Source organism: Phoenix dactylifera, chromosome 10 (genome assembly GCF_051530095.1).
Source record: "Phoenix dactylifera cultivar Ajwa chromosome 10, Ajwa_hap1_PhDact_Kaust_v1.1, whole genome shotgun sequence".
Lineage (NCBI taxonomy): Eukaryota > Viridiplantae > Streptophyta > Magnoliopsida > Arecales > Arecaceae > Phoenix > Phoenix dactylifera.
The window spans coordinates 6836015-6907754 of record NC_143199.1 but is presented as its reverse complement, the minus strand read 5'-3'; the positions used below and the strand labels follow the sequence as shown (position 1 = coordinate 6907754).

Sequence of the window (71740 nt, the reverse complement as noted above, 5' to 3'; positions counted from 1 at the left end):
CCATCCACGCCCCACGAAGAGGATGAGGAGCCGCCGCAGACGAAGCTCCCGCTGCCTCCAGGGGAACGCCACCTCCAAGGGATATTCCGGTCCTCCCCAGTGTTAGGGGAGAGAAGGAATACAAGGGGGAAGAGCATATGGAGGCGCGGTCCCGGATCAAGCACCTGGTGCGGAGCTCAATCGGGAGGCCGAACTTCAAGGAGGGGAGATGTGATCCCGGATGAAACGCCTAGAGCGGAGTTCCGCCGGGGAGACCCTCCTTGCTGATCCCAGATGAAACGGCTAGTTGGCTGAAGTCGCGAGGGGCGCGCCTCCCGTTCCTTCGGCAGGGGTCTCTCAACCATGCGCCGGAGAGGAGGCCCACGATCCATGGCAACCTGAACAGCTCCGGCTTGGCAGGCTCTATCGCACCTGCACCTATATTTATAGCCAAACTGCGGCCCCCCGGTCGTTCCGATACGGGTGGCTCCAATAAATGCGGGCGCATTGAATCCGGAGCCGATCCGGCTCTCAAGGCGTATCTTCCCGCGATTTCCTAAGCGTCATTCTCCTTAATCGCATTTTTTGTGCAGGACACTCCGGGTGGCCTGTACCCCTAGGTCCACGTATCTCCGCTCGCGCCCCAAGCCGCATCCGCCTCGAAGAACGCGCGTATCGCGGCCGCTTAACTGACACTCCTCGCAAGCAGCAACTGGCGATCCGATTTCCCAGGTAACCCCTTAATTAGCACTTAATGCCCATCTGGTGTTCCCCAGGCGACGCTTGGAGAGGAGGAGAAATACAATCGCAGCTGGCCATGAAAAAATCCCGTCGGGCGGCGAGCGACAGGCGCACGACCAGCGAGCGGAATTTCCCGAGGCTCGGCCCTTGGATGCCAGGCTAACCCGATGATCATCCCGGGAGCAGACTAGCCTGAAGCCCCGACCGGTCGCCTCGGCTTGCGCCAGCCTTGGCCGACCAACGAGCGGAATTTCCCGAGGCTCGGCCCTTGGATGCCAGGCTAACCCGATGATCATCCCGGGAGCAGACTAGCCTGAAGCCCCGACCGGTCGCCTCGGCTCGCGCCAGCCTTGGCCGACCAACGAGCGGAATTTCCCGAGGCTCGGCCCTTGGATGCCAGGCTAACCCGATGATCATCCCGGGAGCAGACTAGCCTGAAGCCCCGACCGGTCGCCTCGGCTTGCGCCAGCCTTGGCCGACCAACGAGCGGAATTTTCCGAGGCTCGGCCCTTGGATGCCAGGCTAACCCGATGATCATCCCGGGAGCAGACTAGCCTGAAGCCCCGACCGGTCGCCTCGGCTTGCGCCAGCCTTGGCCGACCAACGAGCGGAATTTCCCGAGGCTCGGCCCTTGGATGCCAGGCTAACCCGATGATCATCCCGGGAGCAGACTAGCCTGAAGCCCCGACCGGTCGCCTCGGCTTGCGCCAGCCTTGGCCGACCAACGAGCGGAATTTTCCGAGGCTCGGCCCTTGGATGCCAGGCTAACCCGATGATCATCCCGGGAGCAGACTAGCCTGAAGCCCCGACCGGTCGCCTCGGCTTGCGCCAGCCTTGGCCGACCAACGAGCGGAATTTTCCGAGGCTCGGCCCTTGGATGCCAGGCTAACCCGATGATCATCCCGGGAGCAGACTAGCCTGAAGCCCCGACCGGTCGCCTCGGCTTGCGCCAGCCTTGGCCGACCAACGAGCGGAATTTCCCGAGGCTCGGCCCTTGGATGCCAGGCTAACCCGATGATCATCCCGGGAGCAGACTAGCCTGAAGCCCCGACCGGTCGCCTCGGCTTGCGCCAGCCTTGGCCGACCAACGAGCGGAATTTCCCGAGGCTCGGCCCTTGGATGCCAGGCTAACCCGATGGTCATTCCGGGAGCAGACTAGCCTGAAGCCCCGACCAGTCGCCTTGGCTTGCGCCAGCCTTGGCCGACCAACGAGCGGAATCTCCCGAGGCTCGGCCCTCGGATGCCAGGCTAACCCGATGATCATCCCGGGAGCAGACTAGCCTGAAGCCCCGACCGGTCGCCTTGGCTTGCGCTAGCCTTGGCCGACCAACGAGCGGAATTTTCTGAGGCCTAACCCTCGGATGCCTGGCTTAGTGCCGGAAGAATTTTCTGAGGCCTAACCCTCGGATGCCTGGCTTAGTGCCGGAAGAATTTCCTGAGGCCTAACCCTCGGATGCCTGGCTTAGTGCCGGAAGAATTTCCTGAGGCCTAACCCTCGGATGCCTGGCTTAGTGCCGGAAGAATTTCCTGAGGCCTAACCCTCGGATGCCTGGCTTAGCACCGGAAGAATTTCCTGAGGCCTAACCCTCGGATGCCTGGCTTAGTGCCGGAAGAATTTCCTGAGGCCTAACCCTCGGATGCCTGGCTTAGTGCCGGAAGAATTTTCTGAGGCCTAACCCTCGGATGCCTGGCTTAGTGCCGGAAGAATTTCCTGAGGTCTAACCCTCGGATGCCTGGCTTAGTGCCGGAAGAATTTCCTGAGGCCTAACCCTCGGATGCCTGGCTTAGCGCCGGAAGAATTTCCTGAGGCCTAATCCTCGGATGCCTGGCTTAGTGCCGGAAGAATTTCCTGAGGCCTAACCCTCGGATGCCTGGCTTAGTGCCGGAAGAATTTCCTGAGGCCTAACCCTCGGATGCCTGGCTTAGTGCCGGAAGAATTTTCTGAGGCCTAACCCTCGGATGCCTGGCTTAGTGCCGGAAGAATTTCCTGAGGCCTAACCCTCGGATGCCTGGCTTAGTGCCGGAAGAATTTCCTGAGGCCTAACCCTCGGATGCCTGGCTTAGTGCCGGAAGAATTTCCTGAGGTCTAACCTTCGGATGCCTGGCTTAGTGCCGGAAGAATTTCCTGAGGCCTAACCCTCGGATGCCTGGCTTAGCGCCGGAAGAATTTCCTGAGGCCTAACCCTCGGACGCCTGGCTTAGCGCCGGAAGAATTTCCTGAGGCCTAACCCTCGGATGCCTGGCTTAGGGCCGGAAGAATTTCCTGAGGCCTAACCCTCGGACGCCTGGCTTAGTGCCGGAAGAATTTCCTGAGGCCTAACCCTCGGATGCCTGGCTTAGCGCCGGAAGAATTTCCTGAGGCCTAACCCTCGAATGCCTGGCTTAGGGCCGGAAGAACTTCGAGAGTCAGGAGTCGGCAAGACGCTGCCAAGAGTTAAAAAGAAAAAAAAGAGGAGGACGAAAGCGAGATGAAGAAACATTCGACTTGTATTAATTTTCATTGTTTCAGGGCCAAGGCCCATACAATTTGGCAAAACGCCGACATACAAAAAAAAGAGGACAACGAAAGATACAAGAGGTCAGCTTGGAGGAAACCCCGGGTCGGGAGCGTCGGGCTCGTCCGCAGGGGGTAGGGAGGCGGTAGGAGAATCAGCAGGCGATGGCGACGGAGAGGAGTCGAGAAGGGAAATCCCATTCAGGTCAACTTCGGGGTACTTAGCCGACACCCTTGCCAGGCCCTCCTCGAAGCCTAAGATGAAGGATTCGGACCCCGCGTCCGACGCGTCACGGACGAACTCGTCAGACTGACGATAGGCCCGTACCGCCTCCGACATATCACGGGTGAACTCGGCAGACTGACGATAAGCCTGTACCGCCTGGCGCCCGATCTCCGCACTCTTCTCGGCCAGCGCCGCCTCTGCTCGCTCCGTAATCTGAGCCTTAGCCTCCAAGACCTTCGCCACAATCCGGTCTTCAGCCTCGGAGGAGACCCTCAGCAGATTAGCCTGAGCCTCCTTATGCTTCGCCTCGGCAGCAGTGCGAGCGGCCTCAGCTTCCTCCAGGCGCGAACGGAGCTCTTGGTCGTTCGCGCGGGACCTCTCCAAGGCTGACTCCAATTCGCCCAGTTTGGCTTCAAGAGACCGGGTTCGGTTGCGGGCGCTGTCGGCAGACCGCTGAGCCTTCTCCCACCTCTCTCGATAGTCCGCGACCTTCCGGGACTGCTTTTCAGCTCGTTCCTCCGCCTTCTTAACCCTGCTTTCGAGGCCCGAGGCGACTTTGAGTTGCTCCCGAGCTTCCAACAGTTGCTTCTCGAGGGCGGCGAAGCCGAGTGCCCGCTCATCGGCCTTCCGGAGCCTCGCCTCGAGGTCCCCGGTCGTCCTGCCCGCCACAGCCTGGCCGCCGAAGGGTCGCTCCGCCCCAAAGGCGAATCGACACCATTAAGGAAGGATGTCCGCCGAAATCCTCAGACTGCCAGGTCAGCAACAACCGCCATACGCCATAAAGAAGGCGGAGAGCTCGAAGCGCGCGCGCCTCTCCGAGGGATGGCGGCAATCTCGAAGCATCACTCCCTTCACCCGTTCCCCTTCTGGTTCCAGGCTCGGAAGTGGGGGGCTACTGTTACGGGGGAACTAAGCCGCCATGCTCCACGTGACCGGCACGCGCGCCCATGAAGACTACGACTGTCCTTTGATCCAGCAATCCGACCCCGAGTCGGACATCTTCGGCTCCACAGCCCGACCTCGAGTCGGCTGCCCTTCGATCCAGCAGTCCGGCCCCGAGTCGGACATCTTCGGCTTCGCAGCCCGACCCCGAGTCGGCTGCCCCTTAATCTAGCAATCCGACCCCAAGTCGGATATCCTCAGCACCGCAGCCCGACCCCGAGTCGGCTGCCCCCTGATCCAGCACTCCGACCCCGAGTCGGAGATCTCTTGATAACGACAGGCTGCTTCCCAGAGGCACGCCGAGGCCTCCTGCTCCACTACTCCCTGCAACGGCTGTATCCGATGCTGTTCCACGATCTCCTGTATCAGCCGTACAAAGCGGAACTCCACTACGCCCTGTCATGGCCGTACCCAGCGCTGCTCCACGACGCCCTGTAACGGCCATGTCAGTGGCCACTCCATCGCGCCCCACGAGGACAAACCCCCCTGAGAGACCCCCCAGCCAGGTATATATGCGGCTGGGGGGAGAAGGGGGGGTAAGCAATATCTTCCAGAGCACTCTCTTGCTTGCTATTATCATCTCTCCTCCTCCTCCAATCACCTCTGACTTGATCGTCGGAGGGCCCCCACTACCCCAGTGGTGGTGCGAGGCTTGCTTGCAGGTTTCCCGGTGGAAGGTGGAGCGTAACCAACACCAACCAAGACAACTCAGACGGAACCCCGTTCACACCGCTGTGTCAATCGTTCTCGGTTTGGACCACCAGCAACAGTACCTATAATTGAATATTCAGAGGGTCGTTCAACTAGGTTCCATACCTTGTTTCTAGTAAATTGGTTTAGTTCTTCTTGCATTGCATTTATCCAATTTATATCTTTTTCAGCTTCTTCTATGTGTTTGGGTTCAAAATGTGATACAAAAGCTAGATGATTATTTAAGTTTCTAAGAGATGCTCTAGTCCTAACAGGTTGAGATGGATCATCTAAAATTAATTCCTTAGGATGCCCATGAGCATACCTCCAAGCCTTAGTCAGCCCATGATCCACAATAGCCTCTTGGCTTGTGATGCATTTCCAATTAATTTTTGTTCATCTTCTTGTAATGTCATCTCATCAATCTTTTCTTCAAGAATTTCAGCATCATCATCAAGATCAACTCTCTTGCTAGAAGAGATATCACTAGAATCATCAAAAACAACATGTATAGATTCTTCAATAACAAGGGTTCTTTTATTAAAAACTCTATAGGCTTTACTAGTTGTAGAATACTCCAAAAATATACCCTCATCAGATTTAGAGTCAAATTTACCTAGATTATCTTTTCCATTATTATGAACAAAACACCTACATCCAAAGACATGAAAATAGTTTACTTTTGGTTTTCTATTTTTCCAAAGTTCATAAGGTGTTTTCTTTATAATGGGTCTCAATAAAACTCTATTTAATATATGACATGAGGTATTAATGGCTTCTCCCCAAAAGTACTTAGGGAGGTTACTTTCACATAGCATGGTTCTAGCCATTTTCTCTAGGGTTCTATTTTTTCTTTCTACAACTCCATTTTGTTGTGGTGTCCTAGGTGCAGAAAAATTATGAGATATTCCCTTTTTACTACAAAATTCATCAAATAGATGATTTTCAAATTCCGTTCCGTGGTCACTCCTAATAGCTATGACTGAAGTATCTCTAGCATTTGTTACTTCCTTATGAAATTTCTTAAATACTGAAAATGCTTGATCTTTATGAGCTAAAAACATGACCCAAGTATATCTAGAAAAATCATCTACAATAACTAGACCATATTTATTTCCACCTAGACTTGTGGTTTTAGTTGGTCTGAATAGATCCATGTGTAGTAGTTCTAGAGGTCTAGAGGTAGAGACACAATTTATGGATTTAAATGAGTTCCTTGATTGTTTGCCATATTGACAAGCTTCACATATTTTATTCTTCTCAAACTTTAGTTTTGGCAAACCTATCACGGAATCTCTTTTAACTAGTTTTGATATTGTGTCCATACTTGCATGACCCAACTTACGGTGCCATAACCAACTAGCATCATTATCCTTAGTTTCATTAATAACTAAACATGGGTTATGTTTGGCAAGATCCTCAAGGTCTACTACATACACATTCCCATGTCTTATTCCTTTAAAAACTAAACTGTTGTCATTTGAGTTGGTTATGATGCATAAAGATGGTTTGAACAAAACATCAAAACCTCTATCACACAATTGACTAATGCTAAGTAGATTATGCTTAAGACCATCAACATATCTAACATTATCAATAAAGGTTGAAGGGTTGATTTGTACTTTACCTATACCAATGATGTGACCTTGGTTATTGTCTCCAAATGTCACAGCACCTCGCTTCTTAGGCTCAAGGGTGAAGAATTGGTCTTTGTCACCCGTCATGTGTCTTGAGCAGCCACTATCCAAGTACCAACAATTTTTGTCGACCTTGGCTGCAAGACACTCCTACACAAGCAAATCATACAATTTTAGGTACCCAAGTTTTCTTGGGTCCTTCATGGTTAGTAATGTTGGTTCCTTTTGGAACCCAAACCCTTTTAATTTTTCTCTTAGTTTTTTCTTTTCTATAATCACACACATTTGATTTATGTCCTAATGTTCCACAGCAAAAACATGTTATTTTCTTAGTTTTGCTTTTCCCTGCTTTTACAAAGAAATTACTAAGGAGCTTTTGCTTATTTTTAGGTTTATACCCTAAACCAGCTCTATTGAACACAGCTCGTTGACTATTAAGTATCATTTCTAATTTTTCTGAGCTATATGTAAATTTTTCTACAAAAGGCTTGTACTTTTCAAGTTCTAGTGCTAATTTTTGTTTTTCTGTTTTTAGTCCATTTAGGTCTTTTGTGAGACTCTCTTTTATGATTTGTTTATTATTTTTAAGTTCTAATATTTCTTTGGTTAGTCTTTCGTTATCTTTAATTAAGGCATTAGTCTTTTGAATTAACATTTGGTTGCTTGTCTTAAGTTCTGAATTTTCTTTAATGATAACATCTTTATCCTTAATTAATGTATCGTACTTACGGAGGTGAGTTTGGTTAGTTAGTTTCAACTCTTTGTTCTTAAGGTTTATTGTCTTATACTCGTCCATTAATTCATTGAAAGCATCATATAATTCATCAAAGGTAAAGTCTAAATGTGTTTCGGATGTTACCTCATTGTCGTTAGCCATAAAACATAGGTTGGCCTTTTCTTCTTGTTCCTCATCCGATGATGATGATGATGTATCGGAGTCCGATAGGGTGGAGACGAGGACTTTCTTTTTCTTGTACTTGCTCTCCTTCTTCAGCAAAGGACACTCAGCTCTGAAATGCCCCGGCTTCTTACACTCATAACATCCGATCCCCTCATTTTCCCTTTCCTTACCTTTATCCGTGTGATAGGAGCTTGAGGGGCCTCTCCTTTGATGAGAGGACTTCTTCCGGTTGATGAATCTATGAAATTTTCTTACAAGGAGAGCCTCATCATCATCTCCCTCATTGTCTTCCTCTTCACTGCTACTGCTGCAAGACAAATCTTTGTTAGTGGAAACAGATTTTAGTGCTATTACCTTTTTCTTGTGAGAGGACTCTTCTTCATTGTGTTGTTTCATTGTTAGCTCATGTGTCATGAGGGATCCAAGTAGCTCCTCGAGTGGCAGCTTGTTTAAGTCCTTGGCTTCTTGGATTGCCGTCACCTTGGCTTTCCATGACCTTGGTAGACAACGAAGAATCTTCCTGACAAGCTCACTATTAGTATAATTTTTGCCAAGGCTTTTTAGGCCATTGACAATGTCAGTAAATCTAGTGAACATGCAAGTGATTGTTTCATTAGAATCCATTTTAAATAATTCATACTTATGAACTAATATATTTATTTTGGATTCTTTTACTTGATTTGTGCCCTCGTGGGTCACTTCAAGTCTATCCCAAATCTCTTTTGCAGAAATGCAAGTAGAGACTCTATTGAATTCATTTCTATCTAAAGAACAATAAAGCACATTCATGGCTTTGGCATTTAGTTGTGCCTTCCTTATGTCATTGTCATCCCAATCCTTTTCAAGCTTGGGTACAGTGACACCCTCTACATAAATGGATGGGATGTATGGTCCATTTAGTATGGTGGTCCACATCTCATAGTCTTGGGCTTGGATAAGTATTCTCATCCTAGCCTTCCAATATGAGTAGTCGGATCCATTAAAAAATGGAAGTCTATGGATGGACTGGCCCTCAATGTGAGAAGATCCATATGGGGTTGTCATTTTGATCTTTTACTCTTTGGGTAATAGAGTTCCGGCTCTGATACCACTTGGTGCCCAGATAGACAACCCAAGAGGGGGGGGGGGGGTGAATTGGGTCTTAAAATAATTATAGCAATTAAAAGGTTTGTGAATAACTAATTAATGCTTTTTGCAAGTGGATTAATTAGATGCTATGTGCAGTGTATGAAATGAAAGTAAGAGACAACAAGACAATCAGAAACACAAGGAAATTTATAGTGGTTCGGAGCTAACCCTTGCTCCTACGTCCACTCCCCAAGCCTCACTTGGGAATTCACTATAACCCCTCGGATTACAGCCGATTGTTTTACAAGCTCACAACCTAGCTTGTTGTTTTACGAGATCACAACGAACTCGGTCGGTTTTCTCAGGCTCACCGACTAGAACCACCCGATTATTTTTCTGAGATCACAATCAAACCCTTACACGTTGGTTTCAACCTAGGCTCACCAACAAACCTTTACACCCTTGATTCAATCTCCTGATTGAATCAAGTAAGGAACAAACGATTTGAACAAAGACAAACAGAAAAATGAAGCTTCTAAACAAGCAGATATACAGCGATATAAATAAGAGAGAAGTTAAGAGCCCTCAAACGAATTTATGAAGATGTAGAGGAGGGCTTCTCGAACTTGGGGTCTCCTCTTGAATGTCTTGAAGACTTGAAGACTGAAGGAGACTTCTTTAATGCTGGGAAGAGTTGGTTGGATGGAGTTAATGGCCCCTCTTCCTTCTTTTCCTTTGAAATCCTTTGGTAGATGAAGATTTCTTATTTTCTTTGAATGGAATGTCGCTTCTCTACCTTGCTACAGTTCTCTGTGGCTATTTAAGCCATTCCCCACGGAAACTAGCCGTTAGACACAATCTTCTAGCCGTTCTGCACATTCTGCACATCCTGACAATGTTTTCGTTGGGATCGGAGTCGACTCGCGCGATCTGGAGTCGACTCGGCTGCAGCAGGAGTCGACTCATGCTTTTCTGGAGTCGGCTCGGCAACTGTTCTGGATTTGAATTAAAGTGCTCTTCTCGACTGGGAGTCGACTCGACTTAACCCGGAGTCGACTCCCCAAAGTCTGGAGCTGACCTGGCACTTTTGGAGTCGACTCATTCCAAGGAATCCATAGATGTATTCTTCAACTTTGCTCACTCGAGTCGACTCGGAAATTCTGGGAGTCGACTCGGCGCTCAGAGTCCGAACTCCCGATCTTCTGTCTTTTGACTCGTGCCGTCCTGGAGTCGACTCGAACTGTTTCGGAGTCGACTCGGCTCTCAGTATCCGAAAAACAGTCTTCTGTCTTTTTGGGGTAGCGTTGCCTTGGAGTCGACTCGGACTTTGCGGGAATCGACTCGGCTCTCAGTGTCCGAAAGTTGCTCTCTGACTTTTGCCTTGTATCACACTGGGAGTCGACTCTCGCTTCCTTTGGAGTCGACCTGCCAACCATCGGAGTCGACTCGAGTTCCTCAGGAGTCGACTCGGCTCTCAGGGTCCAAAATAACTTCTCTGTCTTTCTGTCTGTAACTCCCTAGAGTCGACTCGTACTACCCTGGAGTCGACTCGGCAGTATCGGAGTCGACTCGCGTTCTTCAGGAGTCGACTCGTTGACAGATTTTGAGTTGGATCTTTCTGTTCGTCTGTCTGTTCTCAGTCGGAGTCGACTCGTAATGTACAGGAGTCGACTCGAGCCTGTGCCAGTGCTTCTGATACGCTTGGAGTCGACTCGTAATCTCCTGGAGTCGACTCGAGTCTCAGACTTTGGTTCAAATTGACTTCTTAACTTATCCAAAATGTCTTGAACCAAATCTAGAGACACTTAACCATAAATTTACAAGAATTTCACTGAAATACTAGATTGAATTCTTTAGTAAACATAAGATATACTCAAATGCTTTGAGCTCATCAAAATCAAATAGGGTTATAATCAATCACTCCACACATGGCTAACCGGCAAGCATGGACATGGGCGGCCAAGATGCATCAGGCCGCCAAATGAAGGGGCAGCACGCTTCCATGTCATCGATCCGTGGCAGAAAGAAGCACGCCACATCATTGATCCTTGTGAATAGGCACCTTCACCAAAGGGCGACACATGGCAAGGGACCACGGACACTTGGCAGAAGCAGCATGGAAGGTGCAACCAGCCCAAATCTGCACCTTCCTAGATTGATTGGGCGCACACCCATTCAAATGAGTTTGAATTCAAATATGGCTGATTAGAGGCCAAATAAGGATAGTTTGCTTGAGTAATTTGAATTCAAATTTTGGATTCAAATAAAGGCCACTCTTGGCCGATTAAGGAAAGGTTGGAATTCAAATTCAAATTCGAATTAGTTCCCACTACTAATTTCGAATTTGAATTCGAATTAAGCCCGCTCATAAGCTGAAAGTTCAGCACTTAGCATTTGTCTATTTAAGGGTGCCATTAGACACTTTGTAAGCATCTTTTGACGAAGTTAATCCATTTTGATCTTTTGATCTTTGATCCCATAGGGGAATTCGGCCGGAAGGCCTTGGGCTATCGTAGGGATTCAACCCTCGATAGATTGGGCTAGCATCGGGATCATCATGTCCCTTTGTTAGATTGTTTTTCTGCTTTTTTTTCAGCATTTATTTTCTTTATTTTCCAGCCTTGTAATCTGTTGCCTTTTGGAATAAAGAGAGTTTTTCAATCCATCCCCATTTGTGTTTGAATCTCACCTTGCCGCACTCATCAACCTTGAGAGTTAGGATAAGGGTTCCACGGCAATAAGAAGGAGTACGTCACCCACAATGCCGGTCCCAAGGCAATCCGCCAACACCATCTTCAACCTTTTGACGATTGGGTCGGGGATCGGGACCGCAAGTCCCCGGGTACCCAACACTGGTGCTTTCATTGAGAGCTTCGTCGGAAGAAGTTCCAAGAGAAACTTCGTCGAAGACTCTACTTCAAGATTTCATTGAGAGACTTCGAGGAGATCATCGGGCTCTCGAGAACCACGGAAGGTTGATCTCAAGAGGTGACGTATATATTTTTCAGATTTAAGTTTTCATTGTTTTCACTTGGTGAGATCCGATTTGTAGGGGATTATTTCATTATATTGATTGTAAGGGGTAGGATTTCATGGAGTCGGATAGTGGTTCATTTAGCCCACAACGTTTCCTTGAAACCCTTGAAAACAACAAAGCCAAAGTTAAACGGGTGTTAGGACATTTGGTAACCTCTTTGGCCGCCATAAAAAGAGAAGCTAATGAAAACATAGAGAGGCTAGGGAGGCTGATTGCAGAAAAAAGTAATGAGGGAGAAAGAAACATGAGAGAAAATCAAAGGGAGAATATGAGTAGAAGGAGAAGATTAGAAGGCCGAAGTGTTGTGGAAGAAAGGAGATATAAGGGGTACTATGATGAAAGTACCGAATCCGAAGATGATCCTTTCCATGCTCAAAGGCTTGAAGGCCGGAGAGAGCACATGGATAGAAGGAAGAAAGGGCTGATTGGTGATGTCTATGATAAGAGTGATTCTAGGGATCCAAAGCTTCAAGAGAAGGGGCCAAGAAAACCTACAAATACTCTACCAAACTTCAGCAGCAAGGCCAAGAATCCTGTTCCAGCAACCACAGCAATTTCAGCCATTTCTGAAAATTCTGCAAGCATCTCCAAACCGCAGCCACCTGCGGCCAAGAAGCTGAATAACGAAGAGTTGCAGGACTTCACCAAAAGGGGTTTGTGTTTCAAGTGCAGCGCCATGTGGAGGATAGGCCACAAATGTTCATCCGGCCAAGCCCATGTCGACAGCAGCAACGAAGAGCCCGAAGAACATGTTGCTGAAATTTCAGATTCAGCACATGGTTACATGAAGATTTCGACTGCAGTACACGCAGCAAAATCAAAAGAAAAAGTTGCTGTTTTCACTCCAACCGCAACCCGAGATGAAGAAATATCTATTGAAGAATCCAGTCAAGCCATCATGTTTCAGGTGAACAGCGATTCAGCCGTTGCTCAACCCGAAAATTCTGCACACATGAGCGCAGAAATTTCAGCTTCTGCGCCCATTGTGAGTGAAAATGCTGAGGAGTCTTTGACCTCAGAAATTCCAGCAACCGAGGGCAGGTCAACCTAGGTTATTGCAACAGAAGCCTCAGCCAATGCAGCCAAGGAACAAGGTGATTTTACAGTGGATCTTCAGTTGCAAAGAGAAGACACACCTGCTGCAGATTTTAGTGCAGAAAATTCTGCGACTGCGAAATTTGTTGCACCACCAAGGAGCAGCGGATTTCTTCCAGATTCTTCAAACCACATTGAGCCAATCCATAGCTAGGAGGATGCCAAGATAACCACACGGGCGGTGATCAATATTCAGCGACCAACTACTATGCAGCTCACGGCTTGGATCGACAGATACGAGGTACCACTTCTTGTTGACAACACCTATTCCCATAAGTTCATTAGTTCAGTAATTCAACAGAAATTGGGACTATGGAGTATACCCATTGAGCCATTAGATGTTAAAGTGGCAAGTGGGGAAAAGATTATGTGCAGCAACATCATCAAGGAGGTGCACCTCAATGTCCAACGAGTACAAATCAAGGTTGATTTGCATGTTCTTCAGCTAGTGAGCCTTGATGTCATCCTTGGTCATTCGTGGCTTCGTAGATTGGGCAGAGTCAGTACCGATTATGAAGCCATGATCATGGAGTTTACCATCAGCGGCCAGAAGAAGCAGTGGACAGTGTCTTACAACAGAGGAGTTGTTGCAGATCCACTTCAGCCGCAGTCATGCTCGACCCTTAAGGACAAGGGTCGTTTCCAAGGGAGGGGGAATGTTGCGAACCCCGCTCCGCCAAGCCAAATTTCAGCCGAGACAAGCGAGGCCAACCTCGCTCAAGGCCAATTCCATTGCTTGGAGGCTTGGCCGAACCTTGGCCAAGCATTGCAGCAGTCGACCCAACCCCGCACAGGCCCTCCGCAGCGCCCATGTGAGGTTCGGGGCCCTCAGCCACGACCGCACCTGCGAGCGGCCAACCGCGCGCCCGCACGGCCACAACCTGCGCGCGGCCACCGCGCGTGCACCAACCGGCGCGCGGCCCTCCATGCATGCACCGGCCGGCGAGCGGCCCTCCACGCGTGCACCAGCGGCGCACGGCTCTCCACGCGCCCCATCAGCCCGAGCGCGGCCCTCTGCGCACGCATCAGCCAGCATTCAGCCGAGACAAGCGAGGCCAACCTCGCTCAAGGCCAATTCCATTGCTTGGAGGCTTGGCCGAACCTTGGCCAAGCATTGCAGCAGTCGACCCAACCCCGCACAGGCCCTCCGCAGCGCCCATGTGAGGTTCGGGGCCCTCAGCCACGACCGCACCGGCGAGCGGCCAACCGCGCGCCCGCACGGCCACAACCTGCGCGCGGCCACCGCGCGTGCACCAACCGGCGCGCGGCCTTCCATGCATGCACCGGCCGGCGCGCGGCCCTCCACGCGTGCACCGGCCGGCGCACGGCCCTCCACGCGTGCACCAGCGGCGCACGGCTCTCCACGCGCCCCATCAGCCCGCGCGCGGCCCTCTGCGCACGCATCAGCCAGCGCGCGCCCGACCGCGTGCGCACCAGCCCGCACGTGGACCTCCGCGCGCGCTCAACCGGTAGTGCGCAACCCTCTGCGCGCACCAGCCAGCGCGCGGCCCTCCGCACGCGCACCAGCCAGCACGCGGCCCTCCGCACGCGCACCAGCAGCGTGCGGCCAACCGCGCGCGCCCACAGTTTGCACGCAGCCAACCACGTGCGCACCAGCGTAGACACCAGACGAAGCAGTGGTTTATCAAAATTTTAAGAATCAATATATTTCTAAATCTGTTCATGAGAAAGGTCCAAGTATTCAAAAATATTATTAAAATTTAAATAATTTAACGACGAGATTTATTGTCGTTTCAGCGCGCGGCCAACCGCGCGCGCCCACAGCCTGCGCACGGCCAACCGCGCGTGCACCAGCAGCAGCAGCACGCGCGCGGCCCTCCGCGCGCACCCCTGCCTACACGCAGCCCTCTACGCGCGCCCGACAGCAGCGCGCACCCCTGCCTACGCGCAGCCCTCTGCGCGCGCCCGACAGCAGCGCGCGCCCATTCAGCCGTGCGCGCCCCTGCGTGCACACGCCCAGCAGCGCGCGCCCCTGCGCGCGCCCATTCAGCCGTGCGCGCCCATTCAGCTGGCCGAGCCACATGGCAGCAGCCCAACCAGGAAGGTTCGACCAAAGCAAGAAAGAGTTCATGCCTAATCAACGGGGGAGTCCAAACTGGCTCTCCCATGGCTAACCGGCAAGCATGGACATGGGCGGCCAAGATGCATCGGGCCGCCAAATGAAGGGGCAACACGCTGCCATGTCATCGATCCGTGGGAGAAAGAAGCACGCCACATCATTGGTCCTTGTGAATAGGCACCTTCACCAAAGGGCAACACATGGCAAGGGACCACGGACACTTGGCGGAAGCAGCATGGAAGGTGAAACCAGCCCAAATCTGCACCTTCCTAAATTGATTGGGCGCCCACCCATTCAAATGAGTTTGAATTCAAATATGGCTGATTAGCGGCTAAATAAGGATAGTTTGCTTGAGTAATTTGAATTCAAATAAAGGCCACTCTTGGCCGATTAAGGAAAGGTTGGAATTCAAATTCAAATTTGAATTTCCCACTACTAATTTCGAATTTGAATTCGAATTAAGCCCGCTCATAAGCTGAAATTTCAGCACTTAGCATTTGTCTATTTAAGGGTGCCATTAGGCACTTTGTAAGCATCTTTTGGCGAAGTTAATCCATTTTGATCTTTTGATCTTTGATCCCATAGGGAAATTCGGCCAGAAGGCCTTGGGCTATCGTAGGGATTCAACCCTCGATAGATTGGGCTAACATCGGGATCATCATGTCCCTTTGTTAGATTGTTTTTCTGCTTTTGTTTCCAGCATTTATTTTCTTTATTTTCCAGCCTTGTAATCTGTTGCCTTTTGGAATAAAGAGAGTTGTTCAATCCATCCCCATTTGTGTTTGAATCTCACCTTGCCGCACTCATCAACCGTGAGAGTTAGGATAAGGGTTCCACGGCAATAAGAAGGAGTACGTCACCCACAAAGCCGGTCCCAAGGCAATCCGCCAACACCATCTTCAACCTTTGGACGATTGGGCCGGGGATCGGGACCGCAAGTCCCGGGGTACCCAACACACGGCCCCAATGCGCCAATCCTCACCGACATGCAAGATCGTACTCGCGCCCAAGCACCAGACTTCGAGAATGCAGCCGAGCAAAAGCCCACGGTTGGCCGAGCCTAGGCAGGGGCACCTGACCGCGCGCGCAATCGGTTGCGCTTCGGCCCGGGGGCCTGGCCGCTCACGCGTGCCCAAGCGCTTGGCGGCGCATAGGCTTGGTGATGAGAAATTGGCCGAGGCCAACCTCGGCTAAGACTAACCAACGAGCCAAATCCACTACTTGGAGGCTTGCCCAAGCAGTGGCTAACCTCGCCGACAGCTGGCTCAGAGCCACCAGCAGCAATGCGCGGCCAACCGCGTGCGGACCCCCACGCGCGTCTGTAGCAATGCACGGGCCTCCGCATGCCCATCCAGCCTCAGACACATGCGGCCAACTGCGTGCACCCGCCTTAGGCGCGCGCGGCCGACTGCGCGCCCGCACCGTAGGCGCGCGGCCGTCTGCGCGCACAGCAGTAGGCGCACGAACCCCCGCGGGCACATCAGCTCACGCGTGGCCGACCGCATGCGCGCCACAGCCTGTGTGCGGCCCTCCACGAGCACCCTAGCCTGCACATAGCCCTCTGCGGGCCTCTCTGTAGCACGCGACTCTCTGCGCGCCCGACAGCCAGCGCGCGGCCCTCTGCGTGCACACCCAGCAGCGCGTGGGCCTTCGCGCGCACCAGACTCAGCGCACGGCTCACTGCACGCATGATCAGCAGCCGGGCAGGCCAACGCCCAGGCGCTAGGCCGACCGAACGCCACGCGCACCAACGCGCGCTCGGCACTCTACACCTGTGCCCTCATGGTGCGCCCGAACCTCGCCACGGCCAGAAGGGGCTGGTGCATAGCTAGGCAACCAGCCCATGCCGAGCCAGCACCCGACACACGCACAATAACCTATTGCGTGCACGCCAAGAGTGAGCATGGACATGGGTGATGACAAGGGGCACCAGCCCGTATGCATACACCTGAGCGCGCGCGCACAAGAGAGGGTCCGAGCGCACGACATGGCACAGCAAGCACAAGGCTCGGCCAATACCGCATTCAGCCGAGTGCAATCAAGGCAATTGGGTCAAAGGCAAACGCACGGATTGAGCCAAGCTAAAACCAGCACAATTAGTCCAAGCCTACGCGCATTGAACCATGACCAGCCAGCACATGCGCGCCTGAAGGCCAAGCGAGGAAAGCCACAACCGGCCAAGCCGAAGACTTGGTCAAAGGCCAAGTGGTAACCGTCCACGCGCAGCAACAAACAAGGAAAGACCCCTAAAGGCAGTACTCGGCCAAAGACAGTAGGCCGGGCCACATGGCAGAAATTCTAGTACAAGCATGGGACCAAACAAGGAAGGAGCGCGTGCAGAATCAAAGGACGAGTCTGTGGACTCTTCCATAGAGATTTGGTGGGCCAAGGCATGGGCGGCCGAGATGCATCAGGCCCCGAGATGAGAGGAGCACAAACTGCCAAGTCATGGATGCGCGAGAAGAAGCAACTGCTGGATCCGTGCCCCTGTCAAACTAAAGGCGCGTTCCAGCCAACCCAAGGGCAGCACAAGGCCAACCAAGAAGATCCCAAATCTGGCCAGCCGCGGACACATGGCAGCGCATGCATGGGACGTGCGTCCCGCTCAACCGGGCTGTGCATCTCGGGCGTCTATCGAATCCAGCAATTTCAGCACATGGCTACAAGGGGGTCAGCCTCAATTTGAATTCCCATGCGGCTGAATAGGAGTAGTTTTGAATTTCAAAAGCATGGCGCCAATAAGCTATTCAGCACATGGGCATTAGGCCTATATAAAGGAGCCATTAGGGCCCTTCCAAGGCATCTTATCAAATATCATATTTCTTCATTGTAAAGGCTTGTTCCTTAGGTCCCCTAGGTGGAAATTTCGGCCGCAAGGCTTGGGCTAGGGTGAGGTAAATCAACTCCCCTTAGATTGTTCTAGGCAAAGCATGATCCCTCCCCGATCTTGCTAAAAGTCCTTTTCATTTCGTTGTCTATTGGAATAGAATCATCTTTCTTTCATATTCAGCCTCATACTTGATTCTTTCCCATCACCGAGCACCTATATTGGAGTAGCATAGGCGTGGTTCCAAAGGCAGCAAGAAGAGAGCGCGTTATCCACATCAAAGACGGTCCCCTCATCATCTTCATTCTTAGAACCTTAGCGCGGAGTTTGGAACCGCAAAGCCCCGAGGGCCAACACCCGGGTGCCAGGCCGCGTGCGTACCCGAGCACTCGGCCGAGCGCAGGCCCGGGTGCTCGGCCGAGCGCAGCGTCCCGGTCGCACGGGATCTGCCTCCTCGGCCGTCCCGGTCGCGCATCCCGAGAGGGCAGACTGAGGAAGTTGAAGTGCCGTGTACGTCGCTGTTACGGGGGAACTTAGCCACCATGCCCCACGTGACCGGCACGCGCGCCTAGGAAGACTACGGCTGCCCCTTGATCCAGCAATCCGACCTCGGGTCGGATATCTTCGGCTCCGCAGCTCGACCCCGAGTCGGCTGCCCCTTTGATCCAGCAATCCGACCTCGGGTCGGATATCTTCGGCTCCGCAGCCCGACCCCGAGTCGGCTGCCCCTTGATCCAGCAATCCGACCCCGAGTCGGCAATCTCTCGACAACAACAGACTGTTCCTCTGAGGCACGCCGCGGCCCCCTGCTCCACTACTCCCTGCAACGGCCGTATCCGGCGCTGCCCCACGATCCCCTGTAACAGCCGTACAAAGCGGAGCTCCACTATGCCCTGCTAGGGCCGTACCCAGCGCTGCCCCACGACGCCCTGTAACGGCCATGTCAGTGGCAGCCCCATCGTGCCACACGATGATGAATCCACGGAAAAACCCCCCAGCCTGATATATATGGGGCTGGGGGGGAAGGGGGAGGGTAAGATATATCTTCCAGAGTATCATCTCACCTGCGACCCTCTCCTTCTCCTTCTCCTTCTCCTTCGATCTCCTCTGACTTGATCGTCGGAGGGCCCCCACTGCCCCGGTGGTGGTGCGAGGCTTGCTTGCAGGTTTCACGGCGGAGGGCGGAGCGCAACCAAAGCAACTCAAAGGGAACCCCGTTCACACCGCTGTGCCAATCGTTGTCGGTTTGGACTACCAGCAACAGTCGCCGATATGGCCGCCCGATGGGGGCGCCCGTGCGCCGCAGCAAAGGTAAGAGCATGCCAGCTTCGTCGTGGTCGTTAGGTGTGCATTACGTCCGCTGCAAGCCAACGGGCATGCACGGCACGGAAGGCCTGCTGCGGCGGCGGCCCCCTACCGCCCCAGCGGGGCATCTACCCCAATGCCACACCTCGAGGGGTTCTTAATTACCGAGGAGCATCGTGAATGGGGCTGGCTGGGACGCGCGTCCCATTCGGATGGGTCGCGGGTCCTGCACCGTGCGGGAGTCCGCTCGAGGGCCGGCAGTGGCGCCCGAGCGTCGTGGCAGCGAAACGAGCGTGTCGGCTTCATCGGAGACGGATTGTGCTTCGTTAGGGGCCTGCGGAAGGCCGGCATGCGCTCCTAGTATAGGCATCGATGAGTCGCCCGCGACCTTTACTTGGGTCCGACGGTGCACACGCGGATGACAAAATGCGCCGGCCGCGGCAGCAGCTCCCCTACCACCCCATCGGGGCATCGGCGCAAAGCATACTCTGGGGTAGATAGCTGAAGGCAACGAGGGACGATGTATGCACATATCCGAGCAATACTGAGAGGATCAGGGGGAAGACCGAGAAAAACATGCCCTTCTTAATCCCCATCCACGCCAACAAGCCCTCAACGCCCTAGTCTAATTCTACTTTGAGTCCAACCCAATCCCTTCATGTCTTAACTCTCTCATGCACGAATCAAGCCCCATCCCCATTCGGGCACAACCCAATTGAGCCAATTGAACCCCAATTAGCCATTCTATCATCTTTTTTCTCCTATCCGCAAGAAAAACCCTGGCCACTATTGAAAAAAAAGAAGGAGAAAAGAAGATTCAGCTGCCATCATTCCCAAGTTTCAGCACCTCCCGATCTACGTCACTGGCCTTGTTTGAGGTCGAGTGTCTGATATATTTTCCATCAGTAAAGTCCATTGATATTTGTTCTACTTTATCTAGGAATATGCCTTCCAAGATGTGACGGCTGATGGTAGCATCCTAGTAAGAACATGCAAACTTGTCCTGATTCTCTTAATATATATTCACAGTCTAGATTGGTTCCAAACTCTTTAGCTTCCCCATCATCCTCGTGGACAACATAATCAACCATCCAAACTGACAGAAAATTGATGAAAATTAGATCAATAAAAAGAGTGTAGAATTTACTAAGAAAAAAGATTTGTTGATGGCATAAGTGTTAAAAATCTTTGTTATGAGAATTAATTGCCTTAAAAGAGATGGAGTGATACTTAGTTAAAAGCCACTGCGGGAGATCTACCGGCTGATGTAGCACCAATTAATTGCCCTCGAGAGACTTGATGGGATCGGGTGATACGTGCCATCTGGCTGGCGCCAGCAAGCCCATGAACTCGGTTCTCACCTTCCAATGGAGCAAGAAAAAGCGGGGCAGAGCAACAAATGGCGCGCGGGAAGGAGATGGACCGCCGCGATTTTTTTACTACGAGGCGAAGGAGCGACCGCCTACATCCAATAGCAAAGGGCCGTTCCCGTTCCCCTTCCCCTTCCCCTTCCCCATTCCGAGCAATGGCTTTCTGGGGTAAAACTTTTTTTTTTCCTCCAAAAAGTAGAACTGCTCCACTCAATGTTTGATCCTTTCTTATGGTCGGACGTGCTTTTTTTATAGACATTTTAAATTTTTTTATTCTCTTTTTTTGCTTGCAGGGGTTGAAGTAAAGCCCGGAAACCATTACATGCATCTTCTCAACGATTTTCAGGGACGACTTCGTATCTGCCAGGTATGTCATCGTGTCGCCCGGATGTCTGGAAATTTTTTTTCATAAACTTTCAAAACAATCCTGTGAGGTTAGACATTCTCTCGGTTTTTCTTTTCACATACTTTCATCCCATAAGGATTTTAGACCTCTATACTTCAACTATAAGAGGACTGGGTTTTGTGGTGGAGAGGGATTTTTGGCTTTTTCCTTTCTCTGTTTTAAGTCTTCCTGCTTATTTGTAATTCTTTTTTCTTCGTTACAGAGTTTGACATGTGTAATAATCAACCATGAATGATTAACTTATAATTTCTCTTCCATTTGTCCACGCATGCTCAAAATATTCATTATATATTTTTGTGTTTACACGTCAACAGAAACTTCTATGTCCTTTTGATTAAATATATTCTGTTGCAATAACATATTATGTTTGGCCCTCCTCTGTCGAAAATTCCTGACTTCACCCTAAGTCTAACTATATGCAGAAGTAATTGAAAAACACAATGTGTGCAAAGATAGTTATTTAGCTACTGCTGCAGTAGAACTGCTATTTAGATTTCAAATTCACTTTAAGTATTTTTTTTTTTGGAAAATAAATATTGTTATTTTTTATTGCCGAATGTTACCATAGCTACTAACAAACTTACAGCAAGAGAAAAATGTGGCACTACTTTGTGGAGAAGTAGAAATTAAGACTGCCAACTATCATTGGACAGCAAAATTTAGTGACAAGCCAGTGTGCAGAGCGAAGAGCTTGGCCAACTATCCTAGAAGGAAAAATAGGACGCTGGTATTAATACAAAGAGTTAGGATCCTCTCCAGTTAAATGGCAAAAAAATCTTTGTGTGCCTTGCGAATGGGTTATGGCTCGATGGTCGAATCAGCATACCCTTGCACATAAACTGCCAGTAGGATACATTTGATGACATAACATAATAGGATAATTAGTCTGTTTTTGTCTTGTTTTTTTTTTTTTTTTTGCTTGTTTTTATGACAAAAATTGGAAGGTGTGCATAATTTTAGCAAATGCCATGCAGCTTAACAAGTGTAGTCATGCCATCAAGAGTAGATTTATTGATCAAATGCTACCCTTTTTTCCTTTTCTTTTGGAAAAAGGGAAAAACTAAATCTATAAAAAATCAAAGGCGCCAACCTATAGGATTTAATATATTGATAGCAGCATTGGCCGAGATATTAGACTCAAGAAACTCCCATACTTGTTGATAAAAAAGATAGAGAAACTTCCATGCTTCTAAATAATAATAATATTTTTGAGGAAACAGAGCTACTTCTGAAACTTCATACTATCTAAACCATCATATTGCATTCGTAAATGCACATGGTTTCGAACGCATGCTAATTATGGATAGCAAGTAATCCACATAATTGTGTTATCAGCAGAGCCACATTTTAAAGTTATTCATCTTTAATTTCTCCATAATTATTTATTCATGTCTATAAATGCTTTAACAAATGCCCATAAAGTCGCTTCTTTCCTGCTTTAAGAATTTTTGTTTTGATCATAGTTCCCACTTTCTGCTTGAGTGTTGTTTCTTGACTTTGTTTCTTATAATGGAACATGTAAATGGTGGTTCATGCAGGCAACATTGGGGAGTGGCAGTGCGGTGACGAAGAGCGTGCTGCAATGCATTGTCGGCAATAGAAGCCCCATCTTACTGTGCAGCTTGATTCCTAATGTGGTTGAGACATGCCATTTGGAGCTCGAGTTCGAGGAGGATGGCAAGGTCATCTTCTCAGTTCTTGGGGAAAGAAGTGTGCACCTCTCTGGTTACTTTCTTCGTCCTAAGATTCTCATGGGTGGGGATGAAAGGTTACTTTCTTGATCTGATTTGGGTTCATTTTTTCTTTAAAGCCCAATTTTTTTGAACTCTATTTTTCAAAAGCTACTCACTTTCTGACAATTTGCTCGGTTGACTCTATTAGTGATTCATATGGGGAGGACATCGGTGAAGAGGATTCAAGCAGCTACGATAAGTATGAATCTGAATTTACTGATGATGGTGATGATGATTTTCGATGCCAGCCTGTTGTCAAGTCTAAGAGCTCCATGGAATTGGAAAATGGAGAGAAAGATGGCTTCCCGATATCTTTTTTCCGAAGAAAGAAAATTTCTGCTAAGACTGCTGATGGGAACAGTAAATTAGGTGATTCAACAATCCATGGATTACTGGAAAGCGAAGAGGAAGATGGGAATTCTAAGCCTGCAGAAGGGAATGCTGAAACAGGTGCTGCGGCAGTTGATGAGGAAAAGAAAAGGAAGATCAATGCCATCAGTGAAGGCCTAGAATCTGCAAGGTTTGCATTGGATATCTGCCCTGTGAAATAGTCTTTTTTTATTTTATGGAGTTCTATGTGATAATTGTTATGAACAGGGTAACTTTCCAGCCATGTGATTCTTCACTGCTGCCTTCTGAGATGAGATTTGAAAACAATGGCATCCCAAAGAAGAAAAAGAAAGTTAAGGATGGAAAACCTCTTGAAATGATATCTAATGGGGAAAGGGTAAGAGGTGATCCAGAGCAAGATAGGGATGATACAGAGGTTGGCATGGTGAAAATGGAGACCAAGGAAAATGATCTTCTGGTGGAAATGTTGGCGTCCACGTTCTCTGCGACGGGGGGCGGGATATGCAAACTATTAGACAAGGCTGATGTGGTCTTCGTCGAAGATATCGTTGTTCAGGTGCTTGACCTGAACAAAGTGATCGATCTTGACTCCGTTCACGATATGGTTAGCGAATATCTATGAGTTCTTCCTCTCCCTCCACTCCACTTTTCCCCGCCTTGATGATGTTTAATATTTGTTTCCAACCGAAGCAACCCGACCGACACGAGGGATTATTTCTTCTCATCTTCTCAAGCTATCACGACCTGTGTAATCTCTGGTGGAAAACAAACTAAATAAAACAGGAAACACTTGAAAAGAAAATCTTGTCTAAACCTACGTTTGGACCGGCTCCTTCCCTGGGCCCTAATAGCATCAAAGATGCGAAGAATATAAGGAAAAAAAAAAAAGGGAAATGGAGAGGGAGAGAGTAATGAACAGAAAATGAATATACGCTCTTTTATGTTTTGTCAAAAACAATTCAGCTTATTGTGTTGTTAACTTATAGCTGGATTCAACGTATCTGAAATCCCCGCTGCTTTAAATAATTATCTTCTTCTCTTGGCTAGCAATCCGGAGGGGATTTTTACTGTTGACAGCTATCAAATTTTGATAAACAAGCTTTGTTTGCTTTTAGATAAAGCCAAAGATATGCCAGGAGCAGTCAAAGTAGCCCATTTTCCCAAATATCTCATTACATCTTTGATAGGATCACCCTCTGAAGCTGATTTCTGCTTGAAAATTCTCCTATTTTTCCCCACCAATTTAGCCACTAAAATCATATCCCGATTTTGTTAGATCAGATTAGAATCTGCTTTTTCTTCTGCATGGAAACACTGATGCTATCCCTTTTAAAGTGTGTGTCAGGTATCAGCCATAATACATACCATGCATTAGCTGGTGCCTCAATCCATTATTAAGAGTACCCCAATTTACAATCAACCAATAAGAACTTGAAAATTTCATACATTTTGGTAACACTGGTAGGAACCTATTTGCCCCACCACCAGTAGCAGTTGCCATCAAAGCAAAGGTTGTTTAGTATCACGATGCTCTCCAGCGTCTTGAACAAAAAACAAGAAGATGAAAGAAAAGATAGAGGAAGCGGAGAAGAAGGGGAAGTGAAGAAGAAGGGCTCTGGGATGATACACCAAGTCCATCTCACCCTCTGAAGCAGCTCAAATTCACTTACTACTTCTCCTGTTTCTCCATGAGGTCCGCATGGAGAGTAGAGATTCAGAGCATCCAGAAAACTGATGCTGAACTTTGAACGGCAGCAGAATTTTTCTAGTAAAATTAGAGCTAGAGAATATATGAATTCTGAAAACAAGTCAATAACTAGCCTTTGGTTGCAATCCAAGATAAAATCTGAACTTCACTAGGAGCTGAAACTTCCGAAATATTTTGAAATCCATCCATTAGAAGTCCAAAATTATGACAGCTGTAATAGCTCTTCACAGCAACCAAATCATCTGTGATCTATCACGAAAACGCTATATCAGGTCCTAGTTGATCTGAACCTGGTTGAAACAAATAAAGCAAACTTATGAAGGCAGAGTATTCATTTGTTAAATCATGATCAATAGTCCTTGATGGGAGGCAAAATGGATCGTCCTACTCTAGCGTGGAATCACCCAATCCCCGCCAAGCTGACTTAGAGCCAAGCAGGCCAGGCCTTGGCCCTGCTAAGAGTTGAGCCGACCCCGGACCCCGCCGAAGGCTGAGCTGACCTTGGCCAGACGCCAGACCGACCTCAAACCCGCCGAAGGCTGAGCCGACCTCGGCCTTGTCAACTTTGATCCCGCCAAAGATCCCGCAGATCAAGCAAATCTGGAAAGATATCTCCCGTATTCTCCGCCCGCGGGATTGATCTCCATGATTCACGCTGCCTCCAGCTAATGACCAGCTCATCATAGCTCGGCTCGAGACTTTAGGTAACGGCCGAAACCCTCATCCTATAAAAAGGGGTAGGAAAAGGCCCTCAGTAAGTAAAAAAGGCTATTCAAAAACTTTTCCCAAAAACTCTGATCAACTCTAACTTAGCCATTTGAGGGTTTTCACCAAAAACCCGGGCTAAGGCTTTGTGCAGGTACATCGGTGCGAAGGAGGTGGCTCCCATTCTCCGTCCCAGCCGGCAGCTTCTCGGATTCCTCCGGCATGGTCATCCTCAGGCCAAATTTCAACCCCAACATCTGGCGCTAGAAGGAGAGCCTGAGTCGTGATCATGAGGTTGAGGAGTCGAAGAGCTTCTAATGCCTCGAGGCACCGGGCATCAATTCTCCGCAACTCGCTCCAAAGCCCTGTTAGAAGTATGCCCTAGAAGCAATTTTGGCAGACACGTTATAATTGTTCTGGGACATAAATTTATACTTGATTTTTTTATTAATAAATAAAATTGGGCATTTTTTCATTCATGTTATTATGTGTCCATGAATCGTTCTAGAAATTAATAAGATGATAATACATATTCTCAAGAGTTGAGAATTTAAGACATGTATTATTAGGGAATTAATTTCTAAACTGCTCCTGATCGATGGATCATCACGAAGGACGATGATCGATCCGATAATATTAGTGCACAAATCACTTTCTTTGATGGACGAGTCTTCAGTCCACCGTGTGGGGATACTGAAGTGATTGTGCCAGTGCTTGTTAGAGAATAAGGGTACTGAGCGTGACCAAAGTAAGAAGTCACTTGGATGTCTATCCACTCGTCAGTAATTTACTTGATGCTGCAGTTGTATGACTAGTACTTAGACCTGCGATGCCTCAGCTAATCACAGTAAGTTTGCTGTAGTTTGACGAGCACATAAATATGGGCCCTATCTATACGGATCCTTGTGGTGCAAATTGGCTGCAGTAGTTCACTGTCGGATTAGGGTTGCATCTAGATGGGATCTATCGACCTTGATAGATAGTTGTGACTCTGTGTGATTTATGGGACTAAGTTCGAAAGACCTTGGCTTGGGTAGTTTTGGAAAAAGAGTTTTCTAATCTCAAACTTGAGTTAAATAAATTTGACATATGACAAACGATGGGATTTGACGAGTTATCCATAACCTCTGTTTTGTCGGGATCCACGATAGAGGTATTGTATCATACGCTAACTGCACCTAGAGGTTCATCTATTTCATTCTGCTGGGTTGTCACTATCTGCTGCTAGGTATCACTAGTGGATTGTGAGACTCGAAGGCATTCACTTGATGATCATTGAACTCTGAAGAGAAGAGTTGAAATTGTTTCAACCCATTGAAAGGAGTTTCAATGATATTATGATGGAGATCACAATATATCTCACAACCAGACAGAATAGAATCTATGGGATCACACACATTAGAGGTTTTGATCGTTCTGACGGTTGGATTGCGATTTAGAATCGCAATAGATCTTAATTATCAATTTGATTAATAATTGGTTTAAACCACTAAGAGTTAGTGAGTTAAAGAAGAAGAATTTGCAATTTGATTGCAATTTGATTGATTCAATTGGGCTTAATCAATTAGGATTAAACTTTATTGGATAAGGATGAGAAGTCCTAATTAATTAGAACTCTTTATTAGATAAGGAACTTAATTCATGAAGTCCAATTTGGATCCTAATTGGATTAGAATTCACATGAATCAATTAGAAGGACACATTGGGTCCTAATTGGATTAGGATTCAATTAATCAAGAGGGACCACATGTTTTCTAATTAGATTAGAAAATTTAAGTATGAAAGGAAGGGAGTATCCCTTCCTTCATGCAGGCCAAAACAAGGGAGAAAACAAGGAGGGCGGACGCCCCTCCTCCTTGTCACATGCCCAAAGGAAGGAGGGGCGTCCCCCTCCTTTCCTACTTTGGTTCCCCATGCCACAAGAGGAGGGGCATCCGCCCCTCCTCCTTCCCTTCTTGGCTTTACACACGGCACAAGGAGAGGCCCTGTTGCCTCTCCTTGATTCTCTCCAATTCCTTTTAAGTAAGGGGTGTGGAAGAATTAAGTAAGGAGTGTGCAAGAATTAAGTATGGGGTGTGGAAGAAGAAAAAAAAAGAAGAAAAGGAGGCGCAGGCTCTTGTTCCTCTTCGTCCTTCTTCTTTCTCCTTCTTTTTCCTCTCAAAGCAGTTAAAGAGTTGATTGAAAGAGAGAGGAAATCAGTCATCAAAAGCGATCTTTGCAAGAGAGCTAGCAACCCTATGAGATCAAGGAGCTTGAAGCAATCGACCTCGTGGATACCTGTAGAGGCCAGGCGCTTGTGCAGCTTCAAGCGAACCAAATACAGCGATCATCAGAGCGGTGAAGATCTACCCACTCAAAGGTAAAGATAGGATCTTTACAATTTCTAATAGTAGATTTGAAATTAGTAGATTTAATCTTTTCTTAAGATTTCATATTTTTCTGAATTAGAGAATTCCGAATTTTTTTGAAATCTACGTTCTCTAGGACATTCATGAGATGAACGACCCCGCGCGTGTCTTTCCGTTGCGATCATCACAACGCATGCGGGGGTAACCCGACAAGCCCACCTGCTACGGAACCAGTGGATCAAATTTCTCAGGTCCAGCAAGAGCAGTTTAATCTTCTCGTCCAGCAAGTCCAAATGCTCACCGTGGCCATTTAAGGCTTGCAGTAGGCAGGAGCCAAGCCTGCACCCCCTCCTTGCGGGCGCGAGTCCTTAAGACGGCGATCGCGACGTCATTCTCTGGCCAGGCAGCGCACGATAGCCAACGAAAGGGAGCGTTGCCACTGCCGAGCTCGATCCCTAAGCTAGGAAGGTTTGTCGCGTAGCCATCACTCAGAGAGCTTGTGCCAAAGTTTGAATCTCCGAGCATGGAAACAATCATCGGAGGCGGGGTCCACCCCATGCCGAGCTGCAATAGGAGCACCGTCCATCATCGAGCTCGATAGAAAAGTCGAGGACTTGGAGTGACAGATCCAGGCGCTTCGAGACTAAGGCCTGAAGCACGACGCCGATCTCGAATTCACAACTGAGTCTCCATTTTCTCGATGGAACGCTGATGAGCCGATCCCCTCGAGGTTCAAGATGCCGCAAATCGAGCCGTATGATGGCTCGTCCGACCCCTTGGATCATTTGGAAAGTTACAAAGCCCTCATGACACTCCAAGGGGCCACAGACGCCCTACTTTGCAGGGCCTTTCCGGCAATTCTCCGTAAGGCAGCTCGTCTTTGGTTCTTCGGGCTGAGGCCCTGCTCGATTCTATCTTTTGAGCAATTGGGCAGGCAGTTTGCAACTCATTTGGCGGCTAGCCGGCGTCAGCGCCGGACCTCAGATTTCCTCCACATCAACAGAAGGAGGAGAATCTTTAAAAGATTATATTGATCGCTTCACCTCGGCTATATAGGAGGTTTGCGATCTCGACCAGTCCATCGCTATGTCAGCATTGACTGGTGCTCGGTTCTACAAGTTTCTCTTCTCCATCGAGAAGAACTTCTCCACCAACTTTGTGGAGATGCTGGCCCGAGCTCGAAAGTATGCCAAGGCTGAGGAAGCCATGGCCTTGTGGCGGGAAGCAGCCAAACGGCCTTCCAAGATGCAGAAAAAGCGCCATGAGGAGTGCGGCCGAACAAGGAGTAGATCCCTCCGACGCGAGAAAAGTCTTCCTCGGCCTAAGAGCTCGGCTCGCCTAAGGTCTCCCCTCGAGAAGTTTGGAAAATACACTCCCCTCACATCCACCTGAGTGGAGTTTCTCATGGAGATCGAGGGGCAGGGCTATCTCCGACCGCCACCGAGGATGCGATCGTCAGAGTCACGAAAGTGCTCGAAGAAGTACTGCTGCTTCCACAGAGATCACGACTATGATACGGAGGATTGCTACCAGCTCCATGATGAGATCGAGGCACTCATCCGTCGAGAATGGTTGGGTCGGTTCGTCCGTGATCAAGCTAACAGGAGGGAGCCCGAGGAACAGAACCCAGAGCTGCCTGAGGAGCAGAGCGACAACTGACCTATCGCGGCATTATCAACACCATTGGAGGGGGGCAAGTAGAGGCACCTGAAGCGTCGAGCCAAGGAGAAGGAGCTTTCTCAAGACATCCATGCACTTCAAAAGTCATCTCATTTTTTGATGAAGATTTAAAGGGTGTTAAGACCCCTCATGATGATGCTATAGTTATTTCCCTTACTATTACAAACTTGATGTAAAAAGAGGTCTAGTGGATAATAGAAGCTCTGCAGATATCTTATTTTATTATGCCTTCCAAGGGATGGGAATGACTGTAGAACAACTCAAAAGGATGAGCACTCCTCTAGTTGGATTCACAGGAGATTTCGTACCGGTAGAGGGGGTTATCAGCTTAGCTGTCATGGCCTAGCGTGCGCCCTGAGAAAGTATTGTAAAGTTAAACTTTCTCAAGGTCCATGTCAGCTCGACCTACAACGCCATCCTTGGCCGACCAGGGCTAAACGCCCTCTGAGCTATGGTCTCTACCTACCACCTACTCATACGGTTCCCTACAAGTCGAGGGGTCGGTGAAGTCCAAGGAGATCGGGCAACAGCTAAGCAATGCTATATGACTGCACTCAAGGGCAAGCAGCCAGCCGAGGTTTCGGCTCAAGCACTACCCATTGAGGGGCTGGATGTACTTGATGAACCAAGGAAACAACGAGGTGAGCCTGGAGAATGCCTTCTCTGCATTCCCTTGAGGGATGACTGACCCGAGTAGATTGTGCAGATCGGATCTGGTCTGGATGCAGATATGTGAACTTGTATAATTGGGTTCCTTCGGGCCAATGCGGACATGTTCGCCTGGTTGCTTGCTGATATGCCTGGAATAGATCTTGAGGTAATGGTCCACCATCTTAAGGTGCACCCAACCTACAAGCCTGTCAGGCAGAAGAAGCGAAGTCTCACAACAAATCGACAGCAAGCAGTGGCCGAAGAAGTGGACAAGCTCCTCAAGGCCGGCTTCATAAGGGAGGTCATTTATTTTGATTGGCTCGCCAATGTTGTTTTTGTAAAAAAAGCTAATGGAAAGTGGCGTACGTGTGTGGACTACACCGATCTGAACAAGGCTTGCCCAAAGGACAGCTTCTCTCTCCTAGGGATTGACCAGCTTGTTGATGCTACCTCTAGACATCAGCTCTTGACCTTCATGGATGCTTTTTTAGGGTACAACCAGATCCAGATGGCACTAGAAGACAAGGAGAAGACATACTTCATTACTGAAAAAAGCCTCTATTATTATAAGGTCATGCCTTTCGGATTGAAGAATGCCGAGGCAACTTATCAGCGGCTCGTCAACAAGATTTTCAAAGATCAAATCGGGCAGAACATGGAGGTCTATATGGACGACATGCTAGTCCATATTGCCGATCTGGATGAGGCATTTTCCACCCTTCGGAGGTACTAAATGAAACTTAATCCTACAAAGTGCACTTTTGGAGTTATCTCTGAAAAGTTCCTCGGCTTCGTGGTGACGCAACGAAGGATTGAAGTGAAGTGAACCCCGAGAAGATCCGGGCATTGTAGGAAATGACACCATCGATGACAATTAAGGAGGGGCAGCAGCTCGCTGGTCGGGTAGCAGCCCTCGGAAGATTCATCGCCAGGTCGGCAGAGCGGTGCCTCCCCTTCTTCAAGGTCCTCAAGCAGCCGAAGGATTTCGTGTGGTACGAGGAGTGTTAGCAAGCCTTTGATGAGCTCAGGCGGTACCTCGCCTCTCTCCCTTTACTCATAAAGCCCCAGTGCAGGGAACTTCTCTACCTGTACCTCGCAGTCTCCCCGATGGCAGTGAGCTCAGTACTGGTCCGAGAAGAAGAAAAATGCTAGAGGCCTATATACTACACTAGCCAGATTCTGCAAGATGCGGAGACCAGATATTCCAAGTTGGAGAGGACGGTCTGCGCACTCGTTACCTCAGCTCGTAGGCTTCGACCCTACTTTCAGGCGCACACCATAGCAGTGCTAACCGACCAACCTATAAAGCAAGTTTTGCAGTGGTCTAACTGGGTCAGAAGGGTTGCATGGTGGGTAGTCGAGCTCGGAGAATTTGACCTCGAGTACCGCCCGAGGCCGGCGGTCAAAGCACAAGTGCTTGCCAACTTCTTGGTAGAGTCCACCTAGTCGGACGACCCTCAAGCCGAGCTCAACATGGAAGAAGAACGTGCTCCTAGATAGCCATGGATCCTATATGTTGATGGCTCCTCGACCTCGGAGGGCAGCGGCGCAGACCTCATCCTCACTAGCCCGGATAGAGTAGTAGCAGAGCAGGCCTTGCGCTTCGAGTTCTCCATTTCCAATAATGAGGCAGAATATAAAGTGCTAATTGTAGGGCTAAAGTTGGCAAAAGAGCTCAACATCTGCCGCCTGAAAGTTTTCAGCGATTCCCAGCTGGGGGTGAGCCAAGTCCGGGGGACTTCGAAGTTCCGGAGTCGTCAATGATGAAATACCTCCAAAAGGTACGGAACATCACCTCGACTTTCAGCACATTCCCAGATCGAAGAATGCGAGGGCCAACCTGCGTCAAAGCTAGCGACGTCCAGTTCGGCCAAGCTCCCGAAGACCACTTTCTCGAGTACCTGAAGGCAATAAGTACAGAAGACCCTGAACCAGTCCTGTGCATAGAGACCGAGCCGAGCTGGATGGATCCACTTAAACAAAACGGAGTCCTCCCTGCGGATAAGCTTGAAGCCCGACGAATTGAACACCAAGCGATTCGGTACCTCATGTATGGAGGTAAGCTGTACTGCCAGTCGTTCACATCGCCACTCCTCAAATATCTCCGCCCCTCATAGGCCGACTATGCGATGTGAGAAGTGCACAAAGAAATCTGCGGGAACCATTAAGGAAGCAGAGCCTTGGCACATAAGATTCTGTTGCAAGGATACTATTGGCCCATACTACAAAAGGACATGGTGGATTTCATCCGAAGATGCGATCGGTGCCCACGCCATGCCAATGTTCAACGTAGACCTTCAGTCCCATTGATGCCAATCAGTTCTCCATGGCCATTTGCCCAATGGGGAATTGATATACTGGGGCCTTTTTGTCCAGCTACAGGACAAAGAAGATTTCTTATTGTCACCGTTGACTACTTCACGAAGTGGATCGAAGCAGAGCCTATTACCCAAATCATCGAACCGAAGGTGTAGAGCTTCATCTAGAAAATGATAACCTGTAGGTTCGGACTCCCTCGAGTTATCATATCTGATAATGGCCGTCAATTCGACAATGCTCGGTTCAGGGAGTTCTGCTCTGAGCTCGGTATTGACGATTGCTTCACATCGGTGGATCATCCTCAAACCAATGGGGAAGCGAAAGTGACCAACCGAACCATCTTGCAAAGACTCAAAGCCAGATTGGACCGAGCAAAGGGGCAATGAGCAGATGACCTTTACAATGTCTTGTGGGTTTATCGGATGACCTTTCAAGTTCCCACTGGAGAGCCGCCCTTTAACCTATCTTATGGTATGGAGGCGGCCATCCCCCTTGAGGTCGGATTACCCTCGCCCCAGGTTGAAGGCTTCAATGCCACGACTAATTCGGCGTGGCTCTGGAGCAATCTGGACCTCCTTGAGGAAATAAGGAAGCTGCTCAGATCCGAATGGCGAGGTACCAGCAAAAAACGATGTAGTACTACAACTCTAGAGTCAAGATTAAGTCATTCAAGGTCGGCGACCTCGTCCTAAGGAAGACTGAAGTCTTCCGAACTTTGGAACAAGAAAAACTCGTCCCGAATTGGGAAGAACCATATCGAGTCGCCTGGGTCCAACAGCCTGGGGTTTACAAGTTGGAATCTTTGGACGGAACTTTAGTTCCTTGAAGATGGAATTCTAGAAATCTCAGAATGTATTATTAATGAAAACAGTCCTCGAGGACTTCTTTGAAATGTCCTTGAAATGCCTTGATTGGTTTGACACGCTTCGGTTGTTTCCACGGCATGAGCCCACAAGTACGACGCAATGATGCCCCGACTCAAGCTTGAGGCGCCTTGTAACATCGACCATGAGCCGAAGAGGCTCCCTCGACCGCAGAAATAATGACGCCCCGACTCGAGCTTGGGGCTTCCTGTGGTGTCGACTGTGAGCTGAAGAGGCTCCCTCGACTGCAGAAACATGCAATGATGCCCCTGTCCGAGCTCGGGATGCTCTGTAGTGTTGGCTGCGAGCCAAAGAGGCTCCCTCGACTATAGGAATAATGACGTTCTGGCCCGAGCTTGGGACATCCTGCAGCGTCGATCGCCAACCGAAAAGGCTCCCTCGACCTCAGGAATATGCAACGACGCCCCGGATCGAGCTCGGAGCGCCCTGTTGCGTCGACCGCAAGCCGAAGAGGCTCCTTTGATCTCAGAAAAAATTTGAGGGCGCCTCGACGTTAATTAGAGCACCCAAGTTAAAACCTAAAAAGATCTACAAGGCCAAAAGGCATCAAAACTTATGACGACCTTCTACCTAAAAGACACAAAGCAAGACGAGCTCAAACACTTAGCGAAACTTTAAAACACAAAGTGCCAGAAAAAGTATACTTCATTGATATTAAAAGGCCAAAGGCCGATTTTAAAAGATGCCGACCTTGAGGTCAGATAGAATACAAAAATAGTCGACTACAAAAAGGCTTAAGTGGCCGACCTCACAATTATGACAAGAAAAGAAAAAGAAAACAAGTAAAAAGGGTAAAGCTCGGGCAGCTTGGGCAGCCTCAGTTCCAACCTCAGCAGTGACCTCAGTAGCATCTCCGTCTACCATTTCGGTGACGAGCTCGTGCGCCTCAGCGAGCTTGCTCACTTCTGACGCGATTACTGCCTCGACAGCTCCAGACCGAAGTGGACGAAGGCCGCTGAAGTCGACCTCAGGGAAGAGTCACTGGGCTTGATCGTGGTAGTTTTCGAAACCCCGGATTAGGCCATCAGTTGCCTCCTCCACCAATTCGTCCTAGTACTCCTCAGGCTGGCGGTAGCTCTGGATGGCCTTTCGGACCTGCTCCTCGGCCAACCTCTCAAGCTGCTCGGCCTTCAGCCTCAGAACTCCGGCCTCATTTTTCTGGCCGGCCAGTGCAGCCTTGAGCTTGGAGATGTGATCTTCTACGGTTCGGAGTGCCAAATGAGTTTGGTCATGCTCAAACTCCATCTCTTAAATTCGAGTGAGCCCAGCCTTGATCTGAGCTTCCACCATCTTCACCCTCTCCTCAGCTCCTTGTTGCCGCTGCTCGACAGTTATTGCCTTTTCCTTGGCCTCCTGCCTCCATCGCTTGGCGGCCTCCATTCTCGATGGATACGACTTCGCCCGTTCTTGGTAGTTGGACGCGGCGGTCACCAACATATCGACCACGTGAAGGTGCTAGCACAAGAAACAAAGCATTAGCCGAGGTCGAGCACTTAGAAAAAATATAAAAACCAAAGTATGGCATCACTCACCAGGACAGCAACGGAATATGCTTGATCGACGAACTCGCCGATCCCCATCTGCTCCTGCCGAGCCAGGTTGGCCAGAAGCAGGGTGCAACGGATGACCTCACGAGTGATGTTGCCAGATTCGAGGGCCGAATCGTCCTCGAACAGATGATTCTTGGGTAAGAATGGCGTCCTCTCGGGCTCGGAGGGAGCGAGATTAGCTCGTGATGAGCTCGAGGCCTCGGAAGAGGTCGGGACCCTACAAAAGCCGGGACCCCAAGCCAACTCCTCAGCTCAGGACCCGATCTGCATAATTGGATGACCTTGCGGGCCCTCCGAGTTCCGCCCCCAGGCGCTGTGACCGCTTGTTCCATTGTGGCCCCTCCTTGAGCTCCTTCTTCAGTTGGTAGGGGCTGCTCGGCCTCGATTGGTAGGGCCTTCTTGGTTTCAGGTGATGAAGGCTCCTCGGCCCTGGTCGGTAAAGCCCTCGTTGCGTCGGGCCTTTGGGACTTCTTTTTCTTCGGCTGAGTAAGTCCAGTCGCGTTGACATGAGCGGGCTCGCTTGGCATGTAACCAGAGAGAGATGCAGCCCTTGGTTTCTTCGACCTTGGCTCAGGCCGAGCTCCACTCGAGGCAGCCGCCCTCTTGTTATATTTGGCCATTAAGGTCTCATTGCTGAAAACCATTTCTGCAATTTCTGACAGCATGAACCTTAATGAAAATCGAGTATGAGAAAGGAGAAAAGAAAAGGAAAGAAAAATGACCACGTTGCCCTTACCCTCGGGACGAGTCGAGCTTAGGCCGATGTTTAACAAGGCCTCCTCGCTGAGCAGGTCGGGAAGCTTCGTAGTTCCTCCCAGCCCGAGCAACTTGTCTAGAATCTTCTGCTCGGATCATGACAACTTGGGGGCTTTGTTGTTCACCGTGGTCAATGGCAAGCCCCAGGTTGGGTCGAACCCCCATGACTGCTCGGAGGTAAGGAAGAAAAATCTATCTTTCTATCCATGAATGGAGGAAGGAGCATCTTGGAAGAGTGTACGACCTCTCCAAAAAGAGAAGTACTATCACCTTTTGTCTGCAGGGCTAGCTTTTAACATAAAGCAACCCTGGAAGACGTTTACCGAGGTGGGGAGATCGTGAGCAAGACAAAGGGAGAGGAAGCTGATAATCATTCTCCATGAATTTGGAGCGAGCTGTGCAGGAACAAGGCGATAAGTCGCCAGAAGCTTGTTCATGAATCCATGAAGAGAAACCTTAGCCCTGCTTGGAGCGTCTCCACATACGCTCCGATCCAACCTCGGGGAGGGTCGGTAACCCGAGCCCTGGGCCCTGGGAGCTCAAAAGTAAACTCACGCAGGAAGAAGAACCGAGCCCGAACCAGGCCCAGCTCCTCTTCGGTCAAACTCGAGCCAATCCCGCTCGGACCATGGTCCAGCTTGAGCTCAACTTCCTCTGCATCCGAAGAAGCCTGAGCTCGGGATGGACCCGCGTTGGGCTTAGGAACTCCTGCATGCGAGCCCATTGCATCCGACATCAAGGACTTCACCTTGCTCACAGAAAACCAAAGAAGAGGAGGAGAAGACGAAGGAAAAGAAGAAGATGGAAAAGAGGAATAACCCTCCGAGCGATCGAGAAGGAAGAAGACACCTACCTAAGACTTCACCGGAGAAGACAACTGGAAAAAGAGAAGGACCGACGAAAACCGAAGATGAAGAAGAGAAATCTGCTGCAAAACTCGTCGGAAAGCACCAAGAATGCTTGAAGAAAAGCTTGAGGATGATGATAATGACGGCCGGGAAGAAGAAGAGTGAGAGCGATGGAGGTCAAATAGGGGTCCTAGGGCCTCTCTAAGGCCTTATATAGCTTACCTCAACGGCTCTGATCGGCCTGCCCGAGTGGCCAAGCGGCCAGATCATGCCACATGGCAAACCCAATAGCTCCCTTAGTAGATCTTCTCGGATTATGGTGTTAAAGGCCGATCATCATGATGGCCGCCTTGGGGGGCGGGGCATTGATGATTGGCCCCTCGCATACCATCAGGTAATGCCTTAAAAGGGAGCACGCGCACAACACATTGAAGACTCCCTCAACCGCTTTCGCTTGGAATGACGTGGCAGCTTAAATCACCCAAACTCGGCTCGAGAAGCTTGGCTTAAAGCCATTAGCTCCAATGATACGAGAGGTGCACCCCACTTGGCACATACACCTTCACGAACATTTGGCTGCAACACAGGACGATCGACAACTCAGTACTTCCTTCGCTTGAGCTAAAGAACAACTCAAAATCGGAAGTCGGAGGGCAAATGATGGGAGGCAAAATGGATTGTCCTACTCCAGCGTGGAACCACCCAATCCCTACCGAGATGACTCAGAGCCGAGCAGGCCAGGCCTCGGCCCCGCTAAGAGTCGAGCCGACCTCGGCCAGAGGCCAGGCCGACCTCGGCCCTGTCAACCTTAATCCCGCCGAAGATCCTGCAGATCAAACAAATATGGAAAGATATCTTCCGAATCCTCTGCCCGTCGGATTGATCTCCGTGATTTACGTCGCCTCTAGCTAATGACCAGCTGATCACAGCTCGGCTCGAGACTTCAGGTAACGGCCGAGACCCTCACCCTACAAAAAGGGGGTAGGGAAAGGCCCTCGGTAAGTGAAAAAGGCCATTCAAAAAAAGTGGCTCCCATTCTCCGTCCTGGCTGGCGGCTTCTCGGATTCCTCTGGCGTGGTCACCCTCAAGCCAAATTTCAACCCCAACAGTCCTGATTTTGATACTGTAAGAAAGTGGTCTTCATATCCCATCTGGAAACATCTTTTACAGAGACGAGCTTATCATCAACCAACATAAACAAGCTAGGAAAAAGTATTTGCTGCAGGCATGTTAGCTGGCCACCTAGCTGACCAAAACCTGATATGGCAGAGTTCACTAGTATTAATCCACCATCTGTGGATAAGGATTCATCTCTCTTACCGGATAGCCTGTTCTCAATTTTATGTATAAAAGACATCTAGTTCCCTTTCTTCAGTTTATCTGGTCTTAGAAGTACATCAGGATGCTTGATGAAGCCTATCAATTTTGCAACTCATGATCCCGGGACAAGGGGTTGCCAACTCAGGGTCATTTCCAACTGGAATAATGGTGAATTTAGGGAATCTTATTGATAATCCTGACAAAACATCAGTCCCATAGAGCAAAATATAATATAGCAAGCATCTCAGCAATGGCTTTTGAACTAAACTATTAATTGCAACACTATACTCCTAGAAGCTGTTAGTGATATGTCATGTTTTGGTTTATTGGAGACCTAAGTAAATAGGTCATATCTAAGAGTAACTTTATTTTGCACGGACCATATAGCCTCATCAGGTTTGAAGTTTTCGCTGTTGTTGGGCCTCTTTCAGGAACCTTGATGGTTTTGAGAACTCTAAGTTCTAAAACTGAATATCGTGCTCTGCCAAATTGCCTTGCTGTGCTAATACCTTGGCAGCAATTCTTGGGGAAGTGTCATACTGAGATGTGACAACTGGGCTGCTTTACAAATCTTTTCCCCGTACTCTAGGATTGTTGGACCTATCACCATTCTTCCTTCTAATGGCCTTTCCTAGATCTGTTAGAAAATGAGGAGTGAAAACAGAAAACAAGGGAGAAGAAAATGGCTGAATTCATTTCCAATTTTCTTGCTTTATTTTTGTACAGATTGGAGGTATTTATACACATTCGAGCTTGATCAAAATGTAACTAATCTAGCTATTAAGCAATGCAAATTGTAACTAAATGTAACTAATCTAAAAATTCAAATTGAAGGAGCTTCCAGAACACTGAGTTTGTTTCAGCTGATTCACTGTTTCAATCCGTTTCAATAGTCACTGTTATGGAACGTTATGACTGTTGTAAAACGTTATGAGAGTTTAAATTTGGTCGTTGAAGCTTTCATGGGAACCAACTATTCTATTGGAAAGAACTGGTGGAACTGTTGCTTGCCGGTTTGCTGGGAGAGGCTGTAACTTAGTGACCTTGTTATTTTGAGACTCCCCCTCAAGATGGGCATGGATGTTTAATGTGCCCATCTTGGATAATAGGAAATGAAAGGTGGCAGCAGGCAATGATTTTGTATGCATATCTGCCAGTTGAAACTTTGAAGCAATATGCCTTGGGTTAAGAACTCCTGTTAGAACCTTTTTTCTGACAAAGTGGCAGTCCAGTTCTATGTGTTTAGTTCTCTCATGGAAGATTGTATTCTTGGTGATGTGAAGTGCCGCTTGATTATCACAATACACAAGTACCGGCTGTGGATGATCTATCTTAAAAAATTTTAGCAGGGCAATTAACCAGACAATCTCACAACTAGTGTAAGCTAAGGCCCGGTACTCTACTTCTGATGAGGATCGGAAAACAGTGGCTTGTTTCTTGGTCTTCCAGCTAACCAATGAGTTTCCAATGTAGATGCAAAAGCCTGTGACAGATCTTCTTGTTTCTGGATATCATGCCCAATCCGAATCACTATAGGCTTTAAGGTGAAGAGGAGATTGAGAGGAAAACATTATACCTTGGTCTATAGAGCCCTTTAAGTATTTCAGAACTCTATGAGCTGCATGTAGATGGATTTGTGTTGCTTTATCCATAAATTGGCTAAGAACATTTACCGCATACGCTATGTCTGGCATGGTAATTGTTAGATAAATGAGTTTGCCAACCAATCTTCTATAACTTGGAACATCAACCAATAAATCTTTGGATGAATGTGATAGTTTGTGATTGATTTCCATTGGAATTGTGACCGGTATGCTGCCGAGAAGTCCAATATCTTCAAGGATTTCAAGAGCATACTTCCTTTGGCATAGGTGAATACCAGCAGTTGATCTTGCAATTTCGAGCCCCAAAAAGTATTTCAGAGTACCCAAGTCTTTGATCTTGAATTGGGTTTGTAAAGATGCCTTGATTGACTTAATTGTTGTCAAACTATTGCTTCCCCCAATGATATCATCCACATAGACTATAAGAGCTATGAATCCATGCTCATCACTTCTTGTGAATAAGGAATAATCAGACTTTGATTGCTGAAAACCAATTGCAATGAGGGAAGAGGAGAATTTTGAGTACCATTGCCGAGAAGCTTGCTTGAGGCTATAAATGGATTTGTATAGTTTACAAACCAATTTCTTGTTGGATGACCCCCCTTAATCTGAAAATCCGGTGGTAGTTTCATATATATTTCTTCATCTAACTCCCTATGAAGAAATGCATTGTGGACATCCAATTGGCACAAATGCTAATTATGAATTGCCGCCAAGGCGAGGAATACTCTAATGGTTGTGAGCTTTGCTACAGGATTAAAAGTCTCTTGGTAATCAAAGTCTTTTCTTCGTGTGCAGCCTTTAGCTACCAATCTCGCTTTATATCTTTCAATTATCCCATCTAAATTGAGCTTAGTTTTGTAAACATACTTACAACCTACAACTCTCTTTCTCGGAGGTAAAGTGGTAATAGTCCAAATTCCATTTTCCTCTAGAGCTCTTATTTCAGCTTTCATTGCATCTTTCCAATGCTGAGAAGTCATGGCTTCAGTATAGGTTTTAGGATCTTTGGTTTGAGAGAGGGAGAGTGTATAGGCTTTGTGGGATGATGAAAGGTGGTTGTAGGATAAATGCTTGTGTAGGGAGTGGACGGTGGAATATGAACTTGGGTGTTCAGTAGATGTAATTGTGACTAATTTGCAGTGGTAGTCCTTTAAATAGTTTGGTGGAACTCTGATTCTGCTTGATCTTCTGAGAGGAATGTCAGTGCCATGGTGTTCAATTTGTGGAGGAGGTGACTCATTTGACACATTTAAATTTGTAGAACTAAGTGCTGGGGAATGAGATGAATGGTCCATTTCTACTTGATTGAAGTGGTCTGGTAAGTGTATGTCTGGTAAAGCTAGAGGTAAGACCAGTTCTGACGAAGTTGGAGAAAGTACAAGCTCTTTCGTACTAGAACTCTGGAAAGGGAATGTGGATTCATGAAAGATTACATCTCTGGAAATAATATATGACTGAATTTCTAGGTCATAAACTTTGTATCCCTTAACCCCTGCTGGATACCCAAGGAAAACACATTTCCTAGCTCTAGGATCAAGCTTAGTTCTGTTGTGTTTGAGAGTGGAAACAAAACATAAACATCCAAATACTCTTAGATGAGTGTAAGAAGGAATGGAAGCAAAAAGGACTTCATATGGAGACTTGTTTTTGAGTGTAGGAGTGGGTATTCAGTTGATTAGATAGGTTGCTGTTAAGACAGCATCTCCCCAAAATTTAGTTGCAAGTGATGCTTGAAAAAGAAGGGCTCTAGCAATAGTAAGAAGATGCTGATGTTTTCGTTCCACTATCCCATTCTGTTGTGGAGTATAAACACAAGTTTTTTGATGTGTAATCCCTTTGGAACTATAAAACTCGGGCATATGGAATTCCATGCCATTATCTGTTCTAATTTGTATCACTTTGGCATTGAATTGAGTTTGAACTAAGTGAATGAAGGTTTGCAGAAGGTATCTAACATCAGATTTAAATTTCATAAGATATATCCAGGTTACTCGGCTATAATCATCAACTATAGTTAAGAAATAGTGATGACCTTGAATGGATACTTGAGAATAGGGACCCCATATGTCACAATGTATTAAATCAAATGGAGAAGAAGTGACAGAGTTGCTCATATGAAACGGTTTTTTTTTGTTTGGCTAAATGACAAACAGTACATTGTATTGATTCATTTCCCTTTACATCAGAAACATGGGATTGAATTAAATTCAAGGTTGGATAAGTGTCTTAATATAAAATCCCAAAGATCAAAAGTATGTTTTGCATTAGCATTGAGAACTTGACTTTTGGAGAATGAAATGTACTTGGAAAGAAGAGGTTGATTGACAGCGGGACTTAGAAGGAGAAAGTAGAGACCACTATGAACTCTAGCAAGTCCAATCATCATCTATGAAGAGAGGTCCTGTATGAAGCAGAATTTTTCCAAAAAAATAAGACATAAGGAAGCATTTTGAGTGAGTTTACTGATGGAGAGAAGATTAAAGGTAAAGAAAGGTACACACAAAACATTTGTGAGTGTTAAAAGTTCTGATAATTTTACAGTGCCAATATGAGTCACCCTTACCTTAGTTTTATTTGGCATCTGAACATATGCTTGTGTTTCACATGTGATGGAGGTAAGAAAGGAAGTGGAGCAGACGACGTGGTCAATGGCTCCTGTATCAATTATCTATGGAGCTTTTTGTTCATTGGCTAATTCAAATTTCTCTCGGCTGGCAGAGAGGGCAGAGGAATTAGTAATGACAGAGGTATAAGAAAAAGTTGTACCTGCCATGTTGGAGAAAGATGAAGTATTTGATGTTTTTGTGGATGTTGTTGGGTTAGGTAGTAATGGCTTGGACTGATGAGGCATTTGAGCATTGATAAGATCAATAAGTTGCTGAATTTGAGCTTGAGTGAGAGCTGTCTGAGATGAGATCGACTCCTTTTCTTGGCTTTGAGTGATCACTTGATTTGCTAAATATTTATTTGAAGGAACACTATTAGGATTCTCAAGTTTGATCTTAGTAAATTTGAAGTTAGGTGGGAATCCTATCAGTCTATAGTATTTCTCCTTAGTGTGCCCAACTTTTCCACAGTGATAGCACACTATTTCAGACTTATCTTTTCTTTTTGTATGAACCGCAGGAAGTGCAGAGGACTCAGAAGTTGGAAACACTGATGTTCGTGTTTGCCTTTGTCTCTCCTCTTGTAAAACTAATGAAAAAATTTTATCTAAAGAGGGCATAGGGCTCATGAGAATTATCCGACCTCTAATGCTGTCATATGAATCATTCAGCCCCATTAAAAACTTGAATACATAGTTCTTTTGCTGAGCTTCACTAACAATTCCCAGCGCATTACATGTACAATGCCCACAAGTGCAGGAAAGCAGTGGCCTGTAATTGTATAAGTCTTTCCAAATAGCATTGAGTTGGGTGAAATAATCACTTACGGATTGTGTTCCCTGCATAATCGAGCTAAGTTGATGATGAAGATGGTAGATTCTGACATTTTCCGGTTGTGCAAACTGGGTCTTTAGCTTTTCTCATACTTTCTTTGCAGAACTAATGTATAGAACACTTGATGCAATTTTCCTTGAAATGGAGTTCAGAATTCATGAAAGGATCAGATTGTTGCATCTCAACCAGGGCAAGTAAAGAGGACTAGCTAATTCTGGTGTAGGAATAGCTCCATCAAGAAATTCCAGCTTGTTCTTGATGGAAATGGCCAATGTGAAGGATCGATTCCATGAGAGATAATTGGATCCTGTTAGAGGAGGTGTGATCACCGCAGTGTTAGCATTATCACTGTGATGAAGGAAGAATGGACTGTTTGGATCTTCAGAAGGGGAGGGGATATGAGTCGAAGAATAGGTAGGGGAGACATGAGCTGAAGATTCTCCGTCTGCCATTTTTGGATATTCTCAAATCAAGAAGATATGATAGATACAGCTTACAACTTCTCTAAGAAGGAAGAAGCAGAAGCTTGTATAACCACTCAAACTTCTAACTCCTGCTCTGATACCATGTTAGAAAATGAGGAGTGAAAACAGGAAACAGGGGAGAAGGAAAAGGCTGAATTCATTTCCAATTTTCTTGCTTTATCTTTGTACAGATTGGAGGTATTTATACACATTCGAACTTGATCAAAGTGTAACTAATCTAGCTATTAAGCAATGCAAATTGTAACTGAATGTAACTAATCTAAAAATTCAAATTGAAGGAGCTTCCAGAATACTGAGTTTGTTTCAGCTGATTCACTATTTCAATCCGTTTCAACAGTCACTATTATGGAATGTTATGACTGTTGTGAAACGTTATGAGAGTTTAAATTTGACCGTTGAAGCTTTCATAGGAACCATTTGTTCTGTTGGAAAGAACTGGTGGAACTGTTGCTTGCTGGTTTGCTGGGAGAGGCTATAACTCAGTGACCTTGTTATTTTGAGACTTATCATGCTAAAAACTCATATACCTTATTCCCTACTTTGTATAACTTTCATTTCCTTCCCACATCAAATGAATCGAGTGATTATTCCCATGTTCTTTCATGAAAAAGATCAATTAATGTGTTCCCGTTTACATCTTCCTACTAGAAGGTTCACCATATTTTCTAGACATGTCAATGTGGTTTTCCCTCTAATATCATATATTTCTCTTCAACTATGAGCATTTTTCTATTTCTAATGCATATATCCTATGAAGCGTTTATTTATAACATTTTTGAGTTTATTCATGGCAATAATTTTGCAATCTTCATCCACTCAAAATTTGACGAGAATTGTTGGCTTTTAGAAGTTGACTACATATTTAATTTGCAGATTCACAGCGAGTGATGGGAGTACGGAACTTAAAGCAATGCTTCCAGCACATGCGGAAGTACGTTCAGGAATGCTTGAAAACCTTTGCCTCATACGTATTTTTGATTACACTTTGGATGCTAGGTAAGGATCAAACCAACATGTTGTAGTATTTGTAGTATTACACTTTTGTTTTCATATCAGAACATTGATTGTTTAAACCTTATTTCATCTCAGAACATTGATTGTGAGAAGCTGTGATGTCGTTGCACCATCAACCAAGATGGAGATCAAAATTGATGAACCACATGGGAGGTATGTGCTATTTCATTCTTATTATATTGTAGAATAGGCTTATGTTTGTTAGCTTTCCTTTTTTCTTGATGAAAGCATGGTTAGAAATAGAATCATTGTTTTGATAAGGCATGCAAATAAGGCATGCTTTTGTTTTTTAATTTTTTATCTTTGTTCAGTCTACACTAGACATAATATAAATGTCGAATCCAGCAAGAAATTCATTCATGCATTTCTTTGCATTCTTTAAATTTCTTCTAGCTTAATGTAGCTCACATTCTTGTATTCCTAACCCTCAGTTCTATTCCTGCTACACGGACGTTTATGACAAGAAGAATATTTGCTCTTGATTCCTTGGATGCTACTAAAACAGATTGGGAAATTGAGCTTCAAGTTAAACAGATAGGCGACTTGAGATCGTATAATAACAGCAAAGGAAATGGCTTTGTCTTTGACGTAACTTTAGCAGACAAGAAAGTAAGTGATTGTTTTTTTCAAGGATTTAATTTATCTACTTGCTTTATTAATTCATTCATTAATTTTTTTTTCTTGGATTTTTGTGCAGGATAAGAAAATAAGGGCTGTCATGTTCAATAAAGCTGCAAGGAAATTCTATCCTAAGTTTAAATTAGGAAAGACTTACTATATTTCAGGAGGCACTCTTAAACCAACAAAAGAACAATACAAAATTGCAGATAATGATTATGAGATAATCTTGGGAGAAGGAACAATTGTGAAAGAGGTAGATGACAATGATTCAACACCAAAGGCAAAGTCCAACTTTGACAAGATTGATCAAGGAAATGTTACTTCAATCGAAGTTCCCCTTTCGAAAATTACTAATGACCCAACTCTAGGTCAGGAAAAGGTATTATCTTGTTACAGCATTTACAAAAGAAGTTGCCATAATTTCTTTATTCTTTTATTCTTATGCACCAGCAAATGTCCTAAGCAAGTTTATGTTGCCAGGCTGTCTATTTCAATGTAAAAGTATTTGTGACTTACATTTCTTCTAACCAAACAATGTGGTTCTGGGCATGCAAGACCTGCCACAAAAAGGTGACTGAAACTGTTGATTCTGGTTATTGGTGTGAAAAATGCAATGCGATTGTCCAGTGTTGTTTAAGGTAAAGGAGGAAGCAACTCAAAGAATAAAGAACATTTTTGTGTCATGAAAAGAAATTTTTGATCACCATGTTAAATGTTTGATTTCCTACTTTGTAGGTATGTAATGGAAGTCAAGATATCAGATCATTCAGGGGATGCTTGGGTTACAGTTTTCAACGAGGTGGCGGAGGAACTTATTGGATGCACTGCTGAAGAGCTTGCTAGGATAAAAGCCAGTGTAGGTTATCTATTCTGCCAACTCTAGACGCATGCTTCTAAAAGAAACTCCGGGCAATTTTCTGTTTGTACTTGGCCTTGTCCTTAGCCCAAAAACTTTAGACTTGGAATAAATCAAACAGGATTGTGCATGCTAATAGGAATTTCTAAAACCAAGGATTATGAGTTTATTTTTCATGCAGTTGCTGTATGTCACATAATATTGCGTTGTTTATATTGTAGAGCTTACTTCAAACAGCTCTCTTGTTCTTACTCTTGGCCATTCTATGAATAGGAGGGCTATGATAAGTACCAACTCAAATTGGAAAAAGCAACTGGGACTCAACATTTCTTCCGAGTTGGAGTTCAACAAGCTGAGTTCATGAACAAGAGGAGACAGAAGATAACTGTGCTCGCTCAAGTACCAGCTGATTGCTAAGCTGAATCAAGATTCTTTTTGGAAGAGAGAACAAATATATCTGCCTCTTAATGCAGTAATAGTTTAGAAACATACATTTTTTTTATTGCTTTAGTTAGTTTAATATATGGAAGTTGCTGACTCTTGCTGACTCTCTGACGTTAACCATTGCTTGCTGAATGACATACTACTGCTTCATCTAAGAATACTCAGAAGTACCGGTACTTTAAAAATTTCTTTTCTATCCAGACTGCTGATTTTGTTGTCTCATTTGACTGCTTTCTTTGCATTTCTCATCTCATGAAATGAATCCATGGGGAAACCCATATTTGCTGCATGCAAGAAAGAGAGGGAGGGAGGGAGAGAGGCATGGTAATTTTTTCAAGTTTTTTAACATTTGGTAAGGTATTTTCATTTTTTTTAAATTAAGAGAATAAGGTGCTAATCAGGAGAGGAAGAGCAGTTGTGAGATAGCAGTGGCACTAATCAGGAGATCGGAAAAGAGGTATGAGATATTTCCTTTTTTAATAAAATTTGAGAAGAGTGCCTGGTGAGATGAGTGACAGATAGTGAAGGAAACTTTCTAAATGAAAATTTGATGACGTGACAGCATAGTTTGTGCTAGTTAAGACTACATGAAAAACACTTCCAGCGGAAACTTCTGTCCCTGCCAAAAGTCAATAAGTTGCTGTTAACAGTTTTGGCTGTGGCAGTTTTCATCACCACAGGCCGCTGTGAAATGTATTGATGCCAAATGTTTTGGCAGCAACATGCTCTTCTTTGCTTCCAAAAACTGTTCCTGTTTTTCATCACAACCTGTCTTTGTTGCTGCTTAAAAATGCTCTGGGGACCGTAAGAGTTCGTCTTTTGACCACAACATTGTCTGTCACTGCCAAAATTTTCCAATTTTTGGGCACGATCTCTCACTGTCGCCGGCTCAAACTCAGAAATTGTAACATTATATACAAATGATAGCAAAGAATTTATTCAATCATTTTTTTATATCTAAGACTAGACATCTGTTGTTCAAACATTTCTTTGCTCTTGTGAGTGGAAGATGTCCTAGAAAACATCCGGATAATAGATACATACGACATTCATAAATATGTAATTCTTTGCTTAGATAATTTAGTAACTGAGAGCTGTCTTGGCAACGCTCCCATCCATGCTCAGCGATGATAAGAATGACCTTGTAGATGACATGATTGGCGTGCAGCTTGGGCTGTCACAGTAGCTCCTCCTAAACATGTTAGCCGGGAACTTGATCTTTTGCTAAAGTTGAAACCTTGCTTTGCTGCGGCCAGAGTTATTGAATGTGAGCTGGACCCTGCGGTGCAAGTAAGATCAAAATGAAAATCACAACTTGATAGCTATGAGAATTGAAACTACTAACATAAGAACCTAGACAACTGTTCTGGAGCTCTTATATATAAATGTTACAGATTACTGTAGACCCACTACCTTCTGTATCTCTTCCAGGTCAAATTCCTACCAAAAAGGGAAAAGTGGGAACTAACTAGCCTCTGATAATTTCTAAGGAACATATTTTGCTTGAGGAAAAGTGCTTGTGCCGATTCCAAAGGAATAAAATCTTCTGATAATCCCACCTTGACAGTAAGGAAAATAACTTTGGATAAGTTATGTTCCAAAACAGGCTATTCCAAAGGATTGAGAGGAATAGAGAGCAATGACCTCAACTGATTTCAGAAAGTTTCTTCAACATGATGGAAAATAAATCATGAATGAACATTTTTACATTACATAGGAAACTAATAGCATAGAGTTACAGTAATACCTTCAGTCTCGGAACCAGCCCCATGCCAGTGCCATACAGATACAATCTTGGTATTGCCCAGTGCAGGATCAATGACCTCAACTGATTTCAGAAGAGTTTCTTTTAACATGATGGAAAATAAACCATGAATGAAGATTTTTATATTACATAGGAAACTAATAGAATAGTGTTGCCCAGCTATGCAACCTAAGAGGGGGGAGGATGAATTGGATTTTTCAAAAATATTAGCTAATAATACAGCTGAATTAAATTCTTGACAGATGAAAATTGAATTTAGCAAATAAGTACTAAGTATGTATGCAAGGAATTAAAGCAAGAAAAACAGGCAAGGTAAACACAAAAATTTATAGTCGTTCCGTACCAACCCTGCACCAACATCCACTCCCCAAGACTTCTTAGAAATTTTACTATAATCTATCACCCAAATTACAACCTAGTTAATTTTTTTAGGTCAATCAACCAAAATCTTTACCAATTGTTTTCCGAGTTCATAACCAACCCAATAGATTTTTCAGGCAATCAACAAAAATCTTTCCCGATTGTTTTTCAGGTTCACAACCAACTCAGCTGATTTCCTAGGTAGTGATCTTCTCAGTTCTCTGTCTTTTCGCTATGGCCATTCTAGGATAAACTCGCTTTTGTCTGGGCTTGACTCTTGCTATACTAGAGTCAGCTCGAATACTTTATGGGTCGATTCGTTGATGTGATGAATTTCTTAGATTTATATCTGTCCTCTAAGATTGTTTTGGGGTTGACTCATAATCTGTTGGAGTCGGCTCGTGAAGATGCATCAGTCAGTAACTGAGGATGATAATGTTATTTTGATGATTAACACAACCATTGAGGCCATATCAAATTAGAAATGCAAATTAACTCGATACATCATTGATAAATGGCACACCCTTGATACACTCATGATACATTAGGACTATATGGTCAGAACCACTCTCAAGAATTGATAAACGAGATAAAATTTGTAATAGAGAATGGTAGAAAGCTCAAGAATCCATTTTGGCAAAGTTTTACGTTAAAAATACCTAAAAGGGCAATTCGGTAATTTCTACTATTAAGGGTATGAAACTCTATTGTGCCATGCATCGTAATTTGCTTGGAATATCATATTGTTGTTTCAATGTGCATAACTAACCTTCAAAGTGCAGAAAAACATGGTTAGAGTCGACCCCAATTAGTTTGGAGTCGACCCCGATACATTTGGCACGCCTTGGAACGAAGTGGCACGCCTTTGGAACACTTGGCACAGAGTAGGAGTCGACCCTAGAAGAGATGGAGTCGACCCTAGCACGTTTTAGAAACATTCTGGCACATTCTAGCACTTATGGCACGGATGAACAGCACTTGGGTCGACTCCAAGTGAAAGTTGAGTCGACCCCATCTTCAAACTTCAAGAAAACAAGTCTCTGGAATCTCTGAGAGGGTCGACCCCAATGAAACTTGAGTCGACCCCACCTTGAGTCGACCCAACCTTGAGTCGACCCAACCCTGAGTCGACCAAAAAGAGTTGAGTCGACCCAAGTGAAGGAAGGCTGAAATACAAGGTTCTGTATTTTCTGAGAGGGCCGACCCAAGAAAAGCTTGAGCTGACCCAAGTCTGATGAACAGTGGTTTGGGTCGACCCAAGAAAAGTTTGGGTCGACCCAAGCACGGGCAGAAGCATAACGGCTAGTTGTGCAGAAGTGCTTTTTGCACTCCCAACGGCTATAAACGGCTAGTTTCTTCAATCCAACAGTCAGGAAGGACTATTTGGAGGTTGGAGAAGTATTTAAGAGGGAGTATTCATCAGAGGAAGCAAGCTTTGGAAAATACATCAAGTGCATTCAAGAGAGAACCCTAGCAAGGCAAGCTTCATTCAATTGCTTCATTCAAAGAGCCAAAAGGAAGTGGTTGAGCAGATTCAAAGAGACATTAAGAGCTCCACCAACCCTTGAAGAGTGAAGCAATCGTGACAAAGAAGAGAAGAGCCTTATTAAAAGGATAACTATATTCTAAACTCTTCTTTGTAGCTCATAATTGTTTTATTTGCTCATTTAGGAGCTTTAGTTCCTTGTTTTTTATTCTTGTTGTAAGGTTTGTTGGTAAGCGCGTAAAACCAACATTGTTAGGTTGTTGGTAAGCCCGTAAAACCAACGTAGGTTGTTGGTAAGCCCGTAAAACCAACATAGGTTATTGGTAAGCCCGTAAAACCAACGTAGGTTGTTGGTAAGCCCGTAAAACCAACGTAGGTTGTTGGTAAGCCCGTAAAACCAACGTAGGTTGTTGGTGAACCCGTAAAACCAATTGTGAAGGTTCGTTGGTGAGCCCGTAAAACCAACATAGGTTTTTGGTGATCCCGAAAAACCAAAGTGTAAAGGTTTTTGGATTGTGAGCCCGAAAAACAATCCAACTGTAATCCGCGGGATTATAGTGAATTCCCAAGGGGTCGCTTGGGGAGTGGACGTAGGTGCTTAGGAGAGCACTGAATCACTATATTTCTTGCGTGTTTGCATTGTGTATTGTCTTACTTTACTACATTTACTTACTCATCAATTAACTCGATTAAGGAATCAAAAAGTTAGAAAAACCAATTCACCCCCCCCCCTCCCCTCTTGGCTTGTCACCTTGGGCAACAGTAACAATGTGCCATAGTCGACTCGTTGTATGTTTCAGGTCGACTCTTGAGGCAGTGAAGGATAAAATGTTTTGGGCTTGTATGTGAGCTTCCAAGGAATGTTTCATGGCCTTTTTGAGTTTGCGTTTTGATGTGGAGCTTCAGATGGATGATCTTCTTTGAGAGTACCTGAAAGCTTTATTTTCTAAAATGTATCACTTAAATTCAAAGCAAATAGATTAATCAATTTTTGACTCTAATATTTTGCATTATCAATATTAACCTTAGGTTCAACAATCTTCCCTTTTTTGATGAGGACAAAATCATTGAGTTCTAAAAAAATGATGTGAACAATGATTACATCTTTTAGAAAAGAGTGTATATTTTTAGAATTCAGATAGAAGGAATAAGCATGCATAACATTGAATTTAAGTACACAAAATTCATAGAGTGAGAAAAAATTTATATTGCCTGATACCATTCACTTTTTATGCTTGATAGAAATTTTACCAAGTTATTTAAAAGATTAATTTCTCCCCCTTTTTGATGTAATAATAGGATTATTTAAAGAAGGCTTCAATTTAACATTTGTAGAGATTTTCAATTTGCGTTAAACTTTTACCTTAAACATTGATACTAGTTCATTTCTTTTACTCCCCCTTTTTCTTTTGCTTTTTCTCCGCGCCCCCCCCCCCCCCCCTTCTGTCTCTTCCTTTAACTTGCTTGCTTCTCTTGTTTTTTCTTTTAAGTTTTCATCTTTTCTATGTTTCTGATGTTTCTTGTCTCATTTTTCTTTCTCCATGTCTCTTTCTTCCTCTTTTTCTTTCTCCCCTTTTTGTCATTATCAAAATGTAGGGCATAGAAGATAACAAATATTTCACAAGATATTATTAAAAAATACTCTGATATCTAAATTGAGATATTCATTTCATCATGCCACATAAACAAATTGATAAGTATTAATCATTTCAACTCAAATATTTATCACAAAAGTTGGCAAGAAGATAAGCACAGGTCCCTCGATCTAAAGATGGTTGATTTCATTAAGCAAAGAGTTCAAGAACAAAATAAGAAAAAGACATTAACAAATAAGAAGGAGCACAATAGAATGACTTAAACATTAATCAAGAAAGTATGTCTAGTCTTCATCAGAAGAAGATGAGACATCTAGATGAGTTGGTGTGCTTAAGGAAGCACTAACTCGCCGGCCGCTAGTCCTAAAGGGCCGAAAAGGTCTGGATGACAAGGAAGGTTGACTAGTTTGAACAGGGGGTCTGGTAGAGGTGGAGGATCTAGGGATAGAGGATAAGTTCTCAAGTTGCCCACTTAGTTTTCCTATGGCCTAAGGAAGAGACATTATTCCCGAAGAAACAGTGGTTGAAGTCCCATGAATTTCTTCTCCCAATTGCTGAATTCTAAACTTAATTCTTCCTTTGAGTTTTCCAGCTTCCAAGGCACATTCTGAAATTTGCACTGAGTCTTCATTTGAAGCCTAACCCATTCTGCCATGATTAATCTTTTCTATCAAGAAATCCACCCTGTCACTCAAATTTGTGATAGAGTTTTGGATCGAGGAAAGTTTTATATTTTGCTCTATCATCAACTGAATCAATTCAGATGTCGCTGGCTTCTTGATTGCTCGAGCTATCTCCCAACTCATTACTTCTAACTGCCAAAAGGATTGCAGCTACTTGATCAAAAATAATCTTAAGTTCATCTCATGCAGCTGAATGTAGACTCTTCCTTAGCAGTAGGCTGCTTTTGAGCTTCTCTTCTTACTGGTTCTACTGTGACTTCTTCTCTGACTTCTTCTTCTTCAAGTCTAGCTGCTCCTTTGATTCTTACCCAATGATCATTAATCTTATGATATCCTATGCGATGTAGAGAATGATCATTGTAGCTATCAAATAAAATTAACTATAGGATTTTTCACCTACCAAATTAATATTGAAACTCTTGAAGATCTCTATGAGCATCAGACTGTAGGGCTGTAGAGCCTTTGTTCTTGAGATAGCTTCATGCATTTTCTGTAGTATTAGAGCCAAAAGATTAATGGGAACTTTCTTGATGATGTGGAACATTATGCATATTTTCCTTTCAGAGACAATCTCAAACCTTTCAAACTTTGGGCAAAATATCATATTGATTGTGTGATGCATTCGTCTCATTTCTACGATGAGTTGGTTTCCTTTGATTTTAACATTTTTATTCACTTCTTTTCTTCCTAGAATGCATTGTATGGCGCTTAGCCAATCCACAACCCTATCCATTGGATCACCATAGTTGGGCATCTGAAGAACTCGCCCGATCACTTGTTTATTTAATTTAATGCATACATTTATTACAATGGAGGAGACGCTTCCCAATCCAAACCTGAGATTTTGATAGAACTCCCGAATAAGGTTTGGGTAGATGGGTCCCTTGAGTGTGCTAACATATTTTCATCCTTAGTTTCTGATAAGCTGTCCTATAGTGAAGCCCTCATTTTTCCAAAAATCTAAAGTTGATGTTTCTCCCGGATGTGATTTTTCGAGTAGAAAGGGGTATCAAGCTTGAAACTTTGCAGTGGAGGTTGACGCGAGCAGCAGAGAAGATCGATCCTCTAATTGTTGCTCGATTAGAGACTTTCCTTGCTCTTTTACTTTGGCTTGTTGTGTTGGAGACCTCTTTCTTCTCTAAGGAACCATCTTTCTTGGGGGCATTGAGAGATAAAGGGCGAGATGCCCTAGTGAAGGGAAGAGATCAGAAGGATCCGAGAGATGATGAAAGAAATTTGTTATTTATTTAGCTAATTATAGATGAGAAGAAGAATTTCAAAGCGATGAAGAGGGGAAAGCAAAAGGTCAGCTTCGATTAAAGAGAGCAGGGCTTCCAGGTGTCAATCAAGGAGATCGACCGCCGCACATGAGTTGACTTGTCATAGGGTTTGAGTCGATTCCCAATAGCCTACAAAATTTTGATTTAACCCTCGAGTCGACTCAAAGCTCCTCCTACTCTGAGGGGTCGGCTCCTCATGATCCAGAGTTGACTCCTCAGATCAAAAGTTGACTCATAAAGGAAGGGAATTTTTTTTGATCTTTTAGAGAAATGGAATTGAAATTTGATTAACATACCATGATAAACAGAAGTTCAACAAAAGGATTTTGATAAAAGGATTTTAAACTCTTAATTTATTTCTAATCACATAGAATTTGTCTTCATTTAAGGATTTTAGAAAATACAAATTTAGTCATCATATCCTTGTTTTGCACAAGGTTTCTTATAAATTTAGTCATGAGTGCCTTCGTGAGTTACTTCTAGCCTATTCGAGAATTTTTTATAGATAAACAAATTGAAATGCGATTAAATTTATTGGTAACTAATGAACAATATAGAGCATTCATGGCCTTAACATCTTGTCAAATTCATCCCATTTTTCTTTGGGTTTGGGAAGAGACATACCATCAATTTTCTTTATGGGTGTGTGAGGACCATTGATTATGACAGTCCACATGTCGTAGTCTAGTGCTTGAATAAAGATGCGCATGCGAGCATTCCAAAAAGAATAGTTGGTGCCACTAAATAGAGAAGAAATGTTCATGGATTGACCCTTCAGGAGAGAGGTACCGATAGGGGCTACCATAGATCTTTAACTTTTGATGGTTGGGACAATGAGCGGATGAGTACCAGACTCTGATATCAATTGTTGCCCAACCATGCAGCGCAAGAGGGGGGGGGGGGGGGGGTGAACTAGGTTTTCAAAAATTTTAGCTAAGAATGAGGCAGAATTAAATGCTTAACAGATGAATATTGGATTTAGCAAAAAAGCACTAAGTAAATATGCTAGCAATTAAAGCAAAAAAATAGACAAGAAAAACACAAAAATTTATAGTAGTTTGATGCCAACCTAGCACCTACATGCACTCCCCAAAACTTTTTGAGAATTTTACTATAATGTATAATCCAGATTACGACCTAGTTATTTTTTGGGTTCACAACCAAACCTAGTTGATTTTTTTAGGTCAATCAGCTAAAATGTTTACCAATTATTTTTCAAGTTCACAACCAACCTAGTTGATTTTTTAGGTAATCAACCAAAACCTTCTCTGATTGTTTTCTAGGTGAAAGAGTAGATGCCCTATAAGCCAATTATTTGATAGGTTTCTCTTTGTAATCCTCCAAATCATGTACTTTGACACTTGATATATATCAATAAAGGCATTGTGTTTCATCATTTGCTGCTTATCTGTTTTACTATTGGATGATGAATCCCATAAATTAGGACATTATTTTTAGGGTTATGATGAGATCATACCAGTGAGACTTAAAATCATAAAATCCTAATTTAGAATATTTCCAGTCAAATTGGTACATTGAGTCGGGGATCAATATTACTGGAAAGACTGGCACATCTTATGCATGCTCGATGTAGAGGGTGATTGATCTCACAATCACTTGTGTGAGACACTAATACAAAGATGTGGGTGCTCATTAGAGGAATGAATTCACTGAAATGACCAGCCATGAGAATATCTTATGGATTCTTACTTAATTGTCAAAAGATGGTTCTCATAGTGGGAGTTGTGCAAGTGATCCTTAGACCTGAGATCACCATGGTACCTTGTGCACTTGAACCTATATTTTGGTTTACCCTCATTCACGACATTGCATTGTGTACGGGGTATTCTGGATATGGTGGATTTTGTACGAAGGTTGTGAGTAGGTCAACAAGGAATCAGTCACTTCTAGTAAGAGAAGGTAACATCCTACCTACTCTAATTTTATGATGATTCAAGAAGCCTTTGATCAAAGCAAAATAAAAATTAGAAAGAGTTTCTAATGTTTCATTGTTTGAATTATCATATAAAAGATTGAGAGATACATGAATAAGTGATTGAGTTTGATATTTGTTGCCCAGATAGACAACCCAAGAGGGGGGGGGGTGAATTGGGTTTTAAAATAATTTTGCAATTAAAACGTTGTGGATGACTAATTAATGCTTTACCAAGATGATTAATTAATTGCTATGTGCTGTGAATGAAATGAGAGTAAAAGAAAGAGACACACAATCACAAACACAAGGCTTTTATAGTGGTTCGGAGCTAACCCTTGCTCCTACGTCCACTCCCCAAGTCTCACTTGGGAATTCACTATAACCCCTCGGATTACAGCCGGTTGTTTTACAAGCTCACAACCAAACTTGTTGTTTTACGAGCTCACAACGAACTCGGTCGGTTTTCCCTGGCTCACCGACTAGAACCACCCCGATTGTTTTTCCGGGATCACAATCGAACCCTTACACGTTGGTTTTACACTCGGCTCACCAACCAACCTCTACACCCTTGATTCAATCCCCCGATTGAACCAAGCAAAGACAATATGGAAAGAATAAGAAACAAACAGAAAAACTGAGCTTCTTAAAAAGCAGATTTGCTACAATATAAACTAGAGAGAAGTTAAGAGCCCTCAAACACTTTTGAGTTGGAGTAGAGTAGGGCTTCTTGAACTTTGAGTCTCCTCTGGAATGTCTGGTCGACTTGAATGTAGGAGGAGGCTTCTTTAAAATGCTGGGAAGAGGAAGTTGGATGGAGTTAATGGCGCTCTTCCTTCTTTTCGTTGAAGACAAGTATGCAGAGAATGAATGCTTGATTTCTCTGAATGGAATGGTGCTTCCCTGCCTTGCTACAGTCCTCTGTGGCTATTTAAGCCATCCCCCACGGAAACTAGCCGTTAGACACCTTTTTCTGCCCATTCTGCACACTCTGCACAACCTGACAATATGTCCGTTGGGGGTCGGAGTCGACTCGCGCGATCAGGAGTTGACTCGGCTGTAGCGGGAGTCGACTCATGCTTTTCTGGAGTCGACTCGGCAACTGTTCCGGATTTGAATTAAAGTGGCCTCTTCGACTGGGAGTCGACTCGATTTGACCCGGAGTCGACTCGCCAACTTCTGGAGCTGACTTGGCATTTTCGGAGTTGGCTCATCCCATGAAGTCCACGGAGCCAATTTTCAACCTGGCCCACTCGAGTCGACTCGACAATCCTGGGAGTCGACTCGGCGCTCAGAGCCCGAACTCCCGATCTTCTGTCTTTTGGCTCGTCCAGTCTTGGAGTCGACTCGGACTGTTCTGGAGTCGACTCGGCTCTCAGTTTTCGAAACATGGCCTTCTGCCTTTTTGGTGTAGCGCTGCCTTGGGGTCGACTCGAGCTGTCTGGGAGTCGACTCGGCTCTCAGAGACAATAATTCAGTCTTCTGTCTTTTTTTGGGATCGCGCTGTCTCGGAGTCGACTCGCGCATTGCGGGAGTCGACTCGAATCTCAGAGTCCGAAAACTGCTCTCTGACTTTTGCCTTGTGAACCACTGAGAGTCGACTCTCGCTTTCTTTGGAGTCGACCTACCAACCATTAGAGTCGACTCGCGTTCCACAAGAGTCGACTCAAATCTCAGGGTCGAAATTCGCTCTCTGACTTTTCTATCTATAACTCCTTGGAGTCGACTCATACTACTCCGGAGTCGACTCGGTAAACATCGGAGTCGACTCGCGCACTTCAGGAGTCGACTCGCTGACAGGTTTTGAGTTGATGCTTTCTGCTCGTCTGTCTGTTCTCAGTCGGAGTCGACTCGTAATGATCCGGAGTCGACTCGAGCCCGTGCCAGTGATTCTGATACGCTTGGAGTCGACTCGTAATACTCTGGAGTCGACTCGAGTCTCAGACTTTGGTTCAAACTGACTTCTTAACTTATCCAAAATATTATGAACCAAGTCTAGAAACACTTTAGACAAGATTTTCACTGAAATACTCAATTGAATTCATTAGTAAACAAGAGATATACTCAGATGCTTTGAGCTCATCAAAATCAATTAGGGTTATGATCAATCACTCCACAATCTCCCCCTTTTTGATGATGACAAAACATTGAGTATATGTAAAGTGAATTGCTCAATAAACAAGGAAATAAAATCCATAAATGAATTCAAGTGTCTGGTTATTTAATTTATCCAAGCTTGAAAGGTGTGAAACAATAAATTTTGGAATTAAAGCTCCCCCTTTCATTTGGAATTATATAAGCCTTCATATCATGCAATCAATTGTTTGGCTTATATATATTTAATGATTTAGCTTTCTTAAAAATTCAGATTCTCCCCCTCAACATATGCATTCAACTTTGTTTTGATTCTCTGAATTTTCTTTTAATGCATTGCAGTTTTTGAACTGAAATTTTTGGTTTTTAGAGGGAAAATCTGTCAATTTGTTCTTGAGTAGGATTCAGCTAATCTCCGAATATCCCTTGAATAGATTCTGGAGATTACTCCATTAGGAGCCCCAACAGAGAGATAATGAGCCTCGAGGTACCAAATCCACTAAGAACAAATTATGTTTTAATTTTTGATTCTCATTTTGAGTTCTTTTATGTTGATTCCATTTACATATCTACTAAATATTTCTCCCCCTTTTTGTCATCATATCAAAAAGGAGGTAAGCAGAACAAACAATCACTTAGAGATCAAATTGCACACAATTGAAGAGAATATATCCACTCATTGTATTGATGTGTATGTAAATACATTTTAGAATACAATAAGTAAAGCAAAAAAGTACATGTCAAAATAACACAAAATGATCTAAGGCTTCCTCGAGGAGGATGCGGGTCCCCGGGGCATGCGCTCTGCAAGTAGTGTGACTGCATTGGTGACGTGCTCGAGCTGTCGGATAATGGCCGAGGTGGCCCTGCTATGTGTCGTATCGAGCTCGGTCACCGACTTCTGAAGTGTGTCCAGCTTGTCGATGAGCACATTCGTCAAGCGCTCGGCCCCCTGGGTAGTGGTGCCCATATCCTGTCAGACGTTATCGCGCATCTTCCGAGTGGTGCTCGAGACTTCACTCATGCTATGGAACTGGGCTTGGACCAGGAACCGTACATTGTCGATCTCTTCCCGCACATGGGCCGTCATCTCAGTCACGGCTGTCAAGGAAGGGACCAACGCTGAAGATGGTGCAGGAGAGGGAGCAGGCACTGAACCCCGGAGCTCCCGAAGTAGATCATCCCGCAGGTCTCTAACTATCTCCTGGCGCAACTCCCGGAGCTGCTCAGGAGCGATCCGGACCTCCATGGGCTGAGGAGCTGAGGAGGAGGGTCCGGCTGAGGTGGTAGGAGCAGAAGTGGAGGGAAAGTCAGGATAATCTGAGTCTGGCTCAGGACTAGGGAAATGTCTGGTGGTATGTGTGGAGGTGGAAGACTTTCTAACCCAGGTCCCCTCTACCTTCCGAAACCCCATCCTGTGTAGGGTCCCCGGACGCATGCGATCTGTCCATTGCAATGCGCGAGAGGGTTCCCCCTCAGGAATAGGGATCTCGGCCTCCCTAAAGATAAGGGTGAACATCATGCCATAGGGGAGGGTGAGCCTAGGTCTATCTAGTGGCTCACATAGGTATCTATATATCATCTTGGGAAAGTTTATGGGGGTATCCTGAAGAATGTAGTACATGAGGGCTAGGTCCCTCTCAGACACAAAATCGAACCGTCTGGTCTTTGGGAACAAAGACCGAGAAATGATGCTCAAGAGGAGCCGCATCTCAACTGAAAGTGAGCTGGCGGACACCTCATCTAAAGGGGACTGAGGTGGATGCCCTAGAATGGCCGTAAGGGCCTCAGTCCTATCTTCGGGGTGTGTGGGAGCCACCCCTAACTGTGGAAGGTGGAGGATTTGGGCTATGAAATCCTCGGAAATAAACAATGGGACACCGGCTACGGTTCCCTCTATTCCCCCATTCCCCCTATGGACAGTACCATAGAACTCTCTAATTAGGCCAGGGTATGTGGGGAGGTCTAGGGAACAAAAGTACTCTAAACCCTGGGCCCTAAGTCTATCTCCTATAGTGAAGCCCTCCCGGGAGAGATAGTCGAAATCGACGTATCTCCCGGTGGAGACCGCCTTCCCGGCACACGGCCTCGAGGGAACGGCCCTCGGCGGGGAACGAGCTGGAGGTTGTGGCCTCACGGGGTCGTTCCGAGCCTTGGAACGCCGCTCGGCACCGGTCGCGGACTGGGGCCTCTTCCGGCTTGGGACAGTGGCTTTGCGAGGCATGGTTGACCTAGAATGGGATGAAATCCTAATGGACGATGAAGGATCAACGGGAAAAGGACCTAGGGGCGGCCGGAGACGTTCTAGGAGTCGGCTCTAGGGTTTTGAACAGTGGCGGCGGTGAAAATAAGTGTTTTCTAAACGATGGAGTTAGGGTTAAAAAGTCGGATCCCGACTGTGAGTCGACTCCACTGAGTCGCGAGTCGACTCGACCTCGAGTCGACTCCAAAATATGCGCGAGTCGACTCTCCTTAGGCGCCTGTTGACCTCGAGTCGACTCCTTACTGTATGCGAGTCGACTCCCCCTCTGCTGCCATTGTTTTCGAGTCGACTCCCGTAAATGTGCGAGTCGACTCCCCCTTACGAGCCGACTCTGAAACTTACTCGAGTCGTCTCGAACTCTGGCACGCACCTAAAAATCATGCTATGTTCGTGCCGAATGAGGAAAAATCACTAAGTTATGATCTGATTTGATGATCATTGTAAAGAAACTCTAAATTAACCACAATCTAATCATCAAAATCAATGAACTAGTGGAAAACACCACTAGCATGGATCAATCACTCCTAATCCCCTCCTAAGCACACTAAATCTCTCTTCACTTAGGGGTTTTGTAAAAATGTCAGCTAATTGATCATCAGTACAAACAAATTGTAGTGTCACATCACCATTCAGTACATGATCTCTTATGAAGTGATGTCTTATCTCAATATGTTTAGTTCTTGAATGCTGAATTGGATTCTTAGTTAGATTAATGGCACTTGTATTATCACAATTAATGGGTATTTTATCTTGTTTAATACCATAATCTTCTAATTGTTGTTTGATCTATAAGATTTGAGCACAACAACTCCCGGCTGCAACATATTCAGCTTCAGCAGTAGATAATTGTTGCCCAGAGATGGTCACCCAAGAGGGGGGTGAATTGGGTGTTTTAAAAACTTTTGACTAATAAAACACACGAATATATGCACTAAAGTAAAGAAGGAAGAATGAGAAAGGTCAATCGCAAACACAAGGTTTTATAGTGGTTCGGAGCTTCCACTGCTCCTACATCCACTCCCCAAATCACCTTTGGGAATTTCCACTATAATCCACGATTACAGTACGGTAGTTTTGCGAGTTCACTACCCAACTCGTTGTTTTACACCGGGCTCACAACAAACCCAAAACCCCCAATTTCACTTAGGCTTGGGACGCCTTTCCCTTGTTCCAAGTCCCTTGACTGGAACAAGCACCACAATGAAAGAGTTTACAAAAGAAAATAAAAGCTCTAAAAAGCAAATATAACAATTATGAACAATTGAACCCGGAAGAATCGTTTTGCCGTTGGAAGCGTGGGAGATATTGATTCTTCCGATGTGGAGCGCGTAGGATTGAGTGTGAGCTTTGAATCCCAAGTGCACGAGAGTGGTTGAGCTTGAAATCACTTGGGAAGCTTGAAAACACTTGATTTCTTCACTTGAATGCACTCACTCCCTTGAACTTTTCTTTCTTACTTCTCTCTTGAATGATCTAGCTTTGGGTTGGTGAAGAGTTGTTGAGAAGCACTTAAGAGGTCCCTTTTATAGCCCAAAAAGCAAATATAGCCGTTAGAGACAAAGAAAGAAGGATTTGAAATTCAAACCAAACCTGAAAAGCTGTCAGTCGCGTTCCAGTCGCTCCGGGGACGTCTCCGCTTCAACGGGAGACGTCTCGGCTACAAGATTTTACTTTTTCCATTGTCTGGGGTCGACTCGGCACTTTCAGGGGACGTCTCGGCTTGTTTGCACTTTTTGAATGGGGACGACTCCGCTGATCTGGGGACGACTCCGCTTCTTTATCTCCGAAGAACATGTCCTCTGGAATTTTCTGAGAGAGTCGACTCCGCTCCTTCAGGGGACGTCTCGGGTTGTCTGCACTTTATGCATGGGGACGACTCCGCTGTCTCAGGGTCGACTCCGCTTCCTTATTACCCAAAAAACTATTCTCTGGAAAACCCTGAGAGAGCCGTCTCCGCTATCTTGGGGACGACTCGGGAAGTCTCCTTTTTACTTGCGGGGACGACTCGGCTTACTGTGGGGACGTCTCGTGCATATCTCTTGAAAACTGCCTTTCTGCCGCCACTGAGAGAGTCGACTCCGCTACTGAGAGAGTCGACTCCGCTAACGCGGGGACGACTCGGCAGGTGTCGGGGACGTCTCCAAGTGTGCCGGTTCTTCCTATTTGTGCCAGAGACGTCTCTGAAACTATCCGGAGACGTCTCGGCTGTCCCTGATCTGTTTTCTTTAACTCAAAATATTCTTCAATAAATTTATAAAAATTATGGGAACTTGCCTAGACATTTCTTAACAATATTCTTAATAAAACACATGAATTCCTCAATTAAATTATTAAGATATAATGGAATTTTACTCTAGTGTTTTGTATTCATCAAAATCTATTAGGGGGTCAACAATCTCCCCCTTTTTGATGATGACAAAACACTGAGTATATGCAAAATTTGAGATTTAAACATATACACAGTGTTGATCAGATGTACAAGTATAATGTTTTGATTAGAATTAGATACAATGTGCATCACTCAAAGTATTCAATTTTCAGTTCTTTCCTTGTGCATAAGATTGATCTTTATAGTTCTTAAATGATTTTAGCATATCAACTGAATTTGAATCAAGTTAAAATGAAGTATTGATGCTGAGGATAATTGAAAGCTAGATTCTTTTTGACTCCCCCTTTCTTTTCCAGAAGGGCAATTATCTTAAGGTCAATATTCTTCAATTTTATCTTTTCTAAATCAACTTTGGAGTATGATTATAAATTTTGCATTCCATATTCAATATCCATATATATAACTGCTCCCCCCTTTCAATATCTCTACATTCAATATCTACTCCCCCTTTTTGTCATCAACAATGAAGGGGACAAATTATCTCTATATTCAATATATTCAGTGTTCATTTTACTCCCCCTTTGATATTCAGGTTGTGCTCCCCCTGTTTCAGATGCTTTGATACGTTGTGCCAAATCTGAATACTTAATGTATGTTATGAGATTCTTATGACACATCAAGAGGCACATTCACATTCATAGAAACACATACATAGAGTTGGCAATGTACACAGTTTTCAAAAGGGATTGTATTCATGTATCATTGTGAACCTTTGAAGTCAGTACATAGTCAAAAAGAAGAAATCATTACAAGTATTGATTTCTAATACAAAAGTGTTTCAAAATAGCCTAGGATTTACAAAAAGAAGATCCTACAAGATATCCATCATCGGCGACGTTGCTCATGGGCCCTACCAGCTGTATTTTGTTCATAAACTTTACAAGCTGTATCTATGAATGTGTTGATGGAATCCATGAGGGTCTTAAATTGATCTCCCTGTGACTTGTGGAAACCTGCCACAAGTGCCTCAAACTCTATAGTTGCCATTTCAATTCTTCCTCTGAGTTGGGCAACTAAGGTGCTCACATTGCCATCTAGTTTTGTTAGCTCTTTAAGACTCTTGGAAATGCTCTTCAAGCTGTCCTTGAGCTCTAATGATCTGATGGTTTGGGTGGCACCCACACCAATTATTTCTTGTGTTGTAGCTTCAATTTGACTTCTAATATCCTTCATCTCTTGTAGAAGCCCTTCATGTGAAGCTCTGATGGGGGCCAACTCTGTGGAGATCATGGATCTCATCTCCTCCCTCATCTGCTGGCAAATGGCAGATGCTAAGGTGCGCATCTGATCCTCTGACAGAAAGGAGGGCCCACTAACTGGAGGAGGTGGTGGCATGGATGTGGAAGGTCCAGCTGAGCTGGAGGGAATATCAGGGATATCCATGTGGCTAGGTGGAGGAGAGTGATGGTCAGACTCATGATGTGGGATCTCAGGCTCTAGAATTTGGGTTTTTCTCTTTGGTACTTTGACCCACGATCCATCTATCTTATGAAATTCCATTCTTCTCATTGTGCCCTCATTGTAATAGTCGGTGTTTCTCAAGGGCTTTGCAGGTTCATTTGTTGGAATGGAAACCTTGAAGTGTTTAAAGATTAAGGTAAAGATCATGCCATAGGGTATACTAAACCTAGAATACCTATGACATAGGGCAATGTAATTTAGCATGAGTCTAGGGAGGTTTAGAGGGATCCCTAGTAGGATGTGGTGCATTATAACTAAGTCTCGCTCCGAAACAAAATCGAAGCGACCGGTTTTAGGAAATAGGACCCGGTTGACAATACTTAAGAGAAGTCTCATCTCTGCATTTAGGTCCTGGGAATTGACAACATCAAGAGGGCCGCAGTCCTCTCTTCCTAAAAGTAAATTTAGGGCTGACTCCCTTTGGGGATGTGAGGTTGGAGCCTCACCGTCCCTAGGAATTTGTAAGACAGTGGATAGGACATCTTCATTGACTTCTACTAATGTCCCTCGGACATATCCAGTGTACCCTAGGTCCCCTAAGGCCATATTGCTAAAAAGTTCTCTAACTAGGCCGGGGTAGGTCAAGGTATTTAGGGTACAAAGGTGCTCCCACCCTTGGGCTCGGAGTCTCTCTCCAATAGAGAACCCCTCATGATCTAAAAATGAGAAATCTATGTACCTTCCGGTCGTGACTGTGCGATTTGCACAGGAAATAGTCGTGGTTGGCGGAGCAACCGGAGGAGACGGCGCGGAGGGTTCTTCCCGCCGATCCTCACCGTCGGCCGCTACCCTAGGTCGCCTTCCACGGGTCGTCCTAGCCTTCTTTGGTGCCATGGATGCTAGGGTTTGTGATGTAGAGCAAACGGAGGCTAGGGTTTGAGGTGGAGAGCAAATGGAGGCTAGGGTTTTTCGTTTTGGTTGGGGATGAAGGAGAAAGCTCGGGTCGGCTCGAGCGATTTCGACCTATTTAAAAAGCCCTCATTCGGTCCCCGAGACGTCTCCGCGACTAAGGCGAGACGTCTCCCCTGGGGGGACGTCTCTGCGATTTGCCAGAGACGTCTCCGGCACTGAAAAATTTCAGATTGTATTCTATCTTCTCCCAATTTATGTTTAATCATCCTAATCAACATGATCTCTTTTGATAAACTTAGAGTGAATTTGTTTGTGATCCTCCCCCTTAATGATACATCCTATAATAATTTGATAATGATTTTTGAATTATTAATATTGAAATGAGGAATGTTTGACCAAATTTCGAATACCTATGAAATAGGCTCTGAAAATATCTCCATGAAGAGTCCAAGGGAGGGTAACCATCCTCCGGAAAGTCAAACAGTTCGTCATTTAGCTTAGATGAATTCATGTTTTCACTTATGTTTACCTTGAGGTTGATTATTAGTTTGAGTAGCAAAGCAATGCAATACAAATTCAACTCATTTGCTGGGATCATACAAGCTCAAGGCATTCCTTAAGAAATTGAATCTTTCTTTACAAAGGGGCTTTGTAAAGATATCAGCTAATTGATTTTCAGTACATACATATTCAATCATCACATCATTTTTCAGCACATGATCCCTAATAAAATGATGCCTAATCTCTATATGCTTTGACTTAGAGTGTTGGACAGGATTTTTTGTTAAGTTAATTGCACTTGTATTATCACATTTAATTGGTATATTATCCATTTTGATACCGAAGTCTTCAAGTTGTTGCTTAATCCAAAGAACTTGGGCACAACAGCTTCCAGCTGCAATGTACTCAGCCTCAGCTGTGGACAAGGCAACTGAATTTTGTTTCTTGCTAAACCAAGAAACCAAATTGGCACCCAAGAGTTGACATGTGCCACTTGTGCTTTTTCTGTCGAGTTTGCACCCGGCAAAATCAGCATCGGAATAAGCAATTAAGTTTATGTCAGATTGTTTAGAATACCATAAACCTACATTAGATGTCCCTACTAGATATCTAAATATTCTTTTAACAGCTTGCAAGTGTGATTCCTTAGGACATGCTTGGTATCTAGCACACATACAAACACTGAATAATATATCTGGTCTACTAGCAGTAAGGTAAAGTAGAGAGCCTATCATACCTCTGTACAATTTGCAGTCTATACTTTTACCTTTTTCATCTTTGTCAAGCTTGTAACTTGAGCTCATGGGTGTGCTGATTTCCTTTGCATCCTTCATCTTGAATTTTTCCAGCATTTCCTTGATGTATTTGGACTGACTGATGAAGATGCCTTCCTCTGATTGTTTTATTTGTAGCCCAAGGAAGAAGTTGAGCTCACCCATCATGCTCATTTCAAATTCTCCCTGCATAAGCTTGGCAAACTCTTGACAAAGACTATCATTAGTAGCACCAAAAATTATATCATCCACATAAATTTGTACAAGCAATTAGTCATTTCCTTTTCTTTTAATAAAGAGGGTTTTGTCTACATTTCCTCTCTTAAATTTGTTCTCAATTAGGAAATTACTTAATATTTCATACCATGCCCTAGGAGCTTGCTTAAGTCCATACAATGCTTTATGCAATTTATACACATAATCTAGATGTAAGTGATTTTCAAAACCTGGAGGTTGTCCTACATAAACTTCCTCCATTATATAGCCATTTAAGAATGCACTTTTTACATCCATTTGATAGAGTTTAAAATCCATGAAGCATGCATATGCTAAAAGCAGTCTAATAGCCTCTAACCTAGCAACAGGAGCAAAAGTTTCATCAAAATCTATTCCTTCCTCCTGATTATATCCTTTGGCCACTAGCCTAGCTTTGTTTCTTATTACTATCCCATCTTCATCTAGTTTATTTCTATATACCCATTTGGTGCCTATAATTGAAACATTAGGGGGTCTTTTCATTAGAGTCCAAACTTCATTTTTTTCGAATTGGTTTAATTCCTCTTGCATAGCATTCATCTAATTATCATCTTTTTCAGCTTCTTCTAGTGATTTAGGCTCTATTTGTGAAACGAAAGCAAGATAATTACTAGTGTTTCTTAAAGAGGATCTAGTTCTTATACCTTGTGACGGATCACCAAGGATTAGATCCTTTGGATGACCATGTGCATACCTCCATTCTTTAGGAAGATCTTGACTTCTTGATGGAGGTTGATCTTCTTCATCTCGCTGATTTGTATCTTCTTTGATCTCATCCTCATGTTGTTTGTCTTGAGTGGAGAGTTCCTTCATTTGGTCTTCAAGTATACCTACATCACCATCTTCTTCTTTTCTAGAAGAATCTCCATTAGTTTCATCAAAAACAACATGAATGGATTCTTCAACAACGAGAGTTCTCTTGTTGAAGACCCTGTATGCTCTACTAGATGAGGAGTAACCTAAGAAGATCCCCTCATCTGATTTAGCACTAAATTTACTGAGATTGTCCTTTCTATTGTTCAAAATAAAGCATCGACAACCGAAAACATGAAAATAACTTATATTTGGTTTCTTACCTTTTATCAACTCATACGGTGTTTTCTTTAAGATGGATCTAACTAAAGCACGATTTAAGATATAACATGAAATATTTATTGCTTCAGCCCAAAAATACTTTGGTAGATCCGATTCGCACAACATGGTACGAGCCATATCTGCTAGTGTGCGATTCTTCCTTTCTACCACCCCATTTTGTTGGGGTGTCCTAGGTGCCGAGAAGTTGTGATTGATACCAATTTCTTCACAAAATTTTTCAAAATACTGATTTTCAAACTCGGTACCATGATCACTCCTAATTGCTTTTAGTTTAAGATTGAGTTCATTTGAAACCCTATTATGAAACTTGATAAAAGCGGGAAAGGACTCATCTTTGTGTGCAAGAAATGAAACCCATGTAAAACGTGAAAAATCATCAACAATTACAAGACCAAATTTCTTACCCCCTAGACTAGCAGTTCTAGTGGGTCCAAACAAATCCATGTGAATTAGTTCTAAGGGTTTTGATGTTGAAACTATGTTCTTAGACTTGAAAGAACTTCTTGTTTGTTTCCCTAATTGACATGCAGCACAGATTTTATTCTTTTCAAAGTCTATTTTTGGTAGACCTTTGACTAGATCCTTTGTAATTAATTTTGAGATTAAATCCATGCTAGCATGCCCTAACCTACGATGCCATAACCAACTAGTCTCATTGACTTTGGGATTCATGGCTACAAGACATTGGCCATCCTTCATGGTGAGATCATCAAGATCTACCATGTAAACATTTCCATGCCTATGTCCTGTGAGTATGATCTCATTGTCAAATGGACTACTAATTATGCATAGTGATGATTCAAATGATACTTTAAAGCCCTTGTCACAAAATTGACTTATACTTAACAAATTATGTTTTAGTCCATTAACTAACAATACATTATCAATAAATGAGGAGGGTGATATGGAGATTTTACCAACACCAATAATTCGGCCTTTAGCATTGTCTCCAAATGTGACTACTCCTCCTTCTTTTGATTCCAAGGTGACGAAGAGACTCTTGTCACCGGTCATATGCCTTGAGCAACCACTATCAAGTTACCACATTCTCTTTTTATTTCCGGCTGCAAGGCATACCTGCAAAATGATCATGTGAAGCTCTTAGGTACCCAAGTTTTCTTGGGTCCTTCGTGGTTAGTGTAGTTGGTTCCCTTAGGCACCCATACTTTAGTTATGTTTTTAGCTTTTACAAATGTACTCTTGTTAGTTTGGATTTTTCTTTGAATACAAGAGTAGGCTTTATGTCCATTCCTTCCACAAAGAAAGCATGTTGGTTTTTCAGTTTTTACGTCTTTTGCTTTTACAAAGAAATTCTTTAGATATTTTTGTTGCTTATTAGTCTTATATCCTAATCTGGCTTTATTGAAAACAGCTCTTTGATTTGAAAGAATAAGATTTAATTTTTTAGAGCTTTGTGTGAATTTTTCAACAATTGGTTTGTACTTATGTACCTCATTCTTAAGATTCAAATTTTCTTTAACTAGTTCTTCCATATCTTTTTTAAGAGATTCAACATTTTGAGCAAGTGAGGTATTATTGTCGAGTAGGGATTTTACTTTTAGACTTAATTCCTTAATTAGTGTTTTTGCCTTTTCATTTTCAATGCTTAGTTTTGAATTTTTGATTTCTAGGTTAGTAGTGTTAATATTTTTAACGCTCTCCTTTTCAATTAATAGGTTTTCAATATTTTCCTTTAGTTTTTGATTGGAGGCTTTTAATTCTTTATTCTTAGCTCCTAACATACTACAATCACCCATAAGTTCTTGAAAAGCTTCATATAATTCTTCTAAAGTAAAATTTATAGTTGGGTTTTGACATACCTCGTCGTCTTCGAAGCCATGAAGCACAAGTTGGCGGTCTCTTCCTTCTCTTCCTCGGAGGATGATGTGTCACTATCATCCCATGTTGCCTTCAATGCCTTCTTCTTCTCCTTTCCAAAATACTTCTTTTGTTGAGGGCATTTGGAACGAACGTGTCCCGGTCTCTTGCAATCATAGCATATGATTGGATCTCTTTCTTTTTTCTTTTCTTTTTCCCAATCATTTCTCCCTCCAAATTTCTTTCTTGGGAAAGGTTTCTTTCTTCTCATGAATTTCTTAAACTTCCTTACTATCAAACCCAAGTCCTCATCTTGGCTTTCTTCTTCACTCTCACTACTCTCTTCTTCACACACACTTGAGGTAGCCTTGAGTGCGATTGTCCTTTTCTTCGGCAACTCTTCTTCATGTTACTTCATTGTGAGCTCATGCGTCATCAATGAGCCCAGTAGTTGTTCTAATCCCAAAGTGTTGAGGTCTTTGGCTTCTACGATCGCCATGACCTTTGCTTCCCATGCTTTCGGCAAAGACCTGAGAATTTTACTCACAAGTTCTGGGTTAGTATAAGATTTACCCAAACTCTTTAGACCATTAATTATATCGGTAAAGCGAGTAAACATGCATGTGATGGTTTCATTGGGTTCCATCTTAAACAACTCATACTTGTGAACTAGAATGTTCACTTTAGACTCTTTGACTTGATTTGTACCCTCGTGGGTAACTTCAAGCCTATCCCATATTTCCTTAGCGGAAGTACATGTGGAGACTCTATTGAACTCATTTACATCTAGAGAACAAAATAATGAGTTCATGGCTCTAGAATTAAGTTGAGCCATCCTATCATCATTCTCATCCCAATCCTCCTCAGGTTTGGGAACTCGAATGCCATTAACTATGTGTGATGGTTCTTGTGGTCCCTTGACTATAACCCTCCACAAGGCATAGTCTTGTGCTTGAATGAAGATTCTCATTCTAGTCTTCCAATAGGTATAATTTGTCCCATTGAAGAGTGGAGGTCTATTGGTTGCTTGCCCCTCGGCAGGAACATTGTTAAAGGGTGTTGCCATCTAGATCTTTGGCTAAGACGGTTAGGTCTTTCAAGAAATACACAGAGCACCCGCTCTGATACCACTTGTTGCCCAGAGATGGTCACCCAAGAGGGGGGTGAATTGGGTGTTTTAAAAACTTTTGACTAATAAAACACACGAATATATGCACTAAAGTAAAGAAGGAAGAATGAGAAAGGTCAATCGCAAACACAAGGTTTTATAGTGGTTCGGAGCTTCCACTGCTCCTACATCCACTCCCCAAATCACCTTTGGGAATTTCCACTATAATCCACGATTACAGTACGGTAGTTTTGCGAGTTCACTACCCAACTCGTTGTTTTACACCGGGCTCACAACAAACCCAAAACCCCCAATTTCACTTAGGCTTGGGACGCCTTTTCCTTGTTCCAAGTCCCTTGACTGGAACAAGCACCACAATGAAAGAGTTTACAAAAGAAAATAAAAGCTCTAAAAAGCAAATATAACAATTATGAACAATTGAACCCGGAAGAATCGTTTTGCCGTTGGAAGCGTGGGAGATATTGATTCTTCCGATGTGGAGCGCGTAGGATTGAGTGTGAGCTTTGAATCCCAAGTGCACGAGAGTGGTTGAGCTTGAAATCACTTGGGAAGCTTGAAAACACTTGATTTCTTCACTTGAATGCACTCACTCCCTTGAACTTTTCTTTCTTACTTCTCTCTTGAATGATCTAGCTTTGGGTTGGTGAAGAGTTGTTGAGAAGCACTTAAGAGGTCCCTTTTATAGCCCAAAAAGCAAATATAGCCGTTAGAGACAAAGAAAGAAGGATTTGAAATTCAAACCAAACCTGAAAAGCTGTCAGTCGCGTTCCAGTCGCTCCGGGGACGTCTCCGCTTCAACGGGAGACGTCTCGGCTACAAGATTTTACTTTTTCCATTGTCTGGGGTCGACTCGGCACTTTCAGGGGACGTCTCGGCTTGTTTGCACTTTTTGAATGGGGACGACTCTGCTGATCTGGGGACGACTCCGCTTCTTTATCTCCGAAGAACATGTCCTCTGGAATTTCCTGAGAGAGTCGACTCCGCTCCTTCAGGGGACGTCTCGGGTTGTCTGCACTTTATGCATGGGGACGACTCCGCTGTCTCAGGGTCGACTCCGCTTCCTTATTACCCAAAAAACTATTCTCTGGAAAACCCTGAGAGAGCCGTCTCCGCTATCTTGGGGACGACTCGGGAAGTCTCCTTTTTACTTGCGGGGACGACTCGGCTTACTGTGGGGACGTCTCGCGCATATCTCTTGAAAACTGCCTTTCTGCCGCCACTGAGAGAGTCGACTCCGCTACTGAGAGAGTCGACTCCGCTAACGCGGGGATGACTCGGCAGGTGTCGGGGACGTCTCCAAGTGTGCCGGTTCTTCCTGTTTGTGCCAGAGACGTCTCTGAAACTATCCGGAGACGTCTCGGCTGTCCCTGATCTGTTTTCTTTAACTCAAAATATTCTTCAATAAATTCATAAAAATTATGGGAACTTGCCTAGACATTTCTTAACAATATTCTTAATAAAACACATGAATTCCTCAATTAAATTGTTAAGATATAATGGAATTTTACTCTAGTGTTTTGTATTCATCAAAATCTATTAGGGGGTCAACAATAATGCAACCGAGTTTTGTTTCTTGCTAAACCATGAGATTAAGTTTTCTCCTAGAAATTGACAAGACCCGCTGGTACTTTTTCTATCAAGTTTGCATCCAGCAAAGTCTGAATCTGTGTATTCTATTAATTTTAGGCTAGATTCTTTAGAATACCATAAACCTATATTCTTAGTTCCTATTAGGTATTTAAAGATTCTCTTAACTGCAATTAGATGTGATTCCTTAGGATTAGACTGATATCTAGCACACATGCAAACACTAAACATGATATCAGGTCTACTTGCAGTAAGATACAATAAAGATCCTATCATACCTCTATATAGTTTCTGATCTACAGA

At 44.8% G+C, this 71740-nt stretch overlaps 2 protein-coding genes across 3 annotated transcripts; both read left to right on the top strand.

Moving 5' to 3' along the window:
• The first annotated feature begins 20446 nt into the window (after positions 1-20446).
• On the top strand, positions 20447-23744 carry LOC120105717 (peptidyl-prolyl cis-trans isomerase FKBP53-like). Its single transcript, XM_088705348.2, has 5 exons — positions 20447-20560; positions 20686-20759; positions 22337-22566; positions 22680-23051; positions 23129-23744. The coding sequence occupies exons 1-5, from the start codon at positions 20548-20550 to the stop codon at positions 23502-23504; spliced, it is 1065 nt and encodes a 354-aa protein (XP_088561474.2). The 5' UTR covers positions 20447-20547; the 3' UTR covers positions 23505-23744.
• A 20142-nt stretch (positions 23745-43886) lies between these two features.
• On the top strand, positions 43887-46628 carry LOC120103881 (replication protein A 70 kDa DNA-binding subunit B-like). 2 transcript variants are annotated; one of them, XM_089925677.1, is made up of 7 exons: positions 43887-44179; positions 44273-44350; positions 44629-44806; positions 44895-45197; positions 45374-45456; positions 45554-45674; positions 45948-46628. In XM_089925677.1, the coding sequence occupies exons 1-7, from the start codon at positions 44094-44096 to the stop codon at positions 46089-46091; spliced, it is 993 nt and encodes a 330-aa protein (XP_089781803.1). In that variant the 5' UTR covers positions 43887-44093; the 3' UTR covers positions 46092-46628. The 2 variants fall into 2 exon arrangements, with proteins under 2 accessions (XP_089781803.1, XP_008804913.4); XM_008806691.6 differs by having other exon boundaries at positions 43892-44179; positions 45299-45456.
• The last annotated feature ends 25112 nt before the right edge of the window (positions 46629-71740 follow it).

Bases quoted from the DNA above. Each gene is read 5' to 3' on its own strand.
- LOC120105717 (XM_088705348.2), top strand. The intron at 20,760-22,336 runs GTATGTCATCGT...TGGTTCATGCAG, and splicing joins GACGACTTCGTATCTGCCAG to GCAACATTGGGGAGTGGCAG. The intron at 22,567-22,679 runs GTTACTTTCTTG...TGACTCTATTAG, and splicing joins CTCATGGGTGGGGATGAAAG to TGATTCATATGGGGAGGACA.
- LOC120103881 (XM_008806691.6), top strand. From the start codon at position 44,094: ATGCTTCCAGCACATGCGGAAGTACGTTCAGGAATGCTTGAAAACCTT. The intron at 44,807-44,894 runs GTAAGTGATTGT...ATTTTTGTGCAG, and splicing joins TAACTTTAGCAGACAAGAAA to GATAAGAAAATAAGGGCTGT. The intron at 45,198-45,298 runs GTATTATCTTGT...TTATGTTGCCAG, and splicing joins CAACTCTAGGTCAGGAAAAG to GCTGTCTATTTCAATGTAAA.